The following is a 71772-nucleotide window of genomic DNA, read 5'->3' as shown; positions in this document are numbered from 1 at the left end:
AGACAAATTGTTGCAATAGAACATTCTACAGTGGAGGATTCAGGATGATGTCATAAACTTATTTTCTTAAGTGTCTTATTCCCTTTTTTCTCTGTGAAGATTTGCAGCTGACCAATGCAATTTGCCTAGTGTACCATGTCTTCATTTTAATTACTTGTTTTCTGTCCTTGTGATGAATATACAAATGATGTCACTAACCCCATTGACTCTCTGTTCAGCATCTTTAAAGAGACAATTCTTTTAATTGTACTGGCATGGTTAAATATGTGAGTAAGTATAATGAGCTGCACAGTACTACAACAGTACTGCTACTACTACCGCATTGTATCTTTCACTTCATGTGTGCTCTCAATTGTCCATACAATGTGGAAATGCATAAAGGTAAGATTTGATTACCTAATTCAATGCTATGTCCATATTTTCCATATTTGTTCGTTACACAACCTCTCTGAAAAGTAATGTCCAGGCTCATGCTGGTGTATGGTGGCTTCAAAAATAATATTCAATTCAAAATCCCACAGTTTTTGAATGCTCAGTGTTAACAGTGATTTGTCCCACTTTTATGACTATCCCTGAATGCACCTCCTCCGGTCCGATGGACTACTATAATGTATTTTTAGCCTTTCTCTTTCACTTCATGTTTGCTCCCAAATGCTGATACTACAGTATGTATGTGGGAATGCATAAAGGTAAGATTTGATTACCTTATTGAGTGCTAATGTGTATATTTTTGGTACACAACCTCTTTGAAAAACATGTATCTGTATTAATTTTTGTGTTTTTAATTTGTAGTTCCTGTCATAGTTTTACACAATACATAATAAATAAGATAAATTAGATTGCTATAATGTACGTATGTATGTTTTACTGATGTGTCAATGACTGGTGCACTGCTAATTCTAGCCTATGCTAGCGCTGCCATAGAGCAAAAGACCCAACATAGCTGTTCTGGGCTATGCCAGCCATTGTACCCAAATTTTAGCTTGCAGTTCCAAGCAAAACAAATCAGCCCAAAGACGGCTGGCTTAAAAAAAAAACACTCGTATGCATAGACTAGTGTGCATAGTATAAATGTCAATTAACGTGCTTCAGAACCTACCCTCTTCACTGTAGTCGGCAACAACGTAATCCGTGCCAGTCCAATGACCATAACAGTAGATACAAATAACTTTGGTCTTGTTGCGAGAGCCATCTGCCAAGGTGTGGAAGCTAAATTTACCAATCAAAATACCCCTTTTTTTCTCCATTTTTGCTCAAGAGTTGCTCCCGCTTGTAGCTACACGGTGACATTGGTCAAGGGTGGATCATAGAGGTCAGAGAGGATCATAATTAATTCATAATTAGTTTTTAAAAATTAACCTTCCCTAGTTCTTGTGTACTGAGCACCATCATATGTTGTGTGATTATAATTTACATAACATAAATATACAGCACCTTTATGTTTACAGATAGATGACTTCATTTAGTTTAATGGTGACTGTTGGATTCAAGCCGTTTTTGCATTCACAAATATAGAATCATTCTGACACTTTTCCTGAAAATTGAATGGCTTTCTTTTTTCCATTATTACCGAACGTGTGCCTCCCAACATATGTAAGGACCTCTAGCTATTGCCCAGCATTTTCTTCAGGTGCCAAAAGAGCAGCTTGCAGTACACCTGTCCAAAAGGAAAGTAGGGTTACCTGGAGGTAGAGCTTCACTGCATGAAAGCATGTTTCTCTGTGCTGGAGACATTCCCGCCTCTTACTCTTTTTCACTTCTTTCATTTCCCCACTTGAAGTCATTTGAAGGTCAATCTACTTAATCTCAAATGACACAATCATTATTGGATTCTGCTTTGCTCATCTAATGAATATAGATACACACACATATTCCAGCTTGTGTACAGACACACACACTTGCGTTGGCATCCCCTTCCCTTTCTATCTGTTGACACCACCTGCCGTCCATGTGGTTTCATCTTGTTGCTATTACCCTTGTGACTTGCAGGCCACCAAAGCAAGAAAATGTGTTCTCAGCGATACTTCCTCCACTGAAATGTTTTATCGAGAGTAATAGCATTCTCAGTCAAATGCAAGGTCCTGATAGCTTTAATTTCACACATGTGTGAGCACAATGGATATACGCATGGTGGTATGCACCACTGGGGAATATGAAATGTATCTGTTTTCCTCATTTTGAACAGTGCAGAGCCTTGAGAGCTATGGATCACTCATATTCTCCAGTGAGTCACCATGGTCATCATCATCATTTCAAACTCTTCTTAAGCCAAACTGCAGCCTTCTGGATGGAAAGTAACTGCAGGCATAATGTGCGTCTGCATGCTTAGGCTGATGATATCTGATGTCTTGTAATGCAAACAAAAACAACCCCACTCCTGACCTCAAATAGCCTGAAAAGTAAAGATGCAGGGTTTATGTCACATGGTTGGTCGGTATCACGTCAAATGAACAATTTCACTTCAGGGGAAACAAATGGGTAATTGAAAGGAATGTTGTTTTCACCAACTATTGATTGATTATTTGGTTATTTGAGTTTTTCAGTAATGTGCCAAATGTAGCATATCGGTTACAAGTGAATACCAAGCCACCTGCTGGATATTGGTAGTTGTACTCATTCAGTATGTTTACATGCAGTCAATGTTACGGTTAAGGTCAATATTACGGTTTTGCAGTATTTGTGCAATTTGCGTCATTTCCACGTCGTCTTCCTGTATCCCAACACTAGCACGGTGGACAATGAACAGGCCCCTCATCTATAAAACTGTGCTTGGAAATCTGACTACTTTGCCTTCTGTCCAAATGTGCGTACACAATTCCACCCCCATGCCACGCCCCCTCCACGCCTTCAATATTCCATAAATGGTCAATGCTAAGTGGCTCATGAATGCTGCTGTTTTTAATGACCCTTCTTTGTATTTCGCTTGGTTCTTCTGAATGCTGGCTGCTGAGAAGTTGAAGAAGAAGCGGAACTGAGGGGAAAATCTTAGTTGGAGCGCTGGGGCCCATAAAAACATCACATTTGTAGGACACAGCAGTGGTATAACAAATGAAGATGAGCGAGTCCGCTGTCAACAGCATCAGTGGAACGGGTTGCACCATGGTAGAACTATTTATAAAAAAAGTGGTCGGATGTCAAGGCACACATTTCCTTTTATTGTCAGCATTTTTGTACATTTTTCCTAATTGATAGCACATTTTAGATTAATGTAAGCTCAGCAAAATCATCTTCATGTCAAGGTAGACAAATGACAATGACCTCATGTAGTCATAATAGAAAGGGAGCAACACCTTGTCTGCTGTCCTAAACACTAAACAAAAACAAGGTATTTGTATAAAATTATGTTTTATTAACACTTGACAAAAGAAATTGTCTTCTTTTTATTAAAGTACATTGCAAATGCAGTTGTTTTGGGAAATTCATTCCAAATTTGTCAGTTCCATTTTATTGTGTAGTTCATATTATGACAGCATACAGGTTACTTGAAATTCAGTGATAGCGTCTCTCTGTTCAGGAAAGCTAATATGAAAATGAAATAAGATTTTGCTCTCAAAGGGCATCATTGATTGTCACTATGCAGCAGCAGGTAGCCTGCAACAGTTAAATTAAAAGGTGGCAGCACATTATTTCATTGCCATGAGTTATTGTGTTGCACTGCTCTCTCTTTCTACAGCGAACCATGCTGGTGCTTCCTAATGAGTTTTGGCTGTTTGGAAACCTCCCATTTACAGTGCAAATTATAGTGAGCTAAAATTAAACCTCTGCCTCGTCAGGCCCATTTTCAAGACATTCAGGGTGATGAATAATTGAGCCTGCTGCTAACGCCATGACATCTCTTATTTATGATTCAAAATGAGGGGCCTAATAGGGTTCTATTATGGACCTCTTAGTATCTTGCAGAAAATTCCACCTGTTCATTTGGAAAAGCTTTATGTAGTCTAAACAAAACAGTAAATAAAGAAACAGTAGCAAACATTGGCACAAATGAGACAACATAGGTATTTAATCTACTGCACGGTGGACGAGTGGTGAGTATGTTGACCAAACAGTCAGGAGACTGAGAAGACCTTGGTCATGTCTGTGTTGATTTTGCATGTTCTCCCCATGCATGTGTGGGTTTTCTCCGGGTACTCCAGTTCTCCCACATTCCAAAAACATGCATGTTAGGTTGATTGGTGACTCTAAATTGCCGCGCAGCACTGATGAAGACATAGAAATGGCATACTTTCTTGTTTTGACTGGACATCTTGATACATGTCAACTTATCTAACTGTTTACAGAAGCAAATGACTCAGCTGGACTGAAGAAGATCTGGGTTTATACTGAGACAGGCCTATCGAAAACAATGACTAGAAGAGTTGAATGAAACCAACACGCCGGGTTTCGTGCAGCTTTTTCTAAACCTTTACATATTTGAATGAGTATACAATAACATCGCAGACTGTTATACAACTTTAGAGGTGGCCTAGTTGTGACAATCCGGTCCAAAGAAACTGCATACATTTTATATTTGAAATTTTGATGACTTTGTGTTTTTTAGCCTATCCTATGTAAGGGAACATGTTGTTGCACTTATTCCACAGTGCAATTTGAACATTACTGATGATCTGGCTCACATACTTGACTGTTCTGCACTTTAACCGCTGATTACTTTGCTGCGTGTGTGGGTTTCATTAGCAGAGGAGAGGTCAGGGGGCAAAAGAAAAGCTGTTAGGAAGCTAAGGAAAAGAAAGTTATACATATATTTGGATCTAGCAGAATGGAATCTTAGATGTCTCAAAAGAATAGCAATAAATATTTTTTTCAGAGATAGGCAAAAGCACCATGATCCCAGGGCAGCACAGGGCTGTTCTTTTTCAGTTGTTGTTCTTTGTTGGTACATTCAGGCGAGATTATTAGTTATCAGACATGTGAAAGCGCCTTCCAGCACACCCTCATAAGCATCGGTCACATCCCTTTGTGGCATTCACTGTTGTCTTTCGTAAGAATATTCTACAGTAGACCTACTACACTCATTAAAGGAAAATATATATATATATAATATAAATATATAAGTAAGTATTAGTAAGATATAGAATAGAATATCACCATGCATACTGGAATTCATGTTTCTGTCAATGTAACCGCAGTTCTGCCGTGCCGGCAGCACTCATGTAACCTCAAACCAGAATGCTATCCCTATGATGCTTTACTGTAGGAAAGACCCCATTTTCTTCGCACTTGTGTTGCCAGTTATTTAGACAATATTTGCCTTGTGTTATTTTCAGTGAATAGTAAATATATACTGCTATCAATGCGGTACATTGACTACTCTAAAGTACGCACTAATTTAATTAAACTTTCATTTATTATTGTCCCTTGATAAGATGTTTCAACATGTGCTTTTGAGCCAGCGAACAGTCCAGGCCTCAAGCTGGCCTGTAACAGAGTGACAGTACAAATGCCTATGTCACTTTCAGTTCTCAGTCATATGTATCAAGTATTACTTACTTAGCTGTAGAACCTTTTGTTCCCAATTCAAATTCCACACTTCTCTTTTATGTGGCACCTTGTTCACGTCTATTATGTCAGCTTCTCCAGCAGAGCTGCTCTGAAGGCTGTTTTGACTGAACCATGGTCCTGATCAATGATCCTGACACGCTTAACCTGCAGTTATTTTTTAAGGAGAGAAAATTTGGTCTCTGCACTGAAGTGGGGCCTATTTAGAATATATATTTGTGAGCAAGAAAGGAGGTGGGAGCCGCATAGTGGCCTACTGGTTAGCATGTTGGCCACACAGTCAGGAGATCTGGAAGACATGGGTTTGAATCTCTGTTGGGTATCAATTGAGTATCATTGCGAGTTTGCATGTTCTCCCCATCCATGTATGTTTTTTTCTCTGTGTAGTCCAGTTTTGTTCCACATTCCAAAAACATTAGGTTAATTGGCAACTCTAAATTGTCCATAGGTATGAATGTGAATGTGAATTATTGTTTGTCTATATGTGTCCTGCGATTAAAAGCCCCGCCTCTCGCCTGTGATAGGCTCCAGCACAACCCTAGTAAGGATAAAGAGCATTGAAGATGGATGAAGAAATGGAGGTTAGAAGCAGGTCTGTCAAATTGAATCGCACAGTGGGACAAACATGATAGGACTTGCCCCAATAATCCAGGCTCAAAATGTATTAGATGGTATGGTCCGATTTTGAGAAAATGTCACGTTAGCACTGCCTTATAGTAAGCAGCCTACACACCTTTTACCCTGATTCCCTGCACTTGCAGTGCTGGGATTGGAACAAACCTACAGTGTATAATGCATCAGTCAGCTGTGGTTGCATTTGCCGCCTGGGACAAATGATAGCTGGTGAATATATACTATATTTATGATGGAAAGTGCAAATGTGTTTTTTTTTTATATCCATCCATATTCCATGCCGCTTATCCTCGCTAGGGTCACAGGGGTATGCTGGAGCCTATCCCGGCTGACTTATGGCAAGGGGCGGGTTACACCCTGGACTGGTTCCTGGTTGAAAATTCTACTTTCCATCACTGACTCCATGAATGTATCCTGACTGCTGATTGGATGAGCCAGTGGGAGACGGCTGCGGATATACAGTATGAGTTTTGGTGATTCTTCTCATCATCCTTTCAGCATCTGGACAAAAGCTACAGTATTTTATATCAATCTTTGCAGTTTGCAGTTGTGTAATGGGCGGTATATGCGTTTCCCATTATACTCCTGTTGACTATACAGACAGGGTCTAATAGTTAAAGTGGTGTCATTTTAAATCGTGTACAGTTCAAGTATTATTTTCACATCTCAGTAGGATGATTTGCCCTGTATAATTATGTTTGTGAAAAAATAACTTTCTAATAACCACTTTACTTACCTGCCATGGTCTGCTTTACTCTCAAATCTTAATACTGTATATTCATGATAAGAGACACAACATGGGTTGGTAGATAATAGGTATTTTACATCAGCAATGTTTGTCTAAAATGAGCACTAGTAAGATAACACCTAAAGGAACACAGTGATGTCCTCTGATGTCCTCTATGCTCGCGGAGAGCTCCCAAAGGGAACGCCACAGTCACAGTCTCCACACAAACACACAGATACACAACCACCAAACACAGTTCCAACAGCAAATCGATAAGCCCATCCTGTGATGATTAACAGCACATAGAGAGCACATTTTTCTGCCTGATTGGCTATTTTTGTTCTTGATATGTTCACACAGAACTCAAGTCCTTTCAATGTGTCAAACACAGTTAGGATGACAAATGTTTGGATATCACGTTGAGGACCTCATCTCAGGAGAAATAGAAGCTGTCCAGTGGATTGACTTAGAGAATTTGTGTCAGCTTTCAGCTTTCAGTTCTCATCGGTTTTGTGGTCAAAGGTGACGCATTTGCATATAATTGGATTTTGTTAGTATTTTAGTCTTGCAGCAAAGGAGATATTAACTCGTGTTTTATTCAGTGAAACCCTATTTGTGGGTTGTACAATTCGCAGCAATGGCCTTCAGTGTTGTCCTTTGCTAATCCACCTTCTAATACCGTCATTATGATGCCACAGCTAAACACTGTATACACAGGAATACGGCATGCATAAGCAGGAATTAAATGCTGTTTCAAACAAAGTTAAGTGTAAGTAAAACAGGTAGTAAAATATTTCTTTACAAAGTAATATAAAAATAATTGAGTAGGTCTCACAAATTTTGTGCAGAACCAGCAATATATGCTATTACATTCTTTGTACATACTACCCACATATGGATTCTAGCTCATCCACCATCGGGACATTGCATATACATTTTGGAATGTACTACATCGGTAAAACATAAAACATCATATTTTATGATACACAGTAGATCCTCCATTAGTTGTAAACTCCAGTAGTTTTCCCATGGCAAAGACATACTTAAAGTGCATAACCATGTTACAGTACTTTCATAACCCTTCAGGACCTGAATATCATCTCAGAAATGTTCTTATTGCTGTGTCAAAGTACTCTGCATTTCGCACCAGAAGTCTCAAAGTGGACCAATCGTGCTTTTCCACTTTTCTGCCCCATAAATGTTGTTAGAATGTTGTATTGTTGTGTTAAACAGTGCCAAAGTTTCAGATAATGAGGTTTGCGCAATTGGAAGTGAGCCATGAAAGATGTTTGGGATGGCTAACAGGACTAGCAGGACTTCCTCATATGGGTGTTCCGAGTACAACTACAAGTAATTGCCTTAACTCTGCTGCACTGTTTCACTGCTCTGATTTAGCACGGTAGATAATGGCTTCCGGGAAATAATTGTTCAGGTTTGAACTTGCCTAAATCAAGTCAATCAAGCAGAAGTGGTTGGAGTTGCAGATTCCTGACCAGCAAGAAAAAATTATGGTACTGTTTTGTGAGCATGGGCGAAGCTAGACTATTCGCCAAACTGTTGCCCGATGCCTTCGCAAAGTAACTTGGTAATGTTGAATAGTCAGAAGTGCAAGCTGTAAGTAACAATTTAATTTAACAGTGTCCTAACTATGTTTATTTTGTGTAAGTAAGTGGTTCTCTATGTAGCATTATAGAGTGTGCATACAGGCAGTGTCTTACCTGCATTCATACAAATTACAAACTCACCAATGTCTGGAGTTGCTAATCTACAATCGGTGAATCGTTTAAATTGTTTTTTAAACACGGGTATTGCTGCAACAACAAAAAAAAAATGTTTAATGACCAAATTTACACTACCAATGCTTTGTCAAGATTGTCTGCACTCAATAAACTTTGAGTTCATACAGGGTAAATCACGTGTCTCCAGGTCATAGCTCATTAGCTACCATGAGTAGCTCTCCAAAAGGTTTATTCAGTTATCAACTCCTATACCAACAAAATAAGAAAGTGGGGTTCGTCAGTAGTCCGTATGTCCTCGGGAGTGCTTTGACATGTGACCAATCACAGCAGAATGGGCGGGCCCGGAGGCGGGCTGTGGGTGGAATAAATTAAGACAGACCGTTTTGGAAAGCAAAGGACATACAGCTGCAGCAGGTGCAGATGTTGGAAGATCTAGAAAACCTTCTGTGAAGGTTATCGTGTGTAGCTGCTCCATAGGAGTCCATAGGCTCTATTTTTGTAGACCAGGCACACCTGCTTTGTGCCGTGCCTGTGCTGCACCAACGGATTCTGGCGCAGCGCAACGCATACACTCCTCCGTCCCTCCCACTGGCGAAAGTGGCAAAGAGGGAGGAGAGAATGCATGAGAGGGTTTAATACAGGTGCAGTTACATTAAACACAGCGGCAGACTAATCCAGGCATTTTGCTTGTGATCCCCCAGCATGCTCTACATCGCCAAATAGGTTGGTATATGATGGTATATTCTCGGTATCTCCTCCTCTTGAGTAAAAACAGTAAAAAAATATATATGTCCTATAGCCAGCTAACGTGATAGTAATCATTGTTTTGAGTTGTTGTTAATTATTAGTTGTCTAATGGGCCAGAAAGTCTGTGCTGTGTGTTGGCTCATTTGCATACTAACAGTGATTGGAAGGTTACTGAGGCGAGGGAGGGAGGGGCGATCTAGGCTATGAAGAAGCTGAGTGGAGCTGTCTTGTGCTTATTCACTTCTAAAATGTTGATTTATTTAGGCCATTTTATTTAAGCCATATATTTAGGGGAGCCCCCCACCCCCGATCCACCCCAACTCAATATACAGCCGGGCCGGTTGGCATCATACTTTCAGCTGCTGACAAGTTGAGTTCTCATTATGCGTGACGTCTTTGATCTGACATCAGAGGTGATGGGACAATTCATACAAAAATGTACACGCTGGTTCAGACGGTTACATTAAATAGTGGTTTCTGGTTGTATCAAAATGTGCCTGGCACAGTGAAAAACCTGCCAGCTGGCACTGCACATGCAGCTCAGGAAACTGAAAATTTGAAGAACAGAATAGAATCTTAAACGATCAGATTTTTGATGAAAGCAGTTCTCACCAGCACTGCAAATGACAGTTCTAATCATGTCATATTAATACTAGGTTCTCTGCACAGAGGTACTGTCACAGATTTTTTTTCTTTTATAATATGAGATAATGGATACTCTCAAAAATTAATTCCACATGAAACGCCAGGCTGTGTTAGCTGAAAAAACAACAAATTGTGTTTGGACTTCAGGGGGTTTAATACTTTCACATGAGCATGGAAAAGGGCATGATAGGGGAACAAGGGCATGATAACAGCAGGTACCATCTTCAAGGTGATAGGTTATCATGGAAGACAAGATGACAGACATGGCTTTGGGATTGTAAAAAACACACCTGGGAACCACCAGAAATGGTGTGTGTGTGTGTGTGTGTGTGTGTGTGTGTGTGTGTGTGTGTGTGTGTGTGCTTGAAAAAGCCACAGACAGAAAGACAAAGAGGGGGCGTTTAATGGGGTATCCCAGTGCAAGTCACCGTTGTTCCCCCTCATCAAACACGCTGGTAGTGCCTTAGCCCCATAATGGCTACCGTGTTGCCCTGAGCCACCACACGCTTCACCGCTTCCTCTCCCTCATTGCTCATTCTTACAGGCCAGATCCAGCCATATTCCATAATGGTAAGAGGTTGAGAAGATGCCCCACCTGAAGAGACAAGATGCTGACGGGGGCCCAGATTTGAGATAAAGAAAAAATAGATGCAGAGGGCAGGAGAGAGGAAGAGGAGGAGCAGAGGTGAGTGGTGAGGGGCCGCAAGGGTTTATGGGGTGATTATGGAAGGAGGCACAATCTAATCACGTCAACAAATTTCTTTCGGTCTCTCTAAGGGGAATGTCTATTGTTGTTAACATCCCAAACTCTATCAAGTCAGAGTGTCAAACCCAAAAGGAAACATTTCTATGATATACACATTTTTTAAAATGTATCATTACTCACACTGTATGGTTTGGGTTTGAGTAAATGAATCCATCTGAAACAATTACAGAAATGATAAACTGACTTCGATGCACATGTGTAGGACACAAAACTAATAGAAAATGGTGATTAATATTTCAATGGGTTTAAAGGAAGTTAAAATTGACACTAAACAGTGTTTTCTTATTCTCTACTGCCCCCTAATGTTGGGTAGATACATTAACTGTTCAGTAGGAGTAGGAGAAAGGTGCTACATGATGAAATGATATGGTGGCAGTTGAGAGTTATGAAAAATGGTCTCAGTAGGAAGTCAGAACACACTTCTCAAAGGGAAAATTAGCCTGCAGTCATTATAATACACTGAAATAAATGGCTTGTTAAAATAATCATATCATTAAAAGAAAATGTCTAGGTTAATTATCTCTAGACCCTATGTGACAAGTGAAGTGGAATTCCTTATTTATAAATTAACAATTTTCATTTATAGAGCATAAAAAACCTCTAGATACGGGTTTTCAACATTATTAGAGCCCTCTAGACATAAAATAACACCTCTATAGTCACCTTTACACTCGTATTAGCCAATATAGTAGAAACAATCACAGCAAATAAGCCCGTTAAGACGGTGTTTTTATTATGATTATCATTATTATGATTGTATTGTTATTATTGTGGATGTTGTGAGGTAATTCAAACCTGCAATAAACACAAGTTGTTCTTTTGTGCCTCACGGAATATCATTGACACCTACTGACCAAAGCAGAATACTACACAGCATCATATCTTTGGATGTATTTTCCAAAGGTGTTATATTTTTAGTTTATTAAATTTACCCATCTTTATGCTTGACAATGCTTAATTTGGGTTAAAAAAATACATAAAATTTACTTAAATATGCATATTTTTTTGTGATTATAGGCTATGCTCAACACCAAGATAACATCCATCCCATCTATCCATTTCCGATGCCGGTGAACCAAGATAACATGACTTATTCATTAATATATTTTTGAAAAACGCTATAGAGTGAAGCTACAAAATTTGAGCCATGATGTTGCGACTAAGAGACGACTAATGCAGTTCATGACTGATGTTCTTCCCAAAAGAATATCTGCAATAGTTCTTCCAAGTGCACCGATGCCCACTCCAACGTGCGCTGACCATGCCTGCTGGTTTTGGGTTCTCATTGTGAGATGTCGTAAAATAGATTGCAACTGCTGTATTTTTTCACTATACATGGTAATTAAATTTGATGCCATCAACTCTGATTTTCACACTCCTGAATGCCCACCTCTCAATGAGTTCTCTCAGAACAATGGTTCTTGTTTCGAAGGGATGGGAACAGTCTTCTTTAATTCTTTAATTTATTGAGCAGGTTCCTTTATTTGCCTTGACCATTTTCACAGGTTTCATCACTTCCCCAGCTCAGATAAGAAGCTATTATCAGCTTCCTTTAACATTTACAAGGACTGCAGTATGAGCACCATTAAATTCAAGTTCTTTTAAAGCCTTATGGTTTTAGAAAGACTGTCTTTCTTACCTGAATGCTCGTGCAAACTCCAAATGTAATCAGTCTGGGAGTGATCCTTTTGTGGCTTCTCTTCTTTATTGCAGATAGTTCAGATTAGCCGAGGAACAAAAACACACACCTAAAACCAATTTAAAACAGGCTGCTTTGAAAGAGTCATTTAAAATGTAGGGTTGTTTTTTGTTTCACGTCAATCAAAGATTATTAGTTTTAAATACTAAATGCAATTGATGTTGTTCCCATGTTCCCATGACATCAGAGAAAACCAGGGATGAAAATAATAAAGTCTCAAGGGTAAAAAAAAAAAAAAACAACAACAACAGCTTCTGAGTCAATACGTGCATGATGTTTTTAAGAATGATTTAAAATATATACTGTATTTACAGCTTAAACATCCCTGGAACCTCAGCATGAGATACTGTGATTCACCAGTGACCTCTTCTGGCTAATAAACGCCATTGCATTCCCAGAACAGAAACACTTGGATGGATTTTCATGTTCAATATGCAAAGTTTGAGATTATTTTCATTCATAGATTCATTTTCTACCGCTTATCCTCACGAGGGTTGCGGGCGTGCTGGAGCCTATCCCAGCTGTCTTCAGGCGAGAGGCGGGGTACACCCTGGACTGGTCGCCAGCCAATCACAGAGCACATATAGACAAACAACCATTCACACTCACATTCATACCTATGGACAATTTGGAGTCGCCAATTAACCTAGCATGTTTTTGGAATGTGGGAGGAAACCGGAGTACCCGGAGAAAACCCACGCATGCACGGGGAGAACATGCAAACTCCACAGGGGGGAGGTGGGAATCAAACCTTGGTCTCATAGCTGTGTGGCCTGCGCTAACCACACTATTGAGGTATAGTGATGATAAAAATCAATCTTGCTCTTTTCTTGATTGATGATTACATTGTGGATATTGAACCTGAAACAAATACCAATTCTATTGAGCGCCTCTGACATTATAATTTCATCCTGTAAAAGGATTTGCAGAGGAAGTCATTACGGATGTGCTGTTTGCAAACTATGCACAGAATTTTTGCTACACTAATGATTTTGACGAAGTACAGGAGCCTTGTAAAGCCAATAAAACGTTATCTTCCATGTCCACCATCTTCACACTTGTTAATTTGCATGGGAAGCACCTTGAACTTCTGTTTTGCTTCTATTACACAATAGCTGCCAAGCAGAAGCAAGGCTCTAATCCAAGTATACATACCACTCACAAAAAAAAAAAAAACACGTCACCCGACACCCCTTTTTGACTGCAAAAGTGACATCAAGGTCTGGCTGGCAGAAGGTGAAGACAGAGGTTATCCTCCTTCATAACACGGGCTCCCTTTTGGACTTAGCCCCCCTTAAAAACCTTGCACATCTACAGCCGTCAGCCTGGGCATGAGTTTAAGCTTTATAAACAAATTAACGGCATGGTTTTTATCATCTTCGGCTTTTGTAACCTGTGGATTATTGTAATGCACATTACTCTGGAATAAGCCACAAATCACTCTCACACTTACAGTTCGTCCAGACCTCTGCATCATGGCTTTTAACAGGAACCAAAAACAAATACCTGAAATCTAGTCTCCCTGCACTGGTTGCCTGTTAGTTTTAGAATTGATTTAAAAATGTTATTGTGTGTTGAATGAGCTGGCCCCTCAATACATCTCAGACCTCCTCCAAATTTGCACTCCAGTGTGCTCATTGAGGCCTGCTGTGCTGTGTGGACTGATCATTTGCCAGATTGTCAATGTTCCTTGCTTATCTCCTGTGCCTCCCTGCCTCGTGTGACAAAGTTATGCTTTCTGGTCTAACCTGTGTCCTGTATACGTAGTGACGACTTTATTTACCTGCACGGTTTCTCCGGTAGTGGCTAGCATATCTTTGGTTTTCAGCAGTGCCCTTTGTTTGTACTTTGCTCTGCTTTGTTTTTCTGCAGCGCCTTTGGTTTATTATATTTTCAGCAGCACCTTTTGATACATTTTTTCCTGCTTGGTTTTCAGCAGCGATTTTGGTTTGTTACTTGTGTTTTTTGCATGGCTCGGACCGGCCGGATGTATTTTCTGTTTTACTTTTGTTGTATCCGTTTTTGCCTCGTCCTTTGTTTTTAATAAACTTTGTTAAACCTTTACCAGTCTCTGCATTTTGCAATCCTGCTAACTGGTCTTGGCCACCTGTGACAGGTACCTTGGTTAGCGTCCACCCTGGTTAGCATGGTACATCTAAAATGTACGCTACAATTTTGCCTGGGTTTGCATGCATTCTCCACTTAGCGTACTTTTGGCACTTGACTTGTCGTGTTGTTAATACACTGCGTGAGTTCAACTATGTTGATTTTTAGCGTTAGCAGATTTTTAGGGTAGCATTCTAGCAAGCCTCCAATTAGCTAGCTTACAAAATGGCAATCGCAACCGGAAGTTGTCGCCTGTCAGCAGTTCACTCTCAAAATGTTAACACAAAATACGTTTTTTATGTATAGAACATTCATTCATTCATTCATTCATTTTCTACTGTTTATCCTCACGAGTGTCGCCAATTAACCTAGCATGTTTTTTGGAATGTGGGAGGAAACCGGAATACCCGGAGAAAACCTGGGGAGAACATGCAAACTCCACACAGAGATGGCCGAGGGTGGAATTGAACTCGGGTCTCATGGCTGTGAGGCCTGCGCGCTAACCACTCATCTCCCGTGCAGCCATGTATAGAACAATTAAATATAAATACAAATTATAAGTATCAGGATAAATCTTATCTTTCCCGTCATTGAAGACTACTATTACCAAAGACAAGATGTTGCAGCAAGAATTGCTCATCACAGACCAGAGAACAGCAATGGCAGTGAAAGCTTTTCTACAAATGTGAGATTCATGAGCAACACCAAGGCTGGTGAGGCAGGAAAGGAGTATTTAACTCATTTTAAGACAGGTAAGTAAGGAGCTGATGATTATACATGACCTGGTATGTAATACCTAAAACTTGAAAGGGACTGAAGTGACATAATCATAGTAAGAGACAATGACCTTTAGGATGGAAAGGAGAGTATGGAGAGGAAGACAGCATAGACGTAATGGCGTCAAAGAGAGAGACAACACTCTGGAATAGTGTCATCAATCTTTGTTATCTCTCCACACACAGAAGTTTCTAAGAGATTGGGCGGAATTGCAGTGTGGGCAGGACAAAGATTGAGGAGCGGCAGGAGACTGAGCGTGAACAAAATGAGATTTAAGCAGCATGGTTATTTTAAAAATTATTACATGAAACAATAATCTGCTAGTTGTAAAATAAGTATTCAGTAACTTTATTTGGTTTGATAGTTACCCAGATTACACAAAATTCCACAAAACTTTGTAGAAAAAGATAGTCAAGTCCTCCATTGTTTCCTCTTTATTCCTTTAGAATGATATTTAACCACTTGCAAGTAAGTGGAAGTCCATTCACAAGTGTTTTTTTTTTAGAAACTGAAACCATTTTGCTTTGGCCTAGACTGTGTGTCACATGTGTTATTGTGTGATTTATTTATTTGGCAACTCAGAAAAGCTTAGAGCTACAATGCAGTAAAACATTAAATTCTTATTCAATTTACATTAGTCAAAATATTCCTACTAGTTAATCAGCATTTTTTAAAATAATTTTTCAAGCCTTGTGCTTTACAGAAATTATTACTTTTTCACTTGGTCGTTTCCAGCTCCATTTACAATTACAAGAAAAAAAATTATTGATTATTCTGCCCTATGTTGGGTGACGATGGTTATTTTTCAAAAGGTCCTACCTCGGATTGAATGCTTTAAGGGGACCTATGATGCTACTTTTTCAGCCCTTTGAGTTGTGGGCTTCTATAGAGCTACACACAATGACCAGTGTTGTAGTTCTTCCAGAATCTGCACCTACTCAGCTGTATTTCTTTCTTTAAAACTTTAAATTTCTTTCTTTAATTTATTCCACCCATGGCCCGTCTCCAGGCACGCCCACTCTGCTGTGGCCTGTCAAACTGCCAAGTGCATTGAAAAACTTCTGGTTTGTGTTCTGATTCAGGAGTTGCTGAACGGTATTGGATTTGATAATAAACAGTGATTTATGTTTTTACAATGTCCGCTTCTAACATCCAGCCCAATGTGTTGGATCCCGAATTATTTTTTTCCGCAGAGATTGCAACCACCATTCTTAGTCCAGACATGGTGCTATGGTCCCCTTCACTAACGGTGGTCAACACCATAGAGCTCACAGTTTTTGGAGTCGCCAATTAACCTAACATGCATGTTTTTGGCGTCATCAAAACACCAATGAAGGATGGTGCCCACCTGACGATCCTAAAGTTTTGATAATATGAGTAGTGTTCTGTTGTTGATCTTTTTGGCATAGGCCAAGTCATCAACAACATAATCCTTGGTTGTGACATAATCACTGACCTGTGAATAAGAAATGTATTTAAAGTTAAGGTTAGTGTGTGTCTGTTAGCGTGAGTGAAGCAGAAATGGTGGCCACTGTGAATAACAGTAGCAACAATGTGTCCATACATTGCATTAAGGTTGGTTATGGGGTGGCTGGTGTTTGGAAGCCAAGCCTGTGCAATCTAAAGAGAAGATAATTGAATGCATTATACATTTTCTCATTTCATGGATGGCTGCTAGCTGGAGGCTGCACAAGTGTTGCCCTGAGGTGCAAGACATTTTTAATGATAAGGATGGAATTGAGCTTCTTTAATATGCAAAATAAATAAATGAGATGATTTGTTTGAATGTAACATCCTTATAGTGCTCGTAGTACATCTTATCTCAGCTTAAAGGGGACCTATTATGCTTTTTCCACTTTTCTGACCTATAAATGTAGTTAGAATGTTGTATTCTCGTGTTAAACGATGCCAAAGTTTCAGATAATGAGGTTTCTGCATTTGGAAGTGAGCCCTGAAAAAACTTTGTGATGGCTCAAAACGCTCGGTTTCAAAAGGCGTGGTAAAACTGCCCCTTTGTGATGTCACAGAGGGCCGGACTTCCTTATATATAGTACATTCTCTGCCCTACCCCAAGCGCTGCTCCTCTCTTTAGTTGCTAGCAATGCCTGGTACGGGAAAGCCACATTTGTTTTCAATTCCTAAAGATGCCACCATGAGGCACAAGTGGTTGGAGTTCCTGATTCCCTACCAGCAAAAGAAATGGATTTTAATCTATCAACGGCATTTCACACTGGACTGTTTTGTGAACATGGGCCAGTATGCAGCTGGACTAACCGACAAACTTGCAGAAGCCCTATGCCTTTCCAACATTTAGAGTCAGAATAACAAGCAGTAAGTAACAATTTATCAGTGTCCTAACTGTGTTTATTTTGTGTAGGTCATGGAGCGTGTCTGTGTATCCCCTCCACAATTAGTGGCTCTACCTGAATTTTTTACACACTGGTAAAAAAACATTACACGCAAAACACATTCCACGTTACCGATGCTGTAGAAAACTTAATGCTAAAATGCTAAAGCTACTTACCATTGAGAGACGTCTTGAAGTAACCTCTTTTCTTGAGAAACTTTGGACTGTCCAGTCTCTGTAATACAAAGATAAGTCATTGTTTATCAACAACTCCTATATATTCATTCATTCATTTTCTTCTGCTTATCCTCACGAGGGTTGCGGGGCGGGGGTGCTGGAGCCTATCCCAGCTGTCTTCGGGCGAGAGGCGGGGTACACCCTGGACTGGTCGCCAGCCAATCACAGGGTACATATAGACAAACAACCATTCACACTCACATTCATACCTATGGACAATTTGGAGTCGCTAATTAACCTAGCATGTTTTTGGAATGTGGGAGGAAATCGGAGTCCCCGAAGAAAACCCACGCAAAAAAACACACACGCACACGTTTGATTGCTCATAGTTCATACCGTTGTCGCTGCTGAACTACTAAGCATGCCTTGTGGGCATTTGGTTTGGAAATTTAAAAAAAAATTTTGTGTTTAGTGCTTACGAGCAAGTATGTCGCTGTGTTTGATGGTGCCTATATGCTGCCCTTCTGCCAACTTTTTTAACTCAGTGTGGCCCGAAAATCAAAAAATTTGCCCACCCCTGAGCTAAAGTGTGCCCTGCATTGTTACTGACACTGTAATGTCATATACTGTATCTCTGGGCCACTGTCTTGTTACTATTTCCCACTCTGCTGTCCTGTGTGTCATATTTGCTGGCAGGCAGGACACTTCTGATGATATCACAGTGGATAACTAATTAGGCCACTGCTTTCATGACTGGTTTTGTGTAGCATATTCATCCATGCTAACAGATTTACCACTGAGACAGAAAAATAAAGGAGAGCAATGTGACAATGGATGGTGCAAAATGAAAACAGGAAGGAAACGATCTTATGTGACCTGCTTCATTAAACCTCATCAGTGAGATGAGGTGGACCAGATAAAACAGAGATAACAAATAATGAAGAATGGACTTTAGCCATGTCTCACTCACTCGTTTGTATTGGTTTAACCTCAATCTGTAAATGCCAGAGTTTAGTGGTATGAAAAGGTTTAATTGTTTAAATTGTTATTTACTGCTTCCTCTTCTGACTCTTTGACGCGACCAAGTAACATTGGAAAGGTGTTGGGCTTCAGTAACAGTTTGGAGAATAGTCCAGCTTCTTATTGGCCCATGTTCACAAAACAGTCGCGTATGAAATGCAGTTGACGGATAATTTTTTTTTTTATCTTGCAGGCTGGGAATCAGAAACTCCAATCACTTCTGCCTGATGCTTGTCAGACCGGAATAAACATTTCCTGGGAGCCATTGCTAACATCGCAAACAAAGCGAAACAGTGCTAGGGGGACGGCAGGTCTACAGTGTATCGAATGGACACCCGGATCGCACTGACATCACAAAGCTCCGTGTTAGAAAAAACACCAAGCGTTCAGAACCATCCCAAATTTCTTCAGGGCTCACTTCCAATTGCACAAACCTCATTATCAGAGCCTTCATTCTGACAGTCAACATTCACTGAGACATTTGGTTGACAGAACAGCACAAAAAGGTGTGCGTTCATAGAAAGTCATCACCAAATAAATGTTTTGCGCGACCCTCGTGAGGAAAAAGCGGTAGAAAATGAATGAATGAATGAAAAAGCCAGCATTTCAAGAAATGCAGCAAACATTTGACAGTACGAATGGCCTATGAAAAAATACATGCCACAAACGGCAATTCCACAACTTTACAAAGTGAAACTTGACATACTAAGGAAATATTGCAATATTATGATTATATACTATTATAGCATTAGGGATTTATTTTAAAAATCGTAACAATTATATCATTTTGTATCAATTTATGGGACAAGAAACATTTCACAGCACATCTGTATTGTTTTGTGATGTGGTTGGTGGTGGATTAATTTCTTAAGGAACACAACATACAGTACGTATATATAAAATGCAATGCTTCCTTTTTTATATTAAATACATTGTATAAACCTAAAACATGATTTTTTCTGTTGTGGTGCAAAATGCTAAATGACGAGACATGACATTATTACACATTATTTCAACCCTAATATGTATAATGGGTGGAAACAAATAATGTGTAATAATGTCATGTGTAATAATAATAATGGAAAACACTTGGTTTAGGATAGTACAAAGTTTTATAATTGGCTACAAATTTCACCCAAAAAACACCACCAATGCTGGCATACTGTATGTTACCAGTATCATGCTCCCAAAATAAAGTCTGAATGTTTGGGCTCTCTGCTCCACGTTCTTTTTTACACAAACAATTGTCCATCGTGCACATAATGTATGTGTTTTTACTTCATTTGTTTAATTTGTGCTAAAAATAATAATAATAATTTTATCAATGCACGAAGCAATACGAGCAGTATGACGAGCCTGTCATCAACATAGAAGAGCATTAATAGATAAGATAGACACAGTCTCCTGAAGGACAGATTAAACTGCCCTTGAAATAAAAACAGAAATATTTTGGTAAATCGGTTGCTCTGGTTCAACTAATTGTGTTTTAATAGAGAACAAACCAGAAGAGGTAACTAGTTAGCGGATACCTTTTGGCTCTAGGTGAAGCCTTTCTATATCCAGCCAGTCGTGCCTAGGCAACGGCATGAACGCGCATGTCAGCTTCGCTGCAGAGACTCTGCTGCTTCGGCTTTCACGATTAATCGCAGGGGTGGTGTTGATAGCGAGAGGCGACGGATGCCCACTTTTATTTGTGTAAATGGATGACACGGCCAGGTGAAATCACATTCTTACGGCTTGAAAAGAAATTACCCGACCCCATCGTCTGTGGAGCATGACGACGTTGCGAGGCCGAGGAGATCGCTAACGTTTACTGATGGAATTCCCAGTCGCTGCTCGATGGAGAAAACGACAGGGTGGACTCGTTGTAAATAATTAAAAAAACGGCATCTGCTGCTTCAAAATAAGAAAGATGCATCTGCACCAGGTGCTGACTGGGGCGGTGAACCCTGGAGACTGCTGCTACTCGGTGGGAAGCGTGAATGACGTGCCGTTTACGGTGAGGTTCCATCCTGATATTATTTGCCCAATATGATTCCACTAGATGCTAACTACTGGGAAGCTAACCGACGGGTTAGCTAGCTAGCTTCATATCAGCTCTAAATGGCTAGCTAGCACGCCAGCTAAGGCTGTCGGCTAACCGGGCAGTAAGCTAGCAACTGCCGCACCGCGAGAATCACAAACAGTCCAGACTGCTTAAAACGCCCTCATTTAAACAATACATTTATCAGTATTCTAGGCATCGGATAGCATTACCTGTCGTATTATTTTAATGTAATTACCTACACTTGTCAATTTACATTATACTATTTATGGACTGAAAATACTTGAAGCCAGTCACTCAAATGACCTTTAGCAGCATCTTGTCACGTTACAATTACTGCAAGGAATCCCTTTGCGCAGCCATTATCCTTATAGGCGAATATAATGATGTGAGTGTTGCGGTGCATATTATTAGACGCTGGATGTTGAGCTACTGAGTTATTATTTAGTTGTTGAAGTGGCTTAGCTCGCAAGCATTTGGCGTTAAATCCTGCTCACGGATCATTAGCTGCTGTCGTCCCAGCATCAGCCATGACGTAGACAACCTTATATGGACACACGTGCTAGAGGGCTCACTGACTGTTGGAAATCAGCAATGACTAGAATTAGTCTGATGGTCATGTAGCTAGATAAACACATGTTTTATGTCATATCATACAATGATGTCTTCAACCAACCATCTGGTTGTAGGCAGTTTTTCTGTGCAGGCAGAGTATGTAATGGAGTTAATTTTATATGAGCAATGCAGCCAACCCTGGGCTATAAATATTCCTTCTGATGTCTGGCAGTTTCCCAGCATTTCTCTTTGCTGCGCACGCTGACAGGTCCAAGACACTGGTCAATATTGTATTTTGTCTAACAAGACATGAATAGCGCTTATAGTATTATAGCAGCTATTGTGAGTGCCTGACCCCTTGCAATTATATTGCTCATTTGCCTAAAATTGACTGTTTGAAAAACAGATTTGTTCACATTGTTAGGAAGCCGATGAAAATGATGATGGGAGTATTGATTTTAAGATGATATTTTATAATGTGCCATAAGACAATGCCTTCTAAATGTTCGTTTGTCATTTCCTGTGATGTTCAATGGTACAAGCCTCATCATCTATGCTTTTAGTAAATATTTTTGCAGCGTTCTGCATAATGACATTCACTGTAGTAGTGTTTTGACTGTGCTAATTCATCTGATCTGATTCCTTCACTCTTATACTGTGCTGTAGTGGTGCCTGACTATTTGTGTTTGAGCTACAGAATATAGAGGATTGTCCTCTTCTGGCCTCATTTTGACTTCAAATGAGTATGTGAATGCAAGCGAGCTTTGCTCCTTAGGCTCATATTTGCAGAATTACGTCGGACAGAGCTAGTAGCTGTGAAGCTAAAGCATTGCACGCTGCCTTTAGGCCCACATTTCTTTATTGGTGTTTCCTCTGTGTCTGTGAAGACAGTTAGTTGAAGAACACTAACTATCCGCTGCGTCTTCATTCACACTGACTATAAGAGCTTCTTGGTCAGACCCTAGAATACGCACAATGGTACATTATAGCAATCTAATTTATCTTATGTATTGTGTAAAACAATGACAAGAACAGCATCCAATTAAAAGAACTAAATGAATACAGACCTACACTACCCATCAGTACGAGCCTGGAATTTGTTTTTCAGAGAGGTGCACCGTACAAATATGTACATCAGCACTCCATATGGTCGTCAAATTTTAGTAGTATCAGTATACTGTGTCTTAGTCTATTTGTGCAGCGTGGGAGAAAGTTAGAAGGTGCATTCAAGGACTGTCGAACAAAGTCTCTGCTCACATTAAATGTGCAAAAACTGTGGAATTATTAACTGTATATTACTTTTTAAAAATAAATTGATGGTTCATATTTCCAAAATTGATATAACTTTACATAAAATTTGATGTGGTTATTTACAAACTGTTACTTTTGTACTATTATTATTATTTTTATCACTACATCTGATCTTTTCCCGCAGCCTTGTAGTTGGAGTTCCCTTATTGTGATTTTTCCACAGCAGAGGAGAGGTGGACACCGTGGAGGTTTCTAGCATTGATATGCTGAAGTCCACCTCATTTACTGTTTAGTGATGGAATTGGTGCATCTGTCAGATTTTTCAGTTTAAATAAGCAACACATACGTTTCCCCACACATACTGTAATAAGGTCATATTCTATGGTGCAAATTAATTTGCCAGGAATGGCAAATGTTACTGAAAATGGACAACTATGTGATGTATTGTTCAAATAAAATTAAACCTTTACCATTACCCACTTGGATATTGGTCAGTCTGGTGTTGTTGGACTGTAAATGTGCATAGTAGTCCAAACAGCTAACTGAAGTCATTAAGCTGAGAAAAACAAGGCTTCCACACAGAGTGGCTATAGGTTCAAGGTTGCGGGGATCAAAGTGCATTTCTAGGTTATAGTCTAAATACAAATTACTAAATACACACACAGTTTTGTCACAGCAAAGAAATGATTCAATTTATTGTCAGTTTTGGCCTTGGACTGCAGTAGCCAAGCTTATGCAAGAAAATGTTGGTAGCAGCTGCAGCAGCAGAACATGTCTGCATGATTGCGTTAGACACTGGGAATAGGAGGCATCTGATGCAAGGAAGGCAGAAGTGATCTCTCACACGGTTCCTCTTATCTACTTTAATTGTCTCAGCACAGGGTTGCACTTCTTTCTTTTCTTTGTAAAAAAAAAAAACAACCATTTCATGACAAAACAGCACGGCAAAGGTGAGCTGAAAGCTCGCCAGCTCTGACTTGGTCTATTCTTGCCGCAGGTGAAGCGCAGCCTGTGCAGTGGTAAATTGGCTGAGGGGCTCACAGTGTACACACGTAACCAAACCTCACAAGCAGGTTTTTCAGAGTGTCAGGCAGATTTCAGTGGAATGAACAATCACAGGAACCGCTATTTTAATGTAACCATCTGAACCAGCATGTACATCCATCCATCCATTTTCTATACCGCTCAGGGACAGCTCTACACTGGGGCGGGGGGCAACGGGCAACGTCCCCCTAAATAAATGGCTTGCCCCACCAAATCAACATTTATGAAGTGAAAACTCTGACACAAGAGAGATCCACTCATTACTCATCTCGGTGGCTGTGCTAGATGCTTTTTCACAGCCCAGCTCCCTTCCCTCCCCTTAGTAATCCAAACACAAATGAGTCAATACAGAATTTGTGCAAACAACTAATAATTCACAACAACTAAAAACAACATTCAATAAAAAAATCTGGCTGTAGGATATACATTTTTTACTGTTAATTTTTTCTCAAAGAGGATGTTAATAGGAGAATTTACCATCAAAGGTTCTCCTATTTGACGACGTAGAGCAGGACTACTGGTGGAGAACAAGCAAGATGACTGCATTAGCCTGATTCTGTGTTTAATGAAACGGTCCGGAACGGATGACTTGTCCCACAAGGTGGCATATGTGGTGCATGACATGCATTGTGTCCTCTGATGCGCAGTCAAGTCCTGCGCATTTAAAGGCAATGAGAGGCGTTCATTTGATTGGTTAAGATTACACTCAGCTGTGTTAAACCATCTCACGCCTTTTCTCCTCCATCTTCGCCACTTGCGTCAGTGGGAGGGATGGAGGAATGGGTGCGCGGCGCTGCGCCAGACTGCGTTTGGCTGGCGACCAGTCTAGGGTGCACCCTGCCTCTTGCCCAAAGTCAACTGGGATAGGCTCCAGCATAGCATAGAAAAAGGATGGATGGATATTAGAGTACAATGATACTAGTGGTTGAAGGTGGTTTTTGTGATGCTGATAGTTGATAGAGATAGAGTACAGTCAGCATGAAATTTGATAACTGAGATAATCGGATGTATTGTCAGAGTGAAGGCTATTAAAAGTATTACCCTTTTAAAAGAGTGACTAGATAGGATTTAACAATAGCTGCTAATGCTTCCAAATGTAAACTTTAAATTGTGTAATTAACTATATAACTAAAATGGATCGGAATCATGCCCGTAAAACTGACAAACAGGCCCTTCTTGTACACCCTTTCCTCAGCTCCGTATTTGTTGTGTGACTGCTTGTGTACGTAGATCATGAAAGGGAAACAGGACCCACAAACCGAGAGGTGATGAGAGACTATCCTGTTCAGGACAGCTGTACTCATGTTTACCTGTCTTGCTCAAGGCCTTGCCAGGTCTGAATTATGTTACTCTGTGAGAGAGTTAAAGGGACCCTCTCCGTAGCATACACAGCAGCCTCAGACAGTGCGTGACGGTGACTGCGTTTTAATTCCAAGTCGTAATGTGCCGCAGCAAATGCAGCAGGGGACTTGTAAAGCGCAGACTGCAGTTTTATTTTTATTTTTTGCTTGTGTCTCACATACAACATGCAAAGAGTCACCCTGCTTCAACCATCAGTACTATAACCACTACAATTAGTTTCTCTTACAATGGTGACTGTAAGGTTTCCCTATTGTGTGACTCTATAGTTCCCAACATCTCCTAATGTTCTCCTGAATAATGAAAGACACAAGCTGCCATTCTGTCAGTGCTGTGCTGCTCTGAGGCCCGTTTACAATCTGCCTCTGCTGCGTCTCGCCACACGCCATGGTTGCTTTTGTTTAAGATCACCTTGCTGTTTATAATACAAATTTCACCAGTCTGACTACTGATGATTAAAAAATAGCATGTGCTATATGGGACCTCATTTTTATTTTACAGGATACAATTATTATAATAATTAGATAACGTGATGTGGTAGTGTAAATTCTGAAAAGCTGACGTGAAATTGAAACCCTTTGAAAATGTGCGAAAATCTAAATTTAGAATGAACACCGGAGCCATTTAGAAGCTGAAGCTGGACTGAAATGTTGTGGAAATATGCTAAAATGTATAATGAAAGTTGGAGTAATTGGTAATTTGATCTAAAATCTGTAATTGAACCAACCATCTCTGGGTCTGGATCCAAGCACTATTTCAGCTGCACTATACAACTACTATTATTACTTTGCCACAATTAGGGTAGTAGTAGGATATGCCAAGTCTGGTGCGATCTACCATCATGCTTTGCAGCACTGCTTTCAGTATTCACACAATTACTGTTTATTTGTTTGTTAGTTTAATCCACCAATCAATTTTATTCATATTCCATTGATTTATTGTTAGTTATACAGTATGTTCGTATGTTAAATAAGGCTCCTTTTCATTTTCAGGCCTATGGCTCAGGTTGTGATGTAGTGATCTTGGCTAGCGACTTCGAGTGTGTGCAGATAATCCCGGGAGCTCAGAATGGGAACATCCAGGTGGGCTGCGTGGAGTGCTCCCATCAGCTTGGCAGGGTAAGTGTTGCCTTCACACTCTGATTCACTCCCTCCCACACAATTCTGGTTTTATTTTTCATCCAGTAGGATCAATTATTAATTATGCTTCAATGAATATTAGTATTTAGTGTTTAAAGAGAGAAACTAGGCTCATTTTCCGAGCTCTGTATTGAGTTGTGGACCCCTATAGAGCAGCTATACATGATAACCAGCACAGAAAGCTTTCTAGAGCTTCCAGATTCTGCACCTCTTCTGGAGTGTTTACTACCTGCTTCCAGCTCAAATGGTCTGTTTAATTTGGACCTCCGGATACGTAGGTTCACGTTTACCGAGTGCAGGCAATTTTCAGCCAATGTAAGGAATTCCTGATTGCGTTGACGTCAGAAGAACTCGGTGTTAGAAAAAAACGAGAATGCAGAGCTATCCTAAACGCCTTTCAGGGCTCACATCCAAACGCGCAAGCCTCATCATCTGACGCTTTGGCATTGTTTAACATGAGAATACAACATTGTAACAACATTTATATGTCAGAAAAGTGGGAAAAAAACATAATTGGTCCCCTTTCAGTTAATCTAAAAGTTAATTTAGATATGAATTTCCTCATGTATTGATCCAGTGGAGTCCAGTGAGTCTATAAAGAATATAGACTCACTGTATTATAATATATATTATTATATATATTATAATATATATATTATAATATATTATAAAGAATGTTACCTATTATTCATTACTTTTTATTATTTCTGTAGTGTGATATTGTGTTTTAAACATTTCTTCTTTTGATTTAACTATTTAAAGCTGATAATTAGATTTTTTTTGTTCTGTAATTCATGATACCTTGGGTATTTGTAGATTGCTGCATCTTATGGAAACACAGTCTGCATCTTTGAACCACTGTCTACCAACCCAAACAAACGCCACAAGGTAGGCATAGTAACAGTTGTTTTCTAAATACATTAGTTGACTTCAAAATATGATACGATGAAGTGGGCTCGTGAGCCAATAACGTTGCATGGTGTGTGTCGCTCTCCTGTCACTAACAGCAGCTTAACTGTCAGTGGCAAAAGACAGGGCAGTTCTTCCTTGATGCCATCACCTACAATCTGGCCTGGGACCCACAGGGTATGCCAATGCTTTCTGTGTGATTAAATCGACTGATTTATATTTGTTTTCCTCACCAAATTAATCCTCTCCATACACTAGTATTCCCGCACCTCCTCAGTTGGTTTGGAACGTGTGCTTTATGAAACCACCATGGTGTGCATGATGCTCGGTGTTCTTGAGTAATCAACTTGAGCTCTGAGGTGTGTCACTCTTGCTATTGTGTCCTCAGGGAACCGTATCCTAGCAGCAACTGAGAGGCTCCAGCTGTGGGCTCCACCACTGGCAGACGCCCTAATCGAGGAGGAGGATGGGCAGATATCTGAGGACAAGCCCCACCCGGTTCTTAATGACTGGAACTGTGTTTGGCAGTGCAAGTGCGTCTAAAAAACTATTTTGTCTACATCGTTTCAGTTATTATTAAAATCTACTAGCTACTACTACAAGCTACTGTGGACCAAAACTCATATGCCAATATATTTATTGCGAATATCAATGTATGGTGTATAAATAGTTTTTTTCCCCACAAAGTGAGTCAGACAAAGTCAAAGTATGAAGTTGTTAAAATTAAAAATATATATTTTATATACTATATTATAGACAATAGCCGCTTCTTTATGACAGACCTTTGTTATGCTGAAATCCTCAAACAATATTTTACTTTAACAGTATTTTATAGAAAGCAGAACCTTGTAGGAGAGACAAAAAAGTGAATTAAATCACCTTAGGACTGCAAATGAACTTGATTCTTAGTTTGATCATTTTATTTATTTATTTATTTGTTGATTTGGAAATGTAACTCTCATCAAAATAGAACACTCACAGCTGAGCGAGACAGACCTCTGTGTCAAGATACAAGAGAACAGTGCAAATCTAGTTTATACCGATATCAATGATATGTTTGATTTTAATATCATGCTTAAAATAAATAGCGGTAATTTGACAATAGATATATCGCCCAGCGGGCTGCACTGACGTCAGTTGAAGATCCTCAGTAGTAAATGTCATCTTTTGATGGTGAAAATGCTTGCTCAGTAAAGCTACCAGAATTGGAAAGTAAACGTTTTGTTATGTGTTGCAGTAATTTTGAACCAAAAAAAAACCCAAAATTGCAAATTCACAACTCGTCATAGTCACGAGTGACTTGTCTTTCCTGTGCATCGAGCTAATGTCACTGTTGCCCATCAGGACTGCTGCATCTGTGCACGTTGCCAAGTGGTCCCCTGATGGAGAATATTTTGCAACAGTTGGGAAGGTACCCTAACCACGCAACTTGTAAAAACAAAACTACACTATGTTAAACATTTCATTATAATCTACAAACTAAGCTGAATATCTGCATCTGCGTGTTTGTGTATGCAGGATGACTGTTTACTCAAAGTGTGGTATCCCACCACTGGCTGGCGTTCTGCAGTGGTGGTCCAAGACCCTTCTGATAAAAAGCCACCTGTTGTTCACTTCTCGTTTGTTTACCTGGCCCATCCCCGCTCGGTTACTGGTATGTCCTGGAGAAAGACCAGCAAGTACATGCCCAAGTAAGACACAAACACTGCTCGGGCAATACCACACTGTTGATGACTGTTAATGTGTTATTTTTTCAAAATGTTTATCCACAGCATTGTTTAAAAAGAAAATAATTCTTGGTTGTGTAGGTCACTGCATTCTCCATATGTCCTTTAGGGGTTCCGTTTGCAATGTTTTGCTGACATCCTGTGAGGATGGTGTGTGCAGGGTGTGGTCTGAGACCCTGCTTCCAGAGGATAGCTTGCTTGGAGGGCAGATATCTGAGAACACGCACTCATTTAGCTCCAGCTTGCCAGGCTTGGCAGGCAATAAGGACAAGATTCAGCATGCTTTAGAGGTATCCATATTGAGCTTATTTCCCTAACCATAAGTAATTCATTTTAAAAAATCAGCTTAGCATTCATTGAATTTTCACGCTTTAATTTTTTTGCTTTGTTTGAGCAGTCTATTCACCATCTGAAGCATCTGCGCCGTGGAAGGCGACGATCATCTGCTCTGGTAGCTCACAGTGAGCTGCTCCCTTCTCAGCTTGGCACGCAGGACGCACACACTCACCGCCACATCGCACATCATGCCAATGCCTTGTGTCACTTCCACATCTCAGCCAGCATCAACCCCAACACAGGTAGCCTTTTTTCAGAAGTATCTGTCTTCACTTAAGGTCAGTGCTTCTCAGTTATTTTCTGTCATGCCCCCAAGGGACAGAAATGTTTTGACCCCCCTCCCCCAACTAGGAAAATGCAACAAAATGGAAAGCATACAAGTGTATTCAAGAGTCAAATTGCATGTTGAGTACTATAAATCAGTACATGTTGGTAGGCCCCATGAGTTGAGAAGCGCTGCCTTAGATCAAGTTATTGTCCTATTAGTTATATGCAGTTGTTATACCATATGTATTGACTCTGTTTCAATGATTAAACTGTCTCTTCTTCATTTTCACGCTGCTCTTTCTCTATCAGACATCCCACCAATGCTGGCAGATTCTGCACTGTTCAATGCAGATGATGGCACTGGGGCAGGAGGATTTGTAGTTCACTGGCTCAATAACAAGGACCTCAGCTTTACCTCCTCTATGGATGTTTTTATGCTACAGCTCCGAAAGTTCTCTGAACACCAATTAGACCATGTGACAGAATATTCTCTGGACCCTGAAGGATCCCCTATGAAGTTTGACTTTGGTAAGAACGTGAACCAGACCAGTGTACATCTCATAATGGTGCAGCCATTGATGAAGCAACATTTTCTCAAATTTATAGACTTGGATGAGATGTCTGACAAAGCCTCATCTGAGCATGGGGAGGAGCAGGAGCCAGGGGAGCAAGGAAGTACAAAGGCATCTTCACCAGGATCCAGCTCCAGCTTGCCTTTGCCCTCAATGCTGCTGGAGAGGAAGATGGAGATCTTAACCACAGAGTGGAACAAAAGTCCTGACATGCTGTTCACGATCCATCCAACTGATGGCTCGTTCCTGGTTTGGCATGTAAAGTACTTAGATGAGTTCAACCAAGGCATCTTCAGACAGGTTCAGGTGAGAATAGAATTAATAATATATATTTTTTTAATGCTGTTTTTAATTTTACACAAGTGTACCCTGTATCTGAAAAGCCTGATTATTAGCTTGTGTCCTTTAATGAATGTGTGATTACAGTGCCACATTAGCACAGACTCTCACTTGCCACATTAGCTTCGCCGCAGAGTAAAATCCAATACAACAGTTACTGTGATTGTATTTTGCAGTGGAGTATGACTGCATTGTATAATACTAGATGAGGTTTTGCCTCTTGAAGCGAAATAAGGTAACCATAATAAAATTACCTCATCAGTATACATTTGTGTGATGCAGTACAGCAAACATTAAAGTAAAACATCCTTTGACAATGTCATGGCTGGTGAGTAATTACTAATCTGTCTTGAAATGATTTGGGGTTTCCTTTCCTTCCAATTCTCCCTACAGGTGTCCTTCTCCTCCCGTATACCAGTGGCATTTCCGACAGGTGATGCCAACTCCCTAAGTAAAAACATCTTGATGTACGCCTGTACTTTGACAGAGAGGGAGAGTTCCAGGGCGGGTGAACATGGACAGTTGGTTCAACATGTCTCTCACTCTGCCTCAGCCTCGGCTGGCCTTAGTTCACCTGTCTTGGCCTCTTCTTCTAACCCCAAACCTGGCATCAGTCCAGCTGTCATGATGGTTTCCAAGCATGTTGACGGATCCCTCAACCAGGTGTGAACAATGTGCAACATTTGCATGATTGCAAAAATGGCTAACAACGTCATGAATTGTGTATATTATATGTGTATTAAGCATTTCCTCCCATTCTTTTGTTGACTTTGTGACTCCAGTGGGCTGTAACATTCGCTGAGCGCTCTGCATTTTCAAATGTATTGACCGTATCCCACAAGTTTCGATATTGTGGACACCGTTTCCATCTGAATGACCAAGCTTGTCACACGGTGCTGCCATTGCTGCTCACCTCCTCACACCATAATGCATTGCTCACGCCTCCCTCAGCTCCTGGCAGCATGGAAGGAGAGCAACTTCCCACTTTTCCCCTCCCAAAAGGACTTCCTAGGTAGGAGAAAACAAGGCAGAATAAGAATGCACTTAATGAAGCAACCAAGAACTAGAGTAATGAAAACGTTTTTTGTTTATTAGGAAGCAGCTTCGTAATGCCGCAACAAGAACCTTCCATGACCCCAATGCCATATATAGTGAACTCATCTTGTGGAGAGTGGACCATATTGGACCCCTATCATGCACTGGAGGGGTCTCTGAACTGGCCCGTATCAACTCTCTGCACACCTCTGCTTTTAGCAATGTTGCTTGGCTACCTTCACTTGTCCCCAGCTCTGTACTTGGTAAACATATCAAACATGTTCAACACAAGTTCAATAGTTAAAAAGCAATGTTTAATTCATGTTTTAACAAATTCACCTTGACTTTGTGCGGAATCTCATATTTGGGTTCACTTATTCATGCATGTGGTATTTAGGAATACATTCACTAGTTCACTACAATATGCAAAATCTACTACCGTACCTTAGTATCAGCTGGAATTAATCTTTACTTTATACCTATATTCTGCAGCCGTATCTGTATTAACGTACTGTGCTGAAAACAGTCCAACTTTTTGCCTCCTTCAGGAACATACTGTAACAGTGCCAGCGCCTGCTTTGTGGCATCAGATGGTAAAAACCTGCGTCTCTACCAAGCTGTTGTGGATGCCAGAAAGTTACTAGATGAACTGTCAGATCCAGAAACATCTGTGAGTATACTAATGCCACTTGCGATATGATAATTCTTATAATTGCCATTCTTTTCCTGTTGAAATTCACTATTGAAAAGCTTTGATGTCTTTTTGCAAAATATCATCCATATAATTTATACAGCAAAATTATCCACAGTTTATTTATGCCTGCATTTTCATTAATTTATGTCACCATTCAGAAACTAGTAGGGGAAGTTTTCAACATCGTCAGCCAGCAGTCCACTGCTAGACCTGGCTGTATTATAGAGCTGGATGTCATTACAAACCAGGTGACAAGCTGCTACTTATTATTTTCCTTTGCATTTAACTAAACGCTGAAACTGTTTACACAAAACATAAAAAAAAAAATCTTATTTCTTTTTCAAATATAGTGTGGTGCCAACACCCAGCTGCTGCATGTCTTCCAAGAGGATTTCATTCTCGGTTACAAACCTCAGAAGGAACCAGACACATACACAACTGCCTTTCCATCTGGTGAAGGTGTGCCATTTGATTATTAGTACACATCATAGTATGTAAAATATTAATCACATTTTTCTCAAACCAGATTACCAACCTCCTCCTTTTTCTGAGAAATTCTTCCTGGTGGTAATAGAAAAGGATCTCAACAGGAACTCTGTACTACAAATGTGGCACCTGCACCTACAGTCTGTCCAGGCCTGTGTTGGTAGGAGGAGGGCATCAGATATTTACTGAATTGTTGTGGTGTTCTGCATTAGTTAATGTCAATTAATGTCAATGTATTTCTGTGTCCAGATGATCTGAACCAAGATTATAGCTTCCAGAACCAGCTAATGGTTCCCAATGAAGTTATGAATGCTGACTCATCTCCAGAAACCTCACCAATTAGGCCTCTCCCACGCTCAGCCTCCACGGCCAATTTGCAATCAGCCAGCAAACTCATACTCAGTTCCAAACTAGTGTACAGCAAGAGACTTGACTTGCCCCATGGGGTGGAGGTTACCAGAGCCACACCTTCTGCTGGTAAGTATGAACATCATATACAGTACAAACATTAATTTGTTTTTGCACTTGCATTTGACAGCTGATCAGGTACCAGTTTATTCCTATAAATCTAACTCATCCATTCTCCTTGTTTTAGGTCATCTGAGTTCCTCCTCCATTTACCCAGTGTGCCTGGCTCCATATTTGATTGTTACTACCTGCTCTGACTCTCGAGTGCGGTTTTGGTGCTGTGCTGTAGAGGGTGATGATGGAGATCATGACAATGACCAGGACAAGCGGGTGTACCATTGGGAGCCGTGGGCTCTAATGAACGAGGAGGAAGACAATAACAGTGCCGTGTCTGTGTCGGGGCGGCCTGTTGCTGTGTCATGCTCCTACATTGGTAGGCTGGCTGTGGCGTTTAAACAGCCACGACAAGGACAGGTACAGTACAAGAATGACATATTGCACTAATAGTGCACTTTTGAAAACTTTCATTCTTCATTCTTGGATGCAATTCTAAGAAAAATTTAAATACAAAACATACATGCAAGTCGATGAGTTTTATTTATCAAGGTACAAATACTAATGTAAAATTTTCACCAAAAACACTAAATGCATGTAAATGCAGCATAAATTAAATATTTTTAAATTAAATATATTTTCATTAATTAACTAATTATTTGGAATGTATTACAAATGTTGAATTATCAAGTTTACAGAGCATCCACAACCATAAAATTAATATGCACTTTAGAGATTATTTATTGTACCACAATACATTTGAATTTTAACCATTGCTCAACCTTTCCTACAGATTTCTAGAGAGGAGTTCTCCATGCACGTGTCTATTTACGAGTGTGAATCTACTGGTGGCTCAGAGTGGGTCTTGGAGCAAACTATTCACTTGGATGACTTCAACAGACCCTCAGCAACCCTGGACCCCAGAGTCAGTGTGGACTCCAACCTCTTTGTCTACAGCAGGTCATGAGGGCACATATTGTATTGCGTATGCTGTTGTACTGCTATTAGGTGTGTATAAGGTCAAAATACATTTCTTTCCATACCAGGTCTGACCTTTACATGAGTCGAGACCACAACTCACCTAACATCAAGCACTATGTCCACCTGGACTGGTTGTCAAAAGAAGATGGATCACACATTCTCACTGTGGGGGTTGGATCCAACATTCTGATGTATGGCCGAATCTCTGGTATGGTCAACGAACAGACAAGCAGCAAAGAGGGTGTGGCTGTCATCACCCTTCCTCTAGGGGGCAGTATTAAACAGGGCATCCGCTCTCGCTGGATCCTGCTGCGGGCCGTGGACCTGCTGTCTTCTGTGGACGGCACGCCTTCTCTGCCAGTATCATTGTCCTGGGTGAGGGATGGCATCTTGGTGGTGGGCATGGATTGTGAGATGCACGTGTATGCCCAGTGGCACCAAGACAAAAAGCCTGGTGAGGGAGAAGAGGGCAACTTGTCAATAGCAGACATTGCTGGAGGTCAAAGCACAACGTCTTCCTCAGTATTTGAAGGGAGAGCCAGATCTAAAAGTGTTTTTGAAGGGAACACCACAGTAGATGAGGCACTCCGTGCCCCAGCAGGACTTCAAGAGGGTGGGCTTTTTGAGGCAGCTCACTCCTTGTCTCCGACACTACCCCAATATCATCCTACCCAACTGCTTGAACTCATGGATTTGGGAAAGGTTCGTCGTGCCAAGGTGAGTCATCCTCATCCTGTAGTATCTCCAAAATAGGTCTATTATTTAACTCTCATTTGCTTGGTGCTTTTTATCTCATTGGTTGCCTTTGTCAGGCCATTCTCGCTCATTTGGTGAAGTGTATTGCTGGCGAGGTTGCTGTGGTTAGGGATGTGGAGGCAGGTGAGGGAGGAGCCAGGAGACATCTGTCCCGAACCATCAGTGTGACTGGCAGCACAGCAAAAGACACGATTGTTGCTGGTCGTGACGGAGGGCGGGACTACACCGAAATCAACTCCATCCCTCCACTTCCACTGTATGCGCTCATGCTGGCCGATGAAGATACTTCTTTCAAGGGAGCAGAAGAAGTAGTCAAAGGAACCAAAGTGAACAATGGCGAGGCAGGGCAGATGTCTAGTGAGGACCAATATGCTGACCTCTTCCAGGTTGGTTCACGTAATAAAACTTTTTATTTGAAGGTGTAGACTGATTAACAAAGATTTATTTTACCTTATATTCAAAATACTTACCTTGCTTTCAGGTGCCAACAGTCACCACAGATGACTTTGTGAACTTTGCAACCGATAAACCAGAGAAGAAGTCTCGTGTTATCAACCTCTCCCAATATGGTCCAACCTACTTTGGACCAGAGCATGCACAGGTATTGTGACGCAGATTGAACCTACCAGAAGTGAAACATTAGCTCATTAAGTAGGTTATTTATTACCTACTACTGACCTACAGTGAAGAAAATAAGTATTTGAACACCCTGCTATTTTGCTATTTCTCCCACTTAGAAATCATGGAGGGGTCTGAAATTTTCATCGTAGGTGCATGTCCACTGTGAGAGAGATAAACTAAAAAGAAAAATCCAGAAATCACAATGCATGATTTTTTAACAATTTATTTGTGTGATACAGCTGCTAATAAGTATTTGAACACCTGAGAAAATGAATGTTAATATTTGGTACAGTAGCCTTTGTTTGCTATTACAGAGGTCAAACGTTTCCTGTAGTTTTTCACCAGGTTTGCACACACTGCAGGAGGGATCTTGGCCCACTCCTCCACACAGATCTTCTCTAGATCAGTCAGGTTTCTGGGCTGTCGCTGAGAAACACGGAGTTTGAGCTCCCTCCAAAGATTTTCGATTGGGTTCAGGTCTGGAGACTGGCTGGGCCATGCTAGAACCTTGATATGCTTCTTACGGAGCCACTCCTTGGTTTTCCTGGCTGTGTGCTTCGGGTCGTTGTCGTGTTGGAAGACCCAGCCACGACCCATCTTCAATGCTCTGACAGAGGGAAGGAGGTTGTTCCCCAAAATCTCACAATACACGGCCCCAGTCATCCTCTCTTTAATGCAGTGCACTCGTCCTGTCCCATGTGCAGAAAAACACCCCCAAAGCATGATGCTACCACCCCCATGCTTCACAGTAGGGATGGTGTTCTTCGGATTGTACTCTTCATTCTTCTTCCTCCAAACACGCTTATTGGAATTATGACCAAAAAGTTCTATTTTGGTCTCATCTGACCATAAAACTTTCTCCCATGACTCCTCTGTATCATCCAAATGGTCATATGCAAACTTAAGACGGGCCTTGACATGTGCTGGTTTAAGCAGGGGAACCTTTCGTGCCATGCATGATTTCACATCATGACGTCTTAGTGTATTACCTACAGTAACCTTGGAAACGGTGGTCCCAGCTCTTTTCAGGTCATTGACCAAGTCCTGTCGTGTAGTTCTGGGCTGATTCCTCACCTTTCTTAGAATCATTGAGACCCCACGAGGTGATATCTTGCATGGGGCTCCACTCCGATTGAGATTGACCGTCATGTTTAGCTTCTTCCATTTTCTAATGATAGCTCCAACAGTGGACCTTTTTTCACCAAGCTGCTTGGTAATTGCTCCGTAGCCCTTTCCAGCCTTGTGGAGGTGTACAATTTTGTCTCTGGTGTCTTTGGACAGCTCTTTGGTCTTCGCCATGTTACAAGTTAAAGTCTTACTGATTGTATGGGGTGGACAGGTGTCTTTATGCAGCTAACGACCTCAAACAGGTGCATTTGATTCAGGATGATACATGGAGTGCAGGTGGACTTCTAATGGGCAGACTAACAGGTCTTTCAGGGTCAGAATTCTAGATGATACACAGGTGTTCAAATACTTATTTGCAGCTGTATCACACAAATAAATTGTTAAAAAATCATGCATTGTGATTTCTGGATTTTTCTTTTTAGTTTATCTCTCTCACAGTGGACATGCACCTACGATGAAAATTTCAGACCCCTCCATGATTTCTAAGTGGGAGAAATAGCAAAATAGCAGGGTGTTCAAATACTTATTTTCTTCACTGTATATTTTTTTGTCTGCAAATGTTGGAGGCATTAAACAGAGATACACAGTGATTACAGTGCAATTATAAATTATAATTATAAAATATAATTATAAAACATCAAGTCACTTCTCTTGCCCAAACATATCTTGTATTTCTTTAGGTGTTGTCCAGTCACCTAATGCACTCCAGCCTCCCTGGACTGACCCGGCTTGAGCAAATGTTCTTGGTAGCACTGGCTGACACAGTAGCAACCACCAGTGCTGAAGTCACCAACTCCTCTGACCAACAGTACACAGGTTTGAAATATTGTTTTTTTTCAATGTGGCGTTATGTTTTTGTTACACAATGTGAAACACATAATGTTTAAATTTGGACTGGTACATTGTTTTATATTTAGAAAAGATGTTAAGAGCAGTGATCCCAAACCAAGAGTATGCATACCCCCAGTGGTATGCGAGAAAATTGCTGGGGAGACATGGGAGGTATGAGTGAAGGGGTAGGACAAAAAGGCTGTGCGGAAACACACACCTAATCTCATTGTTTGGCAGCATCATACAAATATCTTTGAAGTATTCTAACCTTAAATAAATGGTAATTTTGTGGTGGCTGTCCAAAGAAAACTATGTTAACTGTGATGAGGTTAATGCAATTACAATCAATATTCACACACAGATACTGAGTAGCACTACATTGTATTGTATTTTGTTTTAGCACTATTACCCTGGGTAAGAGATCATACTGTGTTTGGGTTGGCTAAAGGTTGTGAATATTACATTTAGCATCCTTCCTCTTGATTGTGTGTTCCTTACCATCGGTAATCTTCAGCCATCAAATCTTTATGTGATAACTAGCATTATTTATGCTTGTGTAGCTGTTTATAAACAGACATCCCCTTTTCCTTATCTTTTTGTCTTTTCCTATAATGCATAATCCTGTTTATTTAGTCTTTTGAGAAGAAGACATTAACAGATTGTTCCAGTGCTAAGTAAGCACAAAGATGGTAAGAAGGTTCAGGGACAGGACTGACAGGAATACATAAACTATAGTAGTACTAAAGGACATTGTTGTGGTTAAGGTTGTTTTAAAACGGAGATCTTCTCCTCTTTGGAGTTAAAATGACACAAGTTGACGGCTACCTTGTGTGTTTGTAGGAGGTGAGGCTCTGGATGAGTGTGGACTGAGGTACCTGTTGGCCATGCGTCTTCATACCTGCTTGCTCACCTCTCTGCCCCCGCTCTATCGCATGCAGCTTCTCCACCAGGGTAAAACACAACACTTAAAATGAGGCTACACTACCAACATGAGAAGTGTCTGGTCACAGCTATCATTGATCTTCTTGCTCTATCTGACTATTAGGTTTGTCAACCTGCCACTTTGCGTGGGCCTTCCACTCTGAGGCAGAGGAGGAGCTGCTGAACATGATCCCAGCCATGCAGAGAGGTGACCCACAGTGGTCTGAACTCCGAGCTGTAGGTGTCGGTTGGTGGATACGCAACATCAACACTTTGAGGAAAATGGTGGAAAAGGTGCATACAGAAGTAGATAATCAATTACCTTGGGAAAACTACATGACTTGTTCATCCAGAGCAGATATTTTGACTAAGAAAGTGCTGATTAAAATAAAAGCCAGCCTGAAGTGGTTGCATGTAATTGGCTTTTGATCACACACACTGTTGCCTTCACAGATTATTCAAAATTTTTACCAAATGGCTTCTTATAAAATTACATTACCTAATTGTGTTTGGTACTGTTATTATTTAATTGTTTTTTTCCCCCTAAATTATCAGTTGGGCAAAGCTGCATTCCAGAGGAACAATGACCCTTTAGATGCTGCTCTCTTCTACCTGGCCATGAAGAAAAAGGCTGTCCTTTGGGGACTCTTCAGGTGGGACTATATTTTTATCAGCTTCTTAAAAGCAGCTTCTGTATTTTTGTTTTTTAATTGACACACCTCAAATTTTTACCTAAAGAAAAAGTAATTGTGATATCAAGTTCAATAGTTTCTTTCTCTCAGGTCCCAGCATGATGAGAAGATGACTCAGTTCTTCAAGAACAATTTCAGTGAAGACCGCTGGCGAAAAGCAGCACTAAAAAATGCTTTCTCCCTGCTGGGAAAGCAACGCTTTGAACAGTCAGCCGCCTTCTTCTTGCTTGCTGGATCACTGAAAGACGCCATTGAGGTGTGTATAGTACATATAGTACATTTCATTGTATTTACAGTACAACACATTGTATTTTGTGGTGTGCAGGTCTTGATGGAGAAGATGGAGGATCTGCAGTTAGCCATGATAGTGGCAAGGCTGTATGAAGCAGACTTTGAGAGCTCATCCACCTGCCAAGGCCTCCTTTATGAGAAGGTTCTTGGTTGTAACAGGGATGGAAGTGGTTACCACTGTTCTAGACTTCACCCTGACCCCTTCTTGCGCAGCATTGCATACTGGATCATGAAGGATTACACCCAAGCCCTGGACACACTCTTAGAGCGCATCCCCAAAGATGATGATGATAACCCCGGTGAGCTGATTTGAAACATTCAGAAACTCACTTAAACTACATTTATCTTTTCATTACTGTGTGCGTTGTTTGCACAGCTTACATATTTCCTATATTTCTCCTGCTCTTTTTTTACCCTCTGTCTTAGATGTGATGGTCAAATCTTGCAACCCAGTGGTGTTCAGTTTCTACAACTATCTAAGAACACACCCTCTCATCATTCGGCGGCACTTTGCAAGTTCAGAGGGTACAGCAGCAACTGTGGGTCTCACTTCTGAAAAGAGCAGTGCAGATGAGATCAACCTCATCGAGCGCAAATTGTTCTTCACGACTGCTAATGCTCATTTCAAGGTGAGTTCACTTATCTGGTAGTCTTGAACTTTTCATTGAGTATTACACAGTGTTATAATGATAAAATATTTAAGAAGACAGAGATATTTAGCAATTAGCCATAACAATTTTTGAATCCCTTACAGGTGGGCTGCCCAGTTTTGGCCTTGGAGGTGCTCTCCAAGATTCCCAAAGTTACCAAGAAATCTGGTTCATCACCCCTCAGCAAAGCTGCCTCCAAGGCTAATGTAAACTCAACCCATCCAGTGGACGAGACCACGAGTCTGGATTGGGCTTCACCTGCTGCCCCTGTATGGGGAGGAAATGACAGTGAAGGAGGCCTCGACTGGAGCCAACCGGTGATCAAGTTGCAAGATGATGAGTTACAGCTGGATTGGGGCAATGATAACGAAGAGAGTGAAGATGATGATTGTTTAACCATGAAGAAACTTGAAACCGAGACCAAAGCAGAGATTACTTCTGAATCCAAACAAAGAGATGACTCACAGGTTTGGTCAAATACATTACAACCAGCAATAATGCTTCTGTAACTTATTACACTGTTCAGTTGTGGCCTTGAAATACTTGTAGGTCATATTTTAAAAATATGTTTAATGTATGTAATTTGCAAGTGAGACTCTTGTCCACTTCTTTTTAAGTCTAGAGTTCTGCAAATTGCTGTAGACAAAATTAAATCAGTATCACTCGCATACACCATGTTTAATATGAATTGTAAGCAGTACTAAATAATAATTCAAGTCTTCAAAGTAACTGTAACAATAACATTACAAATGTGGTTTACCTTAATTCACTTTATGTTTAAGGGTGAGTCTGAGGTGGATGTAATAGCGGAGCAGCTGAAGTTCCGCGCCTGTCTGAAAATCCTGATGACAGAGCTTCGCACATTAGCCACAGGCTTTGAGGTAGATGGGGGGAAGCTTCGTTTTCAGCTCTACAGCTGGCTGGAGAAGGAGATTGCAGCCATGCATAACATCTGCAACTACAAGGTAAAGTATGACACATTTATTGTCATCTATGATACCCATGATAGTGATATAAACATTTCATGATTTTATTAACATGCAGGTAGAAGGGAAGGAGGAGACATCAGAGACAGAACACTGGGCAGAGCGAGCAGCATCAGTGGACATATCGGATGACATGTTGGAGAGAACAGATGCTGGGGCCTATGAGCGTCACCAAATGGAACGACGTCGTCTTCAAGCTAAGCAGCAGCACTCGGAGAGGCGCAAGGCTTGGCTAAGAAAGAACCAGGCACTGCTTAGGGTCTTTCTTTCTTACTGCAGCCTCCATGGAGCCAAGGGAGGAGGAGTAACCTCTGTGCGGATGGAACTCCTGTTCCTTCTTCAGGAAAGCCAACAGGTACTTATTCATACAGTACCCATGGGATTAGGTATACAATGTGTTGTAAATAAAAAAAATCTTCATCTTTTTTCCCCTTTTTAGGAGATCACAGTGAAGCAGTTGCAATCTCCCCTCCCTCTGCCAACAACCCTGCCTCTATTATCAGCCTGCATTGCTCCCACCAAGACAGTCATAGCCAATCCTGTGCTTCACCTCAGCAATCACATTCATGATATCCTCCACACCATCACCCTCATGGACCTTCCGCCACATCCAGATCTCACCGATGACCGGGTCAGAACTTAAATCTAACCAGTCCCTTTAGTGTTATTTGCACAAGTTAATTTCATTTAAATGCAGGCAAGTTAACTGTCTCTCTCTTCCTCAGGTAAATGCCCTACACACACTAGCAGCCTCTCTGTCTGCTTGCATTTATCAGGCACTGTGTGACAGCCATAGTTACAGGTACTCTATCATCTTCTCTTTCGCTCTCATGCATTTTAATGTTCAACTCAGTGCAGTGATGCCAATCGAGAGTAAACAAATTGGATCGATTAGAATGTTATTTTGAAAAATCTGTACAAGTTTGATAAAAATTTGCTAATTACATGCTTACACTTTAATTCTGTTATTAACCGTGCAGCAGCCAGACCGAGGCCAACCAGTTTACTGGCATGGTGTATCAGGGCTTGTTGCTCAGTGAGAGGAAACGACTGCGAACAGAAAGCATAGAGGAACATGTAACTCCCAACTCAGCTCCTGCCCAGTGGCCAGGTAAAGAGAGCATATTATTTATATCTGGATCATTTTATGCGGTGTTAAATTGAACTAACTTTGGTCAATGTAATTTTTAATTATGGCTATAGAGATTATTACTGTAATATTACTATTTTTCGACAATCCTCTTTGAGTGTCTAGAAATGGCCTATAAGGCAGCAGCATCAACATCATTGCAAGCGAATATGAAAAGCTGAGGAAGAGGATGAACAGCACAAAGCAGGAAGTCTGTGTTTATGCAAAAGAGGCAGATGGTGTTCTATAATAAGAGTTTCATGGCCTCTGGAAAGGACACAGAAAGACCGACCATGCTCATGATGCTAATGCTTAGTATATCAGCTTTATATTGTGCAGATACAGAATTTTTGTTTTTTGGATATCATTTGGACTTTTTTAAGCAGATACACTGTTGTGTGTGGTTTGTTTCTCTAGGCGTATCGTCCCTGATTTCACTGTTGACATCTGCCAGGGAGGAGGACCAGCCGAGGCTCAATGTGCTGTTGTGCGAGGCAGTCATGGCTGTTTATCTAGCCTTGCTCATCCATGGCCTGGGCACTCACAACAGTAATGAACTCTTTCGACTTGCTGCACATCCTCTCAACAACCGCATGTGGGCCGCTGTCTTTGGAGGAGGAGCCAAAGTCATTATTAAGCCAAAGAGGCCTGAAGCCCCACCAGGTATAATAATTGCTGTGTTGTTTCTTTATTGCTTTTGGTCTTTTCATGTCGTCATCTCATCTGTAGTCTCTTCTCTTACCCCTGTTGTTGATGTTGCTTTCCGGTCCATCCCAATGCCTCTAGATTACAGTGTAATCTACAGTGTAATAATGCAGAAATCTTCCCCAGAGCTCAAAGTTGCTGCTGTAGATGTGTTGTGACTTGTGTGAGTGTGCCCTCTGCCCTGTGCCCCAGTGCCAGCTGATTTTGAGGCAGCCAGGCCAGATGAGTCTCTGGAGACACGAAGACCTGAACAGGGCAGCCTCACCCAAACCCCCCAACCCATTCCCAATGAAACCCAGTGTCTCAAACGGCCCCCACCTCCTATTTCACGGGGTGGTGGGCCCAGCACTGTGACACCAGCAACTAAGACCAGCTGTGAGTAAGAAGCTGGTGGATTGCAGTGCTGGTTTGCAGAATTGAAGTGCATGGTAGATGTACAGGTTTGCATTGTTGCAGATGTTTGACGCCCCCCTTCTATTTCTCACATTATTGAACTGAATGTATTTAAAAACAGCCAGCCCTGTATTTGTTTTGAAGTGATTTTTTTTTTAAATGCCACAACGCAGTTGGTGTTTGTGTGTGGAGCATATGTGTGTTTTGTGTGTCCATTGTACCGCATGTGCGTGCAATGTCCTCCATGCTCAACTCATGCTGTTGTCCTTATTGTGCCATTAAAGCAACAGTTGGGGCAAGCAAGGTGGGTGCAGAAGCCATAGCTGTGCCCCCACAGACTAAATCTGAAGCTGAAACTAAATCAGGTACATCCCGTGAAGAGTAATGAAGTATTGGAACCACACTTCTTTAAGTAGCTTTTTTTTTAATCTAATCCATTTGATGGTACTAATCAGTGTTAGTGTGTGTGTGTGTGTGTGTGTCAGTACTTTAAAAATTATTAGATGTAATGATTTGATTGCTGACTTTTAGTTCTAAATAGTAGGTTTGGTAAGGTACACAAAAATACATTGCCGTTACTTGGGAACTAATGAGGAACTTATGGCTAAGGCACATCAATTAGTTACTGAGGAAATAAGGCACATACATTTAGAGTGGTTACTGTGGTAGGGGTTAGTGTTAGGTTGGTTTGTTCCTCATTAACTGCTGTAAGTTTGTGTACCTTATTGTGTGTACCTTATACTGAAGTTCCCTCTTAAACTTGTTTTCTTTCGGCCAAAATCCTCTGTGCTCTGATTGTGTTTTGATGGGAGAGGAGAAGAGAGAAGATATAGGTTGGCATTTAGGACTCTTAAAGGAGAAGATATCTCTAAGTTTGAGTGTTTCAGGAACAGAGGCAAGATAGAGAATTTCTTAATATCATATCTGTTGATAAGAATCAGGATTAAAACGCTGCCCTTTTGAGCAAAGCTGACATTTCACAAACACAGAGCCGTGTACACACTTTCATATAGTTCTCCTAAATAACATTCACTCACAGAAAAGGATTCTGTCACTGGTTTAATTGTTTGTCTTCCTCAGCAAGGTCACCATCATCATCAATGTGTTACAGTCTCTTTCCAGCATTTGTGATACACTACAATGACTTCCATTAACATGTGTGTGTAGTGTGTGTGTCTCTAACTGCACTGTCTATTGGTTTGTGTCTTGTCTTGTTTTGTCTGTTCTAATGCCTGTGATAGTGCTCCAGGATAATTGTGCAGGTTTGTGCACAACACAGTGAATGTTTCCCCGTGTATGTCTTGAATGTCTGTCTGTATAGTGCACTTTTGGACACAGATGTACTGTATATTGTCAGTGTTCTATTGTCGATGTGTGTTGTGCTCAGAATGTGGATGACCATTTTTCCTGATGTTTGCCATTACAGTAAAGTCTCAAGTCCTCATTATCCTTTTCCAGCATTTACAGACTGCGGAAAACTGGTATCATAGGAGTATGAATGATGCTGTGTCTTTTTCTTGTTCACCAGTGGTACTCCCTCAACCCCCTGCAGAGGATGTGGATCGGTACAGGCGTAGATTCAACATGAGGATGCTTGTTCCTGGACGCCCTGTGAAGGAGACGCCAGCCACTCCACCACCTGTGCCCACAGAGAGACCCACATACAGGGAAAAGTTCATTCCCCCAGAGCTGAGCATGTGGGACTATTTTGTGGCCAAAGTAAGGCACACAGTCAGAATCTGCAGAATAGAACTTATCATCATTGCATTACACTTGACATATCATTACACAAAAATGACGTTGGCAGCTCTGTTAATGTGTAGGTATAACAGCAGTATACACATGTAAACACTGTAGATGACATGTGGAGTAAAAATGCTATGGATAGATAATGCAACGTGGCTATCTAACTAATCCATCTTTCTGTCCCTCACCTCTTAATTTTGTCCTCTCAGCCATTCTTGCCACTGTCAGACAGCAACGCTTTGTGCGACTCGGATGAAAGCGGAGCAGAGGATGAGGATGATGATGACGATGACGCCTTTCTTTCTGACACACAGATGACCGAGCACTCTGACCCCAACTCCTACAGGTAGGCTGTTCTTTTTCTATGCATCATTTGTGAGACTGTGCCTCTGGTTTTAATTTCCCCCTAAGGACAAATATTTGTTGTTTTTTTTTTAATTTAATTGAATTAACAATCCTGAATGTTTTCTGTTTGTCCCCCCAGCTGGGCTCTTATCCGCCTGGTCATGGTGAAACTTGTTCACAACTGCATTAAGAATTTTCTGCCTATCACTGGCCTCGATTCTGCAGGTACAGATGCAACAAAGTTTATGTTTCTGCATGACATACTGATTTTTTTTTCTTGTGTATGTTAAATACACAATTTCAGCATCACATTTGCCGACTGTGTGTGTTACAGACTTGCCAGTCACTTCACCTCTCACTAATGCTGTGTTGAAGACCCTGGAAAACTGGGAACAGCTTTTACTGGAGCCAATGAATAAATTTGACGGCCCACCTCCCAACTACATTAACACTTACCCTACTGACCTCAGTGCAGGAGGTGGTCCTGCCATATTGCGACACAAGGCCATGTTGGAGCCGGACAACACTCCCTTCAAGTAAGACTTTCATCAATCACATTGACACACACTGACGTTGGGGCAGGCCATAAGCATGGCTTATTACTGCAGCATCAGCAAACAATTTAGATGTCCTTTTACTTCAGCAGGGACTATGATTGCGTTTTACTCCTTTTGTAAGACAATCTACCAACAAGTAGAATCGTTAGTTTATTAACTCTTTCAATTGCTGCCGTTTTTCAAAGGCCGTCTATCTCTGTACATTTTTCTATGAATATAACACCATGAACTACTTAACATTTTTCCATTTGCTACTGAACTGTGAACATGTGTTAACATTTCCGTTCAATACTTAACCTCTTTAGTGAAACACAGCAAGATGCCCCCACCCCCACACTTCCTGGTTGCTGCAGAGCATGTGTTTCAATGAGAGAGATGTAGGCTGTGCTTTTATAAAATGCATTTCTGCCACCTTGGGGCTGTTTTTTTCAGTGTAAACTTGCACCAGCTGTACTGTCTTCTATTGTGGAGTTGCATCTATTGCAAATATCAACGAATTTATGAACTACCTAACATTTAATTACTTTTTTCTCAGGACAAAGAATCACCAGTCTTTTCCAGCCCGACGACTGTGGCATTTTTTGGTAAAACAGGAAGTTCTCCAGGAGACTTTAATTCGTTATATCTTCACCAAGAAAAGGAAGCAGAGCGAGGTGAGCTGCTTGCGTCCTACATTTTGTCTTTTTTCTTCTTTTATATTAGGGCCTATGCTAAAATCAGACATTGTTTTATTATTTGTTAATGGCGATATAGACCATCATTTTTACTTATTCCTTCCTTGCACACATCCCCTAATGTGCTCACTAGATTGGCTCAAATGTAAAAGTTAATTTTCATGGGAAGTACGTTTTTAAAGATGATCTTCAAAGCACGTAGAAATTCAAATATGCTAATTCAGAATCTTTATTTCTTAGTTTTACTTATTCCTTTGACAGCATATGTAGTTTACCCATTGTGAATACTGCCAGACATCTGGAGATAAAAGCTGATAGGGTGTCAAAATAAATGTCTTGTTTGTGAGGCCCACACATCCGCCATATCCCTTCATTGTTACACTTACACTGAGAAGTACCCACTGAGCATTTATCTGTTGCTGTTATTCTTGTCAGTATCATTGCTTTGACTTTTTCAGACACCTTTAATCCAGTACAGGATAGTTCACTGGTGTGCTGTCTTGAACTGATCCGTAGAACCCAACCGATATGGGATTTTGGGGGGGCGATACCGACATTGGGGGCTGAAAAATAGGAATCTGGCTGGGAGTAGCACAGAGAGACATGCAGGAACAGCGACAGAATCTCCACACAGCAAAAATCTAATATATCAGTAACATATTGACTGATATTGATTAGTCTGTGATGTGCCATAATTGGCCCGCCAGTAAATTGGTTGGTCTCTGCTGCCTAGTATGATTTCATGCCCATTCAAAACGGACATACCCCCCCCCCCTGCATGTCTGTGCCTTCACCACAGAATTCAGAGTATATTATATGCATCAAAAGTCAGCCTTTTGATTTTCTTTTTTTCATCCCATGTTTTATTTTTCTGTCCTGCGTGCATGTGTTTTGTGTTGTACTGTGTTGTTGGTGTGTTCTGTGCCTCCATGTGTGTTGTGTAGTCTGTAGAGAACCATATGGACCATGTAAGCCCAATCTGCATAGCTGGAGCTAGCAGTCTGAATAAGGTAGTATCACCTAGTATCCTGTCCCTGATTGGTTGGGGCAGTCCCTGCATAGCCAAGCTTGAGGGAGCAGCTATATTATGCTTTTACACATTTATTGAATACAATTTTGATTAGATTAATCTAGTCTCATCTCCAGCTTGGTTTCACAGGGGCTGCTCCTGCGGTTATAGAAGCATAACAAGTACTCAAGGCTAATCTATCACATTTCTGGGATGTGTTTGCTTTCCTCTGAATTAACGTCTCATCCAGTCCCTACCAATTAAAGAAGGATGTCCTTTTTTCTCACTTTTTTGAAGGCAAAAGCATCAAAACCCTCAAATCTTGTGGTACACAAAATAAGTTTACTTATAAAATATTAATAATACTTTTACTTGCATGCTCACTGTCAGGACTGTATGCTACTTTTGCAGGGTTTCTCTGAGGAAACCAAACCACTTCTGACTTAAATGTGCACCCATTACAGATTTTTCTTTCACTGCATTTTCTCTGGGAATGTGGTTCTTCTCCATACTACTTTTCACATACAATTGAGTTATAGTAAAAGGCTGGTTGTCCATCGTACTTCCTAATTAACTAATGTTCCTAATAAACAACGTTTCTGATAACTCGGGCTTCTAAATGACCACTACTTAAACATTCTCTATCTGCTTTTTTCACTTATCCAGGTGGAGGCAGATCTGGGTTATCCAGGAGGCAAAGCAAAAATCATTCACAAGGAGTCTGACATAATCATGGCATTTGCAATCAACAAGGTAAGATGGGGGACATATACGTAGATAGGTTATGTTTGGTTGACGATTACATGCAATATACTGATTTCGTATTTGACTTCAGCCACCTTCATGTGATATCGTGCTTGGTATCAGTCAAAGACAAAAGGGTTCGTTTTTTTTTTGTTTGTTTCTTTTTTTTTTTTAAATAGGATATGCAAGCTAGATACAGTACGTACATGAGCTAAGAAGCATAGCGTGTACAGCACCAAACAACGCAGCCTTTGACCTCACCTACTGTACCTCAGATATATTTGGTGAAATATCCTAATCGATAAAAGATTTGACCATACAACAAAAAATGCCCCAAAATTTTAAGATCTTTCAATAACGGAAACTGTTAGACATTTCAAAATGGGGGCAAGTAGAAATCACACAAAAAGGTGGACATGTATAAATTCAACCATCTTCATATACTTATTTATTATTATATATTTATACTTTTTCTTTAAAGTTGCAGGAAACCCTTACCCTTCCCTTCCTAACTTTCTCACACTTTTCCCAGGCTAACTCTAATGAAATAGTGCTGGCCTCCACCCATGATGTCCAGGAGGTGGATGTGTCTACGCTAGTGGCTGTGCAGCCCTACACCTGGATAGGAGAGGATTTTGATAAAGAATCACGCAGGTCTGATGGATATTTATTTGTGTAAAAATATTTTATTTCTATGTCAAAATAGTCAGACTTGTGCTTTGCTTTCTAGCTCTGATGACATTGACTACCGATCATCTCACACCAACATTGCCCAGGCCAGCTCTGTCCCGTTTGCACCACCACAGATGCCCGTCTCTGCATCGATGCCATGGCTTGGCAGTGGACAGACGAGCATGGGAGCCAGCGTGGTACAGACTCCCAAACACACACCCACTAAAATATCCATCCTTTCTACTCTATATCACTTACTTTGTGTGGTCTGGTTGTGGCATAACACTAGACTAGCCTAAATGAGTACTCATCAGACACATTGTAGAGCAGGGGTTGGCAACTCGCTTCTCAGGATCTGCTGTTCAACCTCCTTGCTGAGGCTTGAATATTTTATTTAACACCCAAGTGGGGAAAATGCACAAATTCAATAAGTCTGTGAATGCATCCTGGTTTCAGTTCTGACTAGTGATTGGATGAGCAAGGGAAAGTGAGGCGAAGCTAGTTTGTGCCTGCCTGTGTGCATTCAGCTACTCGCAAGACATCTGTTTTCCACTGTGGTAACATAATCATTAATGCCAAAAAAGAAACAAGCACTAAACATTTTGTGAAATGTAGTAATTTCTTAGAAAGTAGGCCAACACACGCGTAACAGTGGTCCTCCCTATAGTCCAGCCCCGCACACGCTGGCCTCGAACCAGCATCCACATATGTCCTGAGAGTTAAATCGAGCAGCATTAGCAAGTCAGCTAAAGGAAAAAAGGCTGTCCATTCACATTTCTGAAGGCATCAGGTAGTGACTTTTAACCAACATACTATCACAACCCCACATAGTTAGCCTCCGTTATAAATGCACATTCTAATTCGGCTCTTGCGTTATGTTGTTGAAACAGATACAATTAAGAATTGTTTACCATTGTTTATATTAAGAAGGTTTATGAACTGTTATTTTCTGCAGCTCCAGACTGTTTTTCTTTAGCGGAAGAGGGGGCAAAATGACTCTTTTTTTATTGTAGGTTGCCAACCACTGCTTTACAGAAATACAGTAAAACCAACCTCATTCACATCTACAGGCAATTTAGCGACACATACATGTCAAAAATAGGAACCTTTTTGTTGGGACACGGTGCTTACACCATCACACACAATTCATCTGAAAGGTTTATATGTGCAGTTCCGCATCAACGCCACCAGGGGGGAAACTAAGCTTACTTGTGGAAGCAAGAGACCCCATTTTGAAGCAGCAGGAATGTGTCTTTACCTAACAAAGATGATAACAACTGCAGATCATTTCATTAGTGCTGCTAAATGCGTTTCCTCACCCTGTCTACGATCATGACATATTTTCAGAAAATGTAGTATTTTTAATTTATTATCTTTGTTGTGCAAAACTTAGCCATGCCGCCTAAACAGCTGGCCTGCTGAGTCTATGAGGGCTGATACAGTGTGGTAACGTGTTTGCATCTTTCAGATGGACATACACATAAACACAGATAGCACGCACTCGCAGCCGCTTGCCCAAGGTGCAGCTTTGCGTCATTCTTACACACAGCCAGGGTTCTCCCTGTACCAGCCATATTGATAAATGTGTACAGTGTAAATAATACACACAAATCAAGATTTATCACAGTCTTCGATGCACATCTCAAAATACTTCCTGTGTCTTAACTTTTTCAGATCATGAAGAGGAATCTCAATAATGTCAAGAGAATGACATCCCATCCAATTTATCAGTATTGTAAGTATCTCTTTTTCTATGTGCTCTCACCAGATTTTAATAGGAATTTGGTGAGCCACTAGGCACCATCAGCGGCCATGTTTGCTGAGTGTGCGATGTAGGGACACATTTGATTGGTTAGACAGTTGACATGCATGTTGGAGCACTACTCGGACAAATTCGATTTGCGAAAATGATAATTGCCCAAAATGGGAGGGAAAGTTTCGGGGATTGTTGATTTTCTGAAAATTCAACATTATAAAGTCCTTGGGGCAGTGACGGATTCTGGCACGTGAATTGTGTACAAACTAACAATCCGGCATTGCTGAAGGGAAGCAGTGAGCCCCTGCCTAGAAAAAATGGCCCCATTAAGTGTTATTGTGTCTTTTCAATCAGTAGTGACAAATGTTAATCTATATGGGGAATTAGCCGAAAGGAGGTGTTGCGCTGGGCTCCAGGCTGATGAGCCTCATTCACTAGTGCGACGCAGTGTTTGGCTCTGGTGGTGGAGTGTTCCTGGTTCCCTACAACTGTCTTGAAGTATCCTTACAAATATTGAACCTCACATCGCTCCTGATACTGTCATCAGTGTGTGAATGTACTGCCCTTTGATGGTATTTATACAACCACTATTAAAGGTGTTTTGACTACTTTAAAGGTAGTGCAATCACAAAAACGCCACTCCACAATTTTTATTTAGCATTTGACCTTGGTGTAGGTTTGTACGGTATTCTACTGAGTTTTACAGCATTTTAAGTGAAGCCCATTTATCATGTATTGTAAACCTCACACATGCAACATGGTAACTATACTATAGATACTTTGAGCTGGGAACGCAATCATTTGCCACCAAATATCTAAATTATAAGTAAATGAAAATAATGATGTATACATTATAGAATACATTACAATCTTGAAAACAGCTACTTGTTTCAAGCCAATGCACAGCCAGGCATCACAAGAGTGCAGTCAACTTGGCATGTGTCTACAAATGTGACTGTGCTTGTATGTAAGACATGACAGGGGCCCAGGATGGCAGTGTGAGAATGTTCGAATGGAACAGACCTCAGCAGCTCATCTGCTTCAGACAAGCAGGCAATGCTCGAGTCACCCGACTCTATTTCAACTCCCAGGGCAATAAGGTATGCACACACATGCATACACACACATTTTTCATCCTCTCTGTTTTGTCTATAGATGAAGTTGTTCTGTGTCTTCTAGTGTGGAGTCGCTGACGGTGAGGGATTCCTCAGTCTGTGGCAAGTCAACCAGACATCCTCCAACCCCAAACCCTATCTGGTGAGGTCATCCCTCAACTACCTCATTGCATTTCACCAACACCAACATGCATGTCACTGGAGGCAAAAAAAAAAGACATTCGCCAGATCTATTGTGTGTGTGTGCGATATTATGGTAGAGTTGGCAGTGCCACACGAAGACCTGTGGAGATTTTGCTTTCATCACATCCTCAAGTCTCATCGCCACAGCCGGACAGTCAAATGATAACAGGTCTACCTCAAGTTCTTGTTTGACTAGAACTGCTCTTTATATTTTTAGTACAGAGTGATAAAACTGATATTGTTTTTCCACAGAAACGTGTGTTTGTGGGACACTCTGATTTCACCCAGCAATACCATGGTGCACGGTAGGAATTTCCAAATGTTCAATATGTTTTCCTCATATATCAAGTTATGCTCTATTAATTTTAGATTGGTCTTGTCTCTCCCTTCAGCTTTTCCATGCCATGAGAACGGGGCCACTGTGCTGCAGTATGCGCCTAAACAGCAGCTGCTGATCACTGGAGGCAGAAAAGGCTTTGTGTGTGTGTTTGACATCCGCCAGAGACAGCTGCTCCACACTTTCCAAGCCCATGACTCCGCCATCAAGGCGCTTGCACTGGATGCCTTTGAGGATTTCTTTGTCACCGGCTCTGCAGAGGGCAACATGAAGGTGACACATTCTATATGTTAAGACATTTTTAAACCATTTTCCAATGTTGACTTTGATATATGACCTGTATAATTCAACTGATATGTTAGAGTGTGAATAAGACTGGACGTCACTTACATTCTGGGGCGGTGAATTCGGAACAGAATAGAGGACAAGAAAAAAAAATCATGGAAATCACTGCTGTAGTTGTTGCATATGTTGCTTACCAATGAAATAATAGTGACTGGGGACTGAACTAATTTGGCTGTGGCCACCATTGGTCACTCTCTGCTCAAAAGGTTTCAATTAATCAACACATTGCTGCTTTGTACAACATCATGTTGAAAATGGATTTGAATATTTTAGTAGCTAAAAGAGGGGAGTAGGGGGGTGATCTTTCAATACATAAGCTGCATTAGCTTGCAGAAAACGGGTGGTTTTTGACGGTAACCACACCCCTAGCTTTATGGACGCTACTGCTACCTGCAGTGCAAATCAATGACATTGAGTCCATGATGACAGAAGATGTAATAATAAAAGAGATACCTTTATTGTTGAGATGTTTTTTTATGTGACAATAGTCCATCGTACTGCCGCTAATGCCAAGGTGCCAAGAGTCTGACTTTCAGATGTACTGACTGTACTCTCATCTTTCTCCAGGTATGGAAACTAGCTGGCCATGGTCTCATGCACTCCTTTGGCAGTGAGCACGCAAAACAGTCCATCTTCCGCAACATCGGCGCCGGAGTCATGCAGGTGGAAACCCGGCCCGGTAACCGCATCTTTACCTGCGGTGCAGATGGAACCTTGAAGATGAGGGTACTCCCTGACCGCTACAACATCCCCAGCAGCTTGGTTGACATCCTGTAATTCCCGCATTCACCTTTGAGTGTCCAAAGAGGAAATGGGGAGGGGAGATTCACGAAAGCTTATGTAACACTTGCAAGGCATTAACCGTGTAACAGATGAGGAAAGAGCCTGTTGAACGATTTCTTTACTTTTGGCATCTTTCAGTGTTCATAAGTTTACTGTTGATCTACAGTGACAAACGGAGCTGCAAATATTGGTTTTCCCAAAGGATGAAAGCAAAAGGTAACATACTTGATTTTAAAGCTAGATTTATTGTCATTTTATTGAAGAATCTCTACTCTTAGAGCGTGTCCATAGGGAAGCTATGCATGTCCTGTTCTCGTTACGCAGTGCAATCACAGGTCTGTTGATAGTGCTCTGTAGAAGTGCTCTGGCAAAACTTTTAAAAGTGTGTAACTGTCGTCATTTTGTGCCCACAGCTGAACTCTCTTAGCATCTACTGTAACCAGCACTGCGGTTTGTTATTAAGTCAGTGGTATCCAAGTGTGAATCAAGTCGTTGGACGTTTTCTTTGATTTCATTCTTTTTTTAAACTCCTCCTTTATGCCTGGCTTTTCTCAGTCCTTATGGAAGAGTGCATTGCTGATATAGTGACAACCCCCTCCCACCCCACCCCGCCCAGTCCCTTCTATCTTGGACTACCCCGGTAACACACACTGACCTGTCTTGGTTTGGCCTTGTGCGCGTGTGTATGTGTGTATGTGTGTATGTGGATGTGTGTGTGTGCTCCTGTGTCTGCTCTCAAATGCCTGTTTGTGTGGCAGCCTCACTGCTAGAACATTCCTGTTTGGGAAGATGTGTTTTACTCTCGTGACTGTGATTTCAGTGTTTCCATCTGTCTGGTCCCAACATTAATGCCCCCCTCCCTCCCCACAATGGAAACACAAAATTTTCACTTCTAGTTTTGCACAAGATTATCTTGATGATCTTTATTTTTGTCCCAGTTTTTTAACAGTTGAATTTTATTTAAATTATTTATGTGTTGTTTGTGTCTGTTTGGTTGACCATTCCTTTGTAAAACTATTTAACTTAATGCCTTTTATGTTAGGAATGTAAGGGGTTTTACTTGACTGGGAGATGTGCAACACAGTCTTGTGTGTAAGTGTATGTTACCTTGCTAGTTGTTTTTAACCGTTTCATCCATAAAGAATAGATATTTGAACTCTAACCATGAAGACACTAAAGGTTTTATTTCAAATAAATAGGTTATTGAAGAAGAATCTGTTAAATACGAATGAATGTCTGGCTTTATTTGGCCTAGTAGTCAAATGTTTAAAATAGTTTAATATATAAATTCTATACATATATATATATATATAATATATGAAATATCACAGCAGCTTGTACAAACATGAAAGCATTTCTTTATTTTTGGTTTGTATCATACCAGCTGAATTAGTTGTAACTTTTGTTAGGTGTGTGTGTAAGGTATTTATTAAACAAATTTGTGTTTCTCTCCCCTCTTTCCGCCCACTATGTGTATTGTACGTGTTTTACCAGTGGCCCTACTGGTGTCTGGTGTGTGTATATGTGTGTGTATCAGTGTGTGTGCATGCACAGCAACACAAAACTAGTATCACGGGCAGGTGCTTGCAAGAGTACCAGTGCCAGAAAGAAAGAACAGGTCATGGTTGGAGATTTACCTTTGTAAAGTGAATAAATTATTTTTATTTCATTGGGGTGATTTGGTACTGTTATTTGTTGCTTGCTTCTTTCACTAGAAATACGGTACAGTATTTGCTCATATAGTTACTGGCTGTTGATTTACTCAACTGCAAAGGGGACCGGGAATTAAGAGTTGATTTTGTACAAACACATTCATAAATATACTAATCATAAATATACAGGGTTAATGTGGGCTAAATGCATTCAAAAGACTAAGTGCTGTTGTTTTGGTTAGCAACAGAACTTTTTCTGTGTGGGGGTAAAATGGAGGTAAATATTTGAGGAGGTACTCTTGTGTGCCAATAAATGAGACAAGGCAGCTGTTAGATCGGAGGGCACTCTTTGAGGAAATATGGTAATGTTCAATCACAAAAACAAAAGCATACATATATACAGAATATAGAGTAAAATCATGCAAAAAGTTCGATATAAATTATAGGAAAACAGTTGTAATATGCATTGTACATTGGGAATACAGCACTGTACTTTTTACACTATTGTTTATAAGCTGATTGAAATCACATAATTTCTACGAACTACTTACTCTATAACGTCATTTGGTAAAGATTGGGAGTTTGGTTATCAGCCTTTCTCTGACCTGCAGGTCATCACTCATCAGAGATGAAGTGGACCACATAGAGCTTCACATAACTGTTATCCCACACATACAGATGTCTATCCTTGGGACTGTAGGAGAGCATAGCCAGCACTCCGCCTGGAGGCCTCAGGTCAAAGGTTACATTAACCGGTTTGCCCTTTAGTAAATCATAAGCAAAGGTGACCCTTGTGTCCTTGGTGTCTGTAACGTACAGAACCCCGCAGGCAATGAAGGCGTTGCCGGCCTTGGTGCGGGGATACGTGGTGTTGATGTGGGAGGTGATGGAGAATGTCTTCTGGTCCAGCTGGGCCACCACAATGCTCTCATCCACACTGGAGGCAAAGATCAGCCACAGGCCATTCTCATCCGCCGCCAATTTGAAGTATGTCTTAGAGTTGTGCAGCAGATAGGCCAGGTTGTGGTAGAGAGCATTGTCTATGGTGAGTGTGTGAAGCCTCTTGGAGTGAAAGTCAAATCTGTCACAAAATACAACCAAAGAGAATTTTGTGACTATTTACAAAAAAGGGGGGCCTGTTTTCATTGCATGTAAACAGTTGAGAAGAAACTGTAATTAGTCTCTGTCTAAGTATCTTACCTGGCAATACTAGATGTGCCAGCAATTTGATAGTAGAAGGAGCCATTGTGCACCGTGTGACCACAGCCTTGATAGAACTTTCTAACATTCACTGTGTCACTGTTGTTGTATTGGAAAGAAGCAACGTTTTGATATTCCTTCAACACACGACCTGCGATCAAAAAGATTTAATTCCTCCTCAAACTGAAAGCATCGTGTTCAAAGTGTGTGCAACATACCCGAAAAGTGTTCTGCAACCCATATGCGTTCATCGTTGAGCAAAGCGGTGTCTTTCATCCATGTGCCAAATGTGTTCTCCATCTTTGTCACATTTCTGGGGTTGATCAGTGACTTTATTAGGCACTCTGATGGGAATTACAAAAAAGTACAATTTTCATCCCACGAAGTTCCGATTTTGTATGCTGTCTTTAAACACACCGTTGGCCTTAGTTGCCTTCTCATGGGCTTTACTTGCACCCTTTGCAAATGATGTCTCATCATTTGGTATGGAATATAGTTGTTCTGGAAGAGAGATTTATTCTGTTTTAATTGTCTTAATTGCTAATTGCAATGTAATACATCTAAACATGATATATATTAAGTTTTCTAAGCTATCAATATACCCTCACCCATTGTCTGAGCTGCCTGTAGGTGGGCTCTGTGGTGTCTTGTTCTCAGGGGTCCAGGGGGTCCAGGTGGCCCCATGGGCCCAGGAGGACCAGGAGGACCAGGAGGACCTGTACAAAGAAACCTGATGATGTATGACATCACAGCGCAGGATCGTGACATCACCACTTACCCTCGATGATGACATCATTGGAAGCTTGGCCGTTCTCTCCAGGGGGTCCAGGCTCTCCACGGTCTCCTTTTTCTCCTGGTTCTCCCTTTTCACCTTGAAGTCCTGTGGACCCAAGACTGTGCTCAGCCATTCAACACATTTATTATTATTCATAAAAGTATTGCGACAGCTGGCAATTGCCACCAGAAGTATAAAATATGGAGTTCTGTATGAGGTTTGATAGAAGATGTAATGGTAATGTATCATAGGCTGATCAGAGAACTGGCTATTTACATTTCTGTGTTTGAGTGGCTCAGTAGAATGATTCCTGGTGTTAATTCGGTTCAATGATTTGTTTGCACTCTTCCTAACCTCTCTTTCCTCGTTTGCCATCAGCACCAGGAATCCCATCAATCCCAGGAATGCCATCTGTACCATTAATACCAGGCATCCCGTCCACACCCGGCAGACCTACAGTGTCACATAAAGATGAACTCAAAGTATCCAGGTACTTCACCATGAAACCAGTTTTACACAAAAATTCCACTCACCGGGGGGTCCTGGGGGCCCTGCAAAAGACAGTTTAGGGTATTACGACATATGATGTGACATTTGGAAGGTGAAAAGTGAATACAGTAGCTTATGTCAGACTGTACCAGCTATGCAGACACCCTGGGTGCTGTTACAAATGTCGATCAACAATTTAATCTGTAAAAATGATTGAATTCAAGTAAGAAAATGCATCATTTGTTACAGGGGTCATACGTAGGTGTTATTAAAATAAGGTGTATGCCATCATACCGGCACCATGGAGTAAGTCAGCATCGTCATCATGTCATCCTGCACATACTCCTTGCGGTAATGATGCTTATGATGCTGCTTGTGCTTCCGATTATGCTTTGTCTTTTCCTCTTCTCCAACTTCCTGACTGACCTCCTGCTGATGGAGCTCCACATCTTTCTCCTGGTAAACCTCTTTCTCCAACTCCCTTTCCTCCAGCCGATCGAGGTCCTGCGCATCACTCCTCTTATTCCTGGAGTACTGATACTGTGGCTTCTCAGAGTTCCTCTGCATCCCTGCTCGTTCTCTAGGCACCCCCTGGAGAAACTCCACCACTGAGCTCTGCTCCACCTCTACCAGCCTGGCCCCTGTTTGCTCCAAAATGATGTGCTGTTGGTTCTGCTGGATCAGGAGCACCAAGAGACCTACAGAATTCAACACCGCCACAACACAGGTCCCGTATAGAACCATTCGCTGAGTGCGAGTCATACTGGGTGTCGGGATCCACATGGTTAGCACGTCACCGCCTTTTCTCTTGGGGTCACCCATACACCTCTGCATCAGAAGATTTAAATCCCAATTTAGGAATGAATGAAAAATGTCAAAAGGGACAAAAAGCCACAAAAGAGTCGTCCTTCCTTTCAGTAATGATAGTGTTTGCTCCAAAGAGAGTCCAGTGAGTCAGTGTGGTTCATTGGAGGGTTGGCTGGTAAATACAGTGCCTGTTGTGCTGCTCGCCTAGTGGGTTGTGTGTACATGCAAACCAGTGATGTAGGAGTAGGCATTACACAATCTTGAGGGCTTGTCTGTGAAGAAACCCCCTGCCTGTTCAGTCACCTGATTTATATTCAACAGTCCATTCTAGGGCATTGCCGTGGGCAGACACACACACACACACACACACACATACATATAAAAGCACTCACTACAGTACATAATAATACATTGAACCAGACAACAAGTCATTCATGTCTACCGTGCATCTGCTTAATGCATACTGACGATGGTGATGAATGAATGCAATATTAGTAAGTAAACTGGTCCCATCAATATGTGTCATCATCACTTTTCCAGCAGTCAGTTCATGCCCTCAGCCCCCCAACCCCCTGCATTTTTCTCCCACTGGCACTCGTCCTTGTCACATCCTCGCAGCTTCCATCCACCGACTTGCTACAATGACCTGTTTCCATTGCTTCAATTTAGAGCGGAAATGTGACATTTCTGCAGGAAAAGTGACAAGTCTGCCAAAGTTGCTGGAGGCCTTGAATGTATCCTTGACGGGGAAAGACTGGCTACTGCCTCTTGGGGTGGCAGTATAATGGATTTGCATAGAGCGTGTTTAGACAGCTTATTAACCTTGTGAATGCATGTGACTTCATATAAGTTATGTCTGTACTGTGATTCTATTCCCCACAATGCATCACTCCTACTTAATCTTGTCGACTCAAAGAGAAACATTACTGTTAGTTCCAGGTCCTGGCCTCTGTGGAGCAGACTTGGTATTCTTGCCTTAAGCTGTAGGTCAGTTGTTGACCATCTTGAATCACTCCAGGACATGTGTGTGCACACATTCCTGGATTAAGAGCACATCAGAAGCCTCCGCTTTGTTGCCTTTTCATTCCGTGTGCTTTGAGACAGTCGATGCTGAGGGTAAAAGCATGAAAAGAGCAAACATATCGTGCACCAGACTCTGATTGCGTGCCTCTGTGGGGAGTAGGAAGCAGAACATGCATCTCAAAGTGATTTTTTTACTTTAGGATATACCCAATGTGGACAAAAGTATTCAGACACCTTGACATTTCAAGAAAATTATGGAAATAAAATTTATAAAAGTATGTTCTTCCACACCAACTCATCCATGCATACCTTTTGGTATCTTGCATTGCACACTGGTGTAAAATCATATCTCTCCTCAATAGGCTTTTTCCATACAGTGTAGCTGTAAAGCATGCAACTAAATCCAATACAAGTCCAATATGTAGTGCAATTCCTGGCCTGCTCTGGTACCTCCTGCTCCTTCCCTGAGATGCAGCTGTCGTCCTCACAAGCTGCCTTATCTTCCCCCAAACACAGGCTGCTGTCAGACTTGCTGCTTCAGATCAAGGACATAAGGTTTTGCAAGACTGTTGGTGTTTTAGTATTGTAAATTATACACAGACGGTCATTGATGTGATAGGAAATCAGCTTCATTGAAATCGAAAGGTAATCAAGTGGTGAAGCTATAATAACATGCTGCCTCAGGTCTTTACTTTCAAATTCATATCATATTTCTTTTGTGTCTTCTCGAAGAAGGTGTCCAGAGTCTAGCCCTGTCATTTGCGGACTGCGGATCATTTTTGTTAGCCCACAAGTAAAATGAAACACATGAAAACATCACAAAGGATGAACAGAACCGCACTGAAAACAAAAATAGAAACAAAAAAGTCACAAACAGTTGCAATATTGAATGTTACAAAACTAACTTATGTAGAACTTTAAGATTTACACTTAGTCCCTTGTTTATCACCGGAAAACCCAACCATCCTTTTGCGAAGTAGGAGTTCTTGTTTATAAAGGAAATATTTTCATAGTTAGAATACAGAAAACCTGTTTACGACATTCTAAATATTTTTTTAAACATCATTAGAGCCCTCTAAATTTGAATTAACATCCCTATAGTGACCTTTGCACTCTTATTATCCAATATTGTAAGCAAAATAAGAGTAAATAAACCATTTAAGACATAAGATTTATGTTTGTGTGTGTTGCAATAAACGTGTTCCCTGGAGGAGCTGAGTGTTGGGTGGATGTCGGGAGTTGAGAGTTTAGTTTTGGCTTGGCGTGGGTTACGTACAACTGCAACAGCAGCCCGAGTTTTTATTTGGGATTTTTATTAGGGATCGTTGTGTCTATGGGTGATATATTTCAAACCTGTGAGAAAATGTCGATCAAGTCACTGGCGATCAAGTCTGGCATTTGTGAGTCAAAGAACATTACAGTAACATTACTGACACCTAGTGACCAATGTAGAATATTACGTATTCATTGCATCTCCTGAAATATGCTTATATTTTGACTGGTAATAAGCTGTATTCAACCAAGAAACAGCATGATTTATGAATTAAAACATGTTTGAAAAACCGTGATAACTTTTAACCATGAAGTGGTGAAGGATAACTGTATTATTGATACATATTACTACCAGAATAGTTTTTTTCCCCATAAAATGTCAGAATATGTGTCATTTTATATTTGTGGATATGTGAAAAGACACATGAAGGTGGTGCCAAACAACTTCTGAGTCAGAGCTTTTCTTCCAGTCACTTACATAAAGCATTGACTTGTAGAAATGGGGCCATGACAACAGTGGAAACAAAACCACGCTAGTGACAAAGACAAATGAAGATAGATAGATTCACCACAACACACAGCCTCCAAACAAGGTTAGATTAACATCTGGTCAGGAGAAGCATTGTTCTGCTTAATCATGCAAAACAATCTGGGCCTCTGACATCGTACAAAATGTTGTCATCACATCAGGACCTCAGCACACAGTTGGCCATTTGAACCGAGCACATTCTTGGACGAGAGTGGGCGATGTGGACAAGAACAGACAAAAGCGTTCTTCTCCTCAGCAGCAAGGGCTTTGTCACTGCAACTTTTGCAGTCACCATGAAAATAAAATAAAATTGATTCTTCTGCCAACTACAGCCACACTAATGAACATATAAATATATATATATTTTTTAATTACAGTTTAAATTAAAATAAATGACAATAAAGGCTGCACGGCGGTCGAGTGGTTAGCACGCAGACCTCACAGCTAGGAGACCAGGGTTCAATTCCACCCTCGGCCATCTCTGTGTGGTGTTCTCCCCGTGCATGGGTGGGTTTTCTCCGGGTACTCCGGTTTCCTCCCACATTCCAAAAACATGCTAGGTTAATTGGCGACTCCAAATTGTCCAAAGGTATGAATGTGAGTGTGAATGGTTGTTTGTCTATATGTGCCCTGTGATTGGCTGGCGACCAGTCCAGGGTGTACCCCGCCTCTCGCTCAAAGACAGCTGGGATAGGCTCCAGCACCCCCCGCGACCCTCGTGAGGAAAAAGCGGTAGAAAATGAATGAATGAATGAATGACAATAAAAGCTGAGAATTATGGTATCTTTGTCATAACAGAATGCTAACCTGAATATTGGGTCAAGAAAGGAATATTGATTTGTGTTCTGCACATGTTCCATTCGAAAAAGGACTCTTGTGTCTCTGCACGTAATGCAAACAGTTAAATATATCATATGCCTACTTTTGTTTAAATAATTATTGCACACTTTCTGTAAATCCTATAAACTATACATTCCCCTTCTCATCTATCACTGTGTTTGTCTGCTATATGATATATTTAACTGAAATGGCTGATCATGGATGCCCAAACATTTTCATACTACTGCACATACAAATACACATACATTCAAAAGCTAGTACCCCCCCATTGCAGTACTTAACCATGACAGGCAGCACCTTTAACTCACAATAATTTGAGAGTTTTCCAAGCAGAGTCGTTTGATGTTCAAAAGCAAAGCCCAACTTCTTCTCATCAGTTAAATGTCAAATACAGCAAGGACGCTCGCCTGAATCCAAGCCTCAAGGTTACACATGTATTGTTTACCTTTTCCCACTTGTGTTGTGGCTTTTGCGTTGCCCTGACCTGGCGTATAACCAGCTTAGACAGCCTATAAAGAGGAAGCTCTGCTGGTGCTGCTGCAGCTTTCATTCATTGCGTTTTTGAGGTGTGTCTAATAGACTTTACCTTCTTATGGAGCTGATCTCTGCTTGTGAACAGGCCATGTCTCCGCTAGACTTGGATGCAATAGTGACAGAACTGGCCCCCACTTCCCAGAATGAAACCGTGGGGGCAACAACTGGCATTTCTGTGGCAACCAGAACTCTGCTTTTACTCGTCTGTCTCCTCCTGGTGGCCTGGAGCCACACGGAGAAACAACAAATACCAGGTGGGTCATCTCAAACAGCGTCCACACACACAGCCCAGTATCAGGGTCTCACATTGACTGGCAATGTTTTTGACCATAGGTCCATCTTTCTGTTTGGGACTGGGACCTCTTCTGTCATATGTGAGGTTCATCTGGAGCGGTATAGGCACAGCCAGCAATTACTACAACAACAAGTATGGCGACATAGTCCGAGTTTGGATCAATGGAGAAGAGACGCTCATTCTCAGCAGGTTAGCTCTCTGACTTGACTCTGAAGATGGAAAAGGAATTGGTAAATATTCCAATGTGTGTGTGTGTTTTTTTCTTCACCAGGGCATCAGCAGTGCACCACATTCTAAAGCATGGACACTACACCTCACGTTTCGGAAGCAAGTTAGGGCTCAGCTGCATCGGGATGAATGAGAGAGGCATTATCTTTAACAACAATGTCACTCTGTGGAAAAAGATACGCACCTATTTCACCAAAGGTAACGCTAGCAGACATTCATTTGATTTGGGGATAAAGGATACAAAAGCTAACCGTGACCTTCTGCTGCAGCCCTGACAGGCCCAGGTCTGGAGCAGACCTTGGATGTTTGCATTTCATCTGCACAAAACCATCTGGACTACCTGGGGGACACTAACATGGAGACAGGGGCAGGCGATGGACTGGCACATGTGGACGTCCTCAGTCTGCTGCGCTGCACTGTGGTTGACATCTCCAATAGACTCTTCTTGGGTGTACCGGTAAATGGTGAGTGTGCTAGTTTTATATTATGGCTCTAAGTTTGTCTAATGCAGGGGTCTCAAACACGTGGCTCGCAGGACACTAGTTTGAGGCCCCCGCCTTGATATGAAAGTTTAATGTTAGTGCGGCCCGTGCAAGTTTGATACGGATGCTGTATGGTATCATGTATCCAGAAAAAATTATTACGTTTGATTAATGTTCATGTTAAAGGTTAAATAACTGTTAATAGTTATCCTCCCTATCTGTGTGGAAGTGGTAAGTTTTTGGCTATTTAAGTTTAAAGGAAATAACTTGAAGGCTACCGTTTAGGTCGCTAGCTCTCTAGTTTGCGAGTTAGCATGTGTCACAAGACCCTGCAGTTGCACAATATGTTGTAAATAAAAAGAGTATAAATGTGACTATAGTCGTGTTTTGTCATGTCTACAGGGCTCTAATAATGCTTTGTTCATTTTAATCTGAAAAAAATAATTTGTCTACCCACCAACTATATGTGGTTTCTTAAGTTTTTATTATTTGCCGTTTTATTGTTATTATTATATTTATTTATTTATTACTGATTGAACTTATTTTGTGTAGAAAAATAAAAAGTAAGATATTTGAGAACAGTGGAATGTTTTATCAGTGCTTTTCTTGTCGAAAATCGAAACCAAAGCAAAGTTTATTCATTTTTCTATTTTTAATAAATGCGTTTTTTGGGGGGTTTTTTTGGAAAACCTGATGCGGCCCAGTTTCGCCCAGACCCTAGCTCCAGTGGCCCCCAAGTAAATTGAGTTCGGTCTAATGCTTCTCTAATGTTCTTGGTTTTCCAGAGAAGGAGCTGCTGCAGAAGATTTTAAAGTATTTTGACACATGGCAGACCGTCCTGATCAAACCAGACTTCTACTTTAAGTTGAGTTGGATCCATCAGAGACACAAAGCAGCCGCGTGAGTCCTCTGATTCTGTTACAATTCATATTTACATGCACAACAATGTCTTGTCGATTTACACTGCTAATTTTACAGTCAGGAGCTCCAAGATGTCATTGGGTGCCTTGTTGAGAAAAAAAGGAGAGAAATGGAGCAGGCAGATAAACTGGACAAAATCAATTTCACGGCAGAGCTCATATTTGCACAGGTGAGAATGAGAACTGCCTTTTGTGTTGTTCTGTGACGTCGCCTCACTTGTCAAAGTAATTCTTTAGTATATTTCAACCATCCTTAACAAAAGTACATTGAAATGCACCACATGTTTCTTCATTCATTTTCTACCGCTTATCCTCATGAGGGTCGCAGGGGTGCTGGAGCCTATCCCAGCTGTCTTCGGGCGAGAAGTAGGGTACAACCTGGACTGGTTGCCAGCCAATCACAGGGCACATATAGACAAACAACCATTCACACTCACATTCATACCTATGGACAATTTGGAGTCGCCAATTAACCTAGCATGTTTTTGGAATGTGGGAGGAAACCGGAGTACCCGGAGAAAACCCACGCATGCACGGGGAGAACATGCAAACTCCACACAGAGATGGCCGAGGGTGGAATTGAAATCGTGTCTCCTAGCTCCGTGGCCTGGACTCACACCCACCACATGTTTATATTTACAAAATTCAACATGTCTGAAGTTAGCATGCAGCTAGGAGACCCAGGTTTGATTCCCCGCATCTCTACATGTTCTCCCTGTGTGTGCATGGGTATGAATATGAGTGTGAATGGTTGTTTGTATATATGTGCCCTGTGATTGGCTGGCAACCAGTCCAGGGTGTACCCCGCCTCTCGTCCAAAGACAGCTGGGGTAGGCTCCAGCACCCTCGCGACCCTTGTAAGGACAGAAAATGGATGGATGGATCTGGTATGATCCCCCAGTACAGTTAAACTGCATATTTTTCAGTGGCCTTTTTACTGTAGAGAACTTGTGTGCAACAATCATGTTGTCTTATCAGCATCCTGATACGCCACACTTGTGAGGTGGATGAATTATAAATGCTCACTAACACAGATTTAGACAGATTTGTGACATTTGTTTTTGAGTGATATGCCTTTTGTGTACATGGAAACATTTTGGATCTTTGAGTACAGCTCTGAAAAATTGGAGCAAAAACAAAAGTGTTGCTTATTCACATGAAGTGTTTTTCAGAACCGTGGCGAGATATCTGCTGAGAACGTGAGGCAGTGTGTGTTGGAGATGGTGATTGCAGCACCGGACACTCTGTCCGTCAGCCTGTTCTTCATGCTGCTGCTCCTCAAACAGAATCCCGATGTGGAGCTGCAGCTTCTTCAGGAGATTGACACCGTCGTGGGTGAGAAAGCTGCATCAATACTGTATGTCAGAAAATGTCCAATAAAACTTATGGCGTGACTTTGTTTGCTTGTACTGTAGGTGACAGAACCCTGCAGAGGGTTGACCTGCACAAGCTGCAAGTGCTGGAGAGCTTCATTAATGAATGTTTGCGTTATCACCCGGTGGTGGACTTCACCATGCGTCGGGCACTGTCTGATGACATCATTGATGGTTACAGGGTCCCAAAGGGCACTAATATCATCCTGAACACCGGCCGAATGCATCGCACTGAGTTCTTCCTCAAACCCGATGAGTTCAGTCTAAAGAACTTTGAAAAGAACGTAAGTAAATATTTTTATTGTTGTATAAGTTTCAACAATACTATATAGTATATACTAGATATAATATCTTTTCAAAACAAACTAAATAAATACACTGTACATCAGGGGTCTCAAACTCAATTTACCTGGGGGCCACTGGAGCTAGGGTCTGGGCGAGGCTGGGCCGCATCAGGTTCTTCCCTAAAAAAACGCATTTATTAAAAACAGACAAATGAATAAACTTTGGTTCCGATTTTGTACAAGAAAAGCTCTGATAAAACATTCCACTGTTCTCAAATATCTTACTTTTTATTTTTCTACACAAAATAAGATCAAGAATAGAGAAACTCATTCAGTAATAAATAAATATAATGATAATAAAACGGCAAATAATAAAAACTTAAGAAACCACATATAGTTGGTGGGTAGACAAATTATTTTTTTCAGATTAAAATGAACAAAGCATTATTAGAGCCCTGTAGACATGACAAAACACGACTATAGTCACATTTATACTCTTTTTATTTACAACATATTACGCAACTGCAGGGTCTTGAGACACATGCTAACTCGCAAACTAGAGAGCTAGCGACCTAAACGGTAGCCTTCAAGTTATTTCCTTTAAACTTAAAAAGCCAGAAACTTACCACTTCCACATGGATAGGGAGGATAACTATTAACAGTTATTTAACCTTTAACATGAACATTAATCAAACGTAATATTTTTTTCTGGGTACATGATACCATACAGCATCCATATCAAACATTAAACTTTCATATCAAGGCGGGGGCCTCAAACTAGTGTCCTGCGGGCCACATTTGGCCCATGGGCCGCATGTTTGAGACCCCTGCTGTACATTATTCATCTATGAAATGAAGGTGACACAGCAACAATATTCCTATGTATAAACTCAATGAGCCGAAGAGAATAAGAATTTTGTCTTCCAGGCTCCACGACGTTATTTCCAGCCGTTTGGATCAGGCCCTCGAGCCTGCGTTGGCAAACACATTGCTTTGGTGATGATGAAATCAATCCTGGTGACGCTGCTCTCGCAGTATTCCGTGTGCCCCCACGAGGGCTTGACCCTGGACTGCCTCCCACAGACCAACAACCTCTCCCAGCAGCCAGCAGCGCACCAGCAGGAGAGCGACTATCTCTCCATGACATTCTTACCCAGGAAGAGGGGACACTGGAACACTCTTTAAGAAGACACTTTTTTCCTTCTGTTATGTTTCTGTTCCCTAACATTTATTTAGTGACTGCATACATTTCATTACACTCTGCCTTGTGAATTTGGAAGTAAATGCATTTAAAATAGTTTTGACAATATTTGTCAATATTGTCAAATTATTGCATACATCTTACTGATGCTTTGTGAGGACTTTGTGGAAAATATGACAAGAATAATGGCAATAATAATATTGTGTTTTGTACATGATTAACAATTAGATTTGTTTACATGTGCACAATTCAACATCTCCACAAAAAAAAGTAGGATGAATTATATAATCCTATCGCTTTTCCATCGCTTAGCAATTACTGATCATTTCTTCACTGCTTGTTTTTTAATTATTACAATTTCCTAATAAGGAGAACAAATATATGTGAAATGAGAGTGGGTAATTTCAACCAGTGATGAAAGAAAGGGGAAAAAAAAAAAATATTTCAATGACTATAAATAACTGATCATAATAATGCAGGCCACACAGCAAGGAGACACGGGTTCAATTCCGCGCTGAGGCATCTATGTGTGGAGTTTGCATGTTCTCATCGTGTATGCCTGGGTTTTCTCCGGTTAATCCGGTTCCCTCCCACATTCCAAAAACATGCTAGGTTAATTGGCGACTCCAAATTGTCCATAGGTATGAATGTGAGTGTGAATGGTTGTTTGTCTATATGTGCCCTGTGATTGGCTGGCGACCAGTCCGGGGTGTACCCCGCCCCTCTCACCTGAAGAGAGCTTGAATAGGCTCCAGCATGCCCTCGACCCTCGTGAGGATAAGCGGGTTGAAAATGGATGGATGATCATAATAAACCAGTCCACAATGTAATCCTGCTTCTTGCCCAGTCAGCTGGGATAGGCTCCATCATTACCTGTGTGACACTAATGAGGATGATCATTGATGACAATGAATATATTAAAATAAGTAATTTAAAATACATAAATAAGTAGCAAATTATTTACTGTAAATAATACTTATATAATTATCAATATTATCAATGTTTGTGTAGTAAGCAGGCTTCTATAGTATTCAACAATATACAGTATATACATTGAGTGAGAATTAAAGCAGTATTCAACAATATACAGTATATACATTGAGTGAGAATTAAAGCAGTATTCAACAATATACAGTATATACATTGAGTGAGAATTAAAGCAGAGTAACGGTTTTGCCATAATCTTGCATTTACATATAGTGGTCAGAAGAGGGCGGTGTAACATACATTGCTATAACTCACTGTCTCCATTAAAGCAGACACTAGACACTATAGGTCTATATTAAAATATAAAGTAGATTTTTTTTTTCATTTTGTACTTTTTCCCAGTCAGAGGTCACTCCAGCTAATTTTATGCAAGATTTCTTGCAAGAAAACTTGGCCGAGAATCGTACCTTGCAGAAATGCATATCGGTCCATCCTCATGTCAACTCCACCAACACTTAGAATCGATATGACTTCAATCCTATTGTAAGTCCGGCAAACATGCTATATCTATAGTGATATTTGTGTCCCCAAATAGCTGCCTTTATTATACCATTGTCATCTTCCTTGTTTTGCTGTGTTTTTATTTTGTTATTTCAGCGGGCAATTTGGGCTTCCTGTGTTTTATTGTCTTGTGGTTCTTAAAGTTGCTTCCTTTTTCAGATTTCCTGCATTTGTTACTTTGCTTTCAAGTATGCTTGTGATGTCTTTTTTTCCCTCTGTTGACTTTGTTCTGATCTTTGAACAACATTATATACTCGGTGATGTCTTGGTGGACTTTATGATGAACTATGCTTTGTGATGTTTGGCCAACCTGCCCTGACGACTACTGCTTTACAGGACCTTTCGGAGGACATAAAGTACCAGCTCGTTCTGACAGACCTTGCGGTCTTTTCTCTTTTCTCTTTCCATCTCCAGATTTAAATTTAGAGCAAGACAACTCAGACAACATGGACATTTGACTCACTGTTAAGAGACTATGCAGCCTTACTGACGAGGGAGACCAAGCTGATACTGGACGTAAAGGATTTAGACACTTATGTTATGGATAGTACATTTAAGTCCACAACTTAACTGCATTGATGGGCTAATTGTGTGGATTGGGAATAACCCATCAGGTTAGGTCTATCTGTTATACCTGGTTTAAGACTCGTGTGGATATAAATCACTTCCGACAAAGCTGATCCATGTATATGTCCATGTTCTATGTCAGAAAATAAATATTATTCATGTTACGCGCTAACGATGGATCTGCGTGATCGATCGATAGCGCTGCGCCCGAGATGGATCCATCGTTAGACCACAAATCGATCGATGGTATATTACTGCGCCCGGGATGGATGTGTGTAGTTTGTTTAGATGCCAACAGATGGCAGCACTGAGCATTGTTACTTACAAGAATCAACAAGAAGTCGATGCATGCAAATTTCAAATCTTTGATTGTCAAGCAGTTCACTTTGTTACCGTTCTCGGCAGGGGGAGTGTGAACCCTAACCCCTAACCCTAACCCTGTCATTGTATGCAATTAGCAGATCAACGATTGTCATTATATCGTCAGTGCAGTGTCAAAGCATCGGTCTCCAGCGCAAGGCAGTTATATTCATCGTGAGCACAGAAATCGATCGATTTGTGCGCTAACAATGGATCCATCTCGGGCGCAGCGCTATCGATCGATCGCGCAGATCTATTGTTAGCGCGTAATCCACACTAATGTGCTCAAAGTTACTATAGAACTAAATAATGGGCTCAAGGGATTCAATGTAAGATCTGCATTTGAAATTACAACTCTTATAAGCTAGCATTTACCATTTATGAAGTAAGATAAGGTAAGCATTTTCTGATATGACAACAGGACAGGATACTACATGCTAGGTGTTGATTTACTTATTATTTTCTGACTATTTTCTGACCTCCAACCTCGGTCCTTGACTGTGTGGCCTAACCACACTACCACCGTGCGGCCCTTACTCCTAACCTCTGATAACAAGGCAAAGAAGACTTCAAATCTATATCCTTGTTTGTACAGCTTCTATTCAATAATTTGCTCGCTTTTCATGCAAATCTGTATAAAAATTATACAGTTGTGCAATTTGAAAAAAACCTTCCCAATTCCCAGAAAGCAATTGGTAGGGTTATGTCAATGTATTTCCTCTCACATTTTTCTCCCTGAACTTGCAAACAGATGGCGGAACAAACAAATACAATGCTCCATGATTTTTCACTTTTGTAAAATCTATTTGAATTATGATGGAAGCATATATCTACTAGAGAATCAAAAGGTCCTGTCATCTTAGTCTTCGGCGGTGAACCAGGAAGTGGCTGCCAAACACATGAGTAAACAAAGACGCTAGGTTGTGTAGAAATCCTCCCCGAGGACTCTAAGTGGGTTTCGAATAGAGGATAAGGGAATCTTAAAGAACCAAATTATAGAATTAGAACCAGATTATTTATTCCTGACAACAATACCTAATACAGACATCCGATATACACTCGAGGCTGGAGTCCTGGACCAATCAGCTTTCGCCACTGCCCTTGAACCGCTTTCATGGTGTTTCTCCTTTCGTTTCTTTGCAGGGGCATCAGGGCGTCTGGAACATTCTGCTTTTCCTTTGTTGCAAAGCAAGCTGTTATATGCGTACTCCATGTTTCCACCTTAACTGTCAGATGTCACGTGAGTCCTCTTTTTTTGTGTGGGTGCGTGTATCCTTTGTATCCAAAGTATCCTTTGTATTTGTGAGACTGTGTTTGCTTTTATCTTTAGCTAAAAAAAATGAGCAAATACCTTCAGTTGGTACACTCTCTGTGTCTAATAAGACTTGTGTTTGTTCTAATCAGTATAATGTACAGGCGGGGTGGAATCATTTTCAGTGCAATTGTAACCTTGATGGAGGTCTGTACGCTAGTACGCTACCATGGTCTTCTGTTGCGACATGACAAATTAGCCTTGGCAAGTGACGGACAGCCTTCAAAATATATTGACAGAGGGGCCTTACAGCACAAAGTTTGGAGTTATCCATGCACTCTGATGGACTGCATGCTGTTTTCACACACACAAACACACAAAGTGATAAAATCTCAAATGCCAGTGGTCGTACTGTCTCTCACTTTCAGCCCCCTTTTTGGAATACTGCTTCATTACAAGCTGCGGTTGCCATGGAAACACCTACAAGACATGGTAAACTGCAAATGTATGCATTTCTATATTGTCACTTCTGTGATATTGAAGACAACACTGTTTGTACATGGACTATTAACTTTGCCAGTATGTTTATATGAGCTGTGACAATTAGGGGGGGAATAAAAGGCAGGCCAGCAAAGGTACTGGACTGGATCGCTGCGCTGGGTAAGGCACTGGGATGGGTATGTTTATACAAGCCCCAACCCGATTAAAAACATCAGCTGATTTACTAACTGAGCTGTATTATCAAACCTA

General features: G+C 41.0%; 3 protein-coding genes across 7 annotated transcripts; 2 read left to right on the top strand and 1 right to left on the bottom strand.

The window, feature by feature from the left end:
- The first annotated feature begins 20437 nt into the window (after positions 1-20437).
- dmxl2 (Dmx-like 2) lies at positions 20438-55125 on the top strand. Of its 5 annotated transcripts, none has more exons than XM_058088369.2 (55): positions 20438-20881; positions 26128-26253; positions 27091-27162; positions 27282-27360; positions 27572-27716; positions 28528-28594; positions 28702-28874; positions 29020-29200; positions 29308-29488; positions 29823-30041; positions 30120-30391; positions 30818-31087; positions 31207-31436; positions 31520-31722; positions 32008-32129; positions 32312-32401; positions 32504-32612; positions 32680-32799; positions 32889-33116; positions 33235-33521; positions 33895-34061; positions 34148-34799; positions 34895-35224; positions 35320-35439; positions 37268-37403; positions 38259-38369; positions 38464-38633; positions 38895-38992; positions 39122-39287; positions 39357-39621; positions 39749-39951; positions 40077-40439; positions 40755-40937; positions 41017-41313; positions 41398-41589; positions 41684-41760; positions 41939-42069; positions 42505-42750; positions 43470-43550; positions 44714-44904; positions 45141-45277; positions 45416-45501; positions 45611-45812; positions 46369-46486; positions 47452-47517; positions 48183-48269; positions 48793-48914; positions 48991-49129; positions 50607-50667; positions 51661-51788; positions 51868-51945; positions 52064-52155; positions 52239-52291; positions 52379-52596; positions 53236-55125. In XM_058088369.2, the coding sequence occupies exons 1-55, from the start codon at positions 20795-20797 to the stop codon at positions 53443-53445; spliced, it is 9237 nt and encodes a 3078-aa protein (XP_057944352.2). In that variant the 5' UTR covers positions 20438-20794; the 3' UTR covers positions 53446-55125. The 5 variants fall into 5 exon arrangements, with proteins under 5 accessions (XP_057944352.2, XP_057944356.2, XP_057944354.2 ...); XM_058088373.2 differs by lacking the exon at positions 43470-43550 and adding an exon at positions 42985-43167; XM_058088371.2 differs by lacking the exon at positions 47452-47517.
- Positions 54787-58616, bottom strand: gldn (gliomedin). Its single transcript, XM_058088374.2, has 10 exons — positions 57862-58616; positions 57717-57768; positions 57612-57629; positions 57433-57531; positions 57082-57183; positions 56912-57019; positions 56721-56804; positions 56522-56647; positions 56304-56454; positions 54787-56184 (listed from the first exon to the last, which is right to left on the bottom strand). The coding sequence occupies exons 1-10, from the start codon at positions 58399-58401 to the stop codon at positions 55719-55721; spliced, it is 1746 nt and encodes a 581-aa protein (XP_057944357.2). The 5' UTR covers positions 58402-58616; the 3' UTR covers positions 54787-55718.
- Positions 58617-62131: 3515 nt separating this feature from the next.
- On the top strand, positions 62132-68419 carry cyp19a1a (cytochrome P450, family 19, subfamily A, polypeptide 1a). The gene is made up of 9 exons (XM_058088376.2): positions 62132-62826; positions 62906-63056; positions 63139-63293; positions 63365-63559; positions 64363-64477; positions 64556-64667; positions 65670-65832; positions 65913-66154; positions 67082-68419. Exons 1-9 carry the CDS (start codon positions 62631-62633, stop codon positions 67337-67339), a joined length of 1587 nt encoding a protein of 528 aa, XP_057944359.2. The 5' UTR covers positions 62132-62630; the 3' UTR covers positions 67340-68419.
- The last annotated feature ends 3353 nt before the right edge of the window (positions 68420-71772 follow it).

Source organism: Doryrhamphus excisus, linkage group LG13 (assembly GCF_037039965.1).
Source record: "Doryrhamphus excisus strain RoL-2023G ecotype Guam linkage group LG13, RoL_Dexc_Guam_v1.1, whole genome shotgun sequence".
Taxonomy (NCBI): Eukaryota; Metazoa; Chordata; class Actinopteri; order Syngnathiformes; family Syngnathidae; genus Doryrhamphus; species Doryrhamphus excisus.
Note: the sequence above shows the minus strand (reverse complement) of the source record. Positions and strands in the feature narration are given on the sequence as shown.

What these genes read in the sequence shown, in the direction of transcription:
- gldn (XM_058088374.2), bottom strand. Translation starts at nt 58,401, where the DNA reads ATGCAGAGGTGTATGGGTGACCCCAAGAGAAAAGGCGGTGACGTGCTA. An exon ending in TGACTTACTCCATGGTGCCG is followed by an intron (nt 57,769 to 57,861) that starts GTATGATGGCAT and finishes TCATTTTTACAG; the next exon opens with ATTAAATTGTTGATCGACAT. An exon ending in GGCACATCTAGTATTGCCAG is followed by an intron (nt 56,185 to 56,303) that starts GTAAGATACTTA and finishes ATTTTGTGACAG; the next exon opens with ATTTGACTTTCACTCCAAGA.
- cyp19a1a (XM_058088376.2), top strand. Translation starts at nt 62,631, where the DNA reads ATGGAGCTGATCTCTGCTTGTGAACAGGCCATGTCTCCGCTAGACTTG. An exon ending in CAGAGACACAAAGCAGCCGC is followed by an intron (nt 64,478 to 64,555) that starts GTGAGTCCTCTG and finishes CTAATTTTACAG; the next exon opens with TCAGGAGCTCCAAGATGTCA. An exon ending in CAGAGCTCATATTTGCACAG is followed by an intron (nt 64,668 to 65,669) that starts GTGAGAATGAGA and finishes AGTGTTTTTCAG; the next exon opens with AACCGTGGCGAGATATCTGC.
- dmxl2 (XM_058088373.2), top strand. Translation starts at nt 20,795, where the DNA reads ATGCATCTGCACCAGGTGCTGACTGGGGCGGTGAACCCTGGAGACTGC. An exon ending in CTCTGACCAACAGTACACAG is followed by an intron (nt 37,404 to 38,258) that starts GTTTGAAATATT and finishes GTGTGTTTGTAG; the next exon opens with GAGGTGAGGCTCTGGATGAG. An exon ending in ATAACATCTGCAACTACAAG is followed by an intron (nt 40,938 to 41,016) that starts GTAAAGTATGAC and finishes ATTAACATGCAG; the next exon opens with GTAGAAGGGAAGGAGGAGAC.